We start from the raw sequence: 64,814 nt of genomic DNA, 5'->3' as shown, positions 1-64,814 counted from the left end.
TTTTTTTTTTGAGACAGGGTCTCACTATGTAGTTGAGACTGACCTGGAACTCACTATGTGGTCGAGGTTGGTCTCGAACTCACAGTGATCCTCCTGCCTCAGCCTTCTGAGTGCTGGGATTACAGGCATGCACCACCACACTCAGCCTCATAAAAGGGAAATTTAAATCTATGAAAACCAATATCTCAATAACAGAATTAACCTAAATAAGTAATCTAATGATACACTTGAAGGTCCTAGAAAAAGAAATACAATTCAAGCCCAAAGCTAGTATAATGAAGAAAGTTATAAAGATCAAGCAGAAATCAATAAAATCAAGACCAAAAAAATACAAAGAATTAATAAATTGAAGATTTAACTTTTCAATAAAAAAGTAATATAGACAAACTCTTATCCAATCTATCAACAAAACAAAGCAAAAACAGAAACAAATAAACTAACACCAAAGGAGAGAAAACAGACAGATGAATGCAGTTAGAAAGGTAAAATAATGGACACTGCTGAAATGAAAAACATTAACCACTACTTCACAAACCTGCACACTAATAAATTTTTCATTAGTTTTATATATATATATGAATTACCAAATTTAACCTTAGAAAATTTAAAAACTTTGAATAATCCAATAACAGGTAATGAAATAGAAGAACTAATAAATAACCTACAAAATAAGAAAAGCACAGATCCAAAGAGGTGCACTGCTGAATTCTACAAAAACTTCAGGAAAGTTTTAACAGCAATATCCCTCAAGTTTTTAATTAAATTGAAATGGAAGGAGTACTCCCAAAGTCATTCTTGGAAGCTACCAGTACCCTGACAAGGATCCAAACATAAAGCAGAGTTATATAGCAATTTCTTTAATGAATACAGATCCAAAAATCCTGAACCAGATACTGGCAAACAGAGTGCAGCCAATCATAAAAAAGATAACATAACCATGTAGGCTTCATCCCAGGGATGCAAGTAAAGTTCAATATATGCAAATCAATAAATGTCATATATCACATAAATAGAAGTAAGGACAAAAATCATAGGATCCTCTTGATAGATGCATAAAAAGCTTTTGACAAAATTGAAAATCTTTTCTGAGTAAAAATACTGAAGAAAATAAATACTGATGGACAATATCTCAAATCTGATAAAAGCTATTTATGAGAAACCTCCTGCCAACATCATATTCAAGGAGGGAAAATTGAAAGCTTCCCCTCTTAAACCAAGAACAGCTAGGGATTTAGCTCAGTGATGCTGCTACCTGCCTTTTAAGCACAACATCCTGAGTTTGATGGCTGGTTTAAAAGAGATTTCTAAAATCAAGAACATATACCTGTTCCATGTAACCTTTGAAACACTGACCAGAGGTATTAGTGAAGAGAAAGAAATAAAAGCAATCTGTATAGGAAAGGGTGAAGTCAAAGTATCATTATTTGCAGATGACATGATCCTTTATTTTACCCAAAATACTCTACCAAAAGAATCAGAATTAACAACCAATTCAGTAATCTAACAGAATATAAAATTAACACACTCAAATCAATAGCATTCCTCTACCTGAATAATGAGTGCACTGACAAAGATGCTTAGGAGGACAATACCACTCAAAATAACATCAAGAAAAATTAAATACTTAGAAATTAAACTAACTAAGGAATTGAACGACCTCTGCAACAAAATCTACAGTACTCTGAAAAAGGAAATAGGAGAACACATCAGAAAGTGAAAAGATAGCCCATGTTCCAATAGATGGAATCATTATAGTCAAAATTGTCATACTTTCACAACTGACATACAGATTTAACATAATTCTAATAAAAATTTTAACAGTATTCTTCAAAGACAGAACTGGATAAAACAATCCTAAAATTAATATGGAACCAGGAGAATTCCAGAATGACAAAAACAATCCTGGGTAAAAAGAATAAAGCAGGAGGCATCACAATCCCAGACCTGAAGTTATATGACAAAGATACTGTTATAAAAACAGCATAGTAGTAGCACAAAAAGAGATATTAGGATCAGTGGAACAGCATAGAGGGTGCATAAAAAAACCTAACATACAGTCAAATATTTGCTTTTTGATAAAGGGGCCAAAAATGCACACTGGAGGAAAGAAAGCTTCATTAATAAAACATGTTAGGAAAACCGGCTGTGCACACACAGGATATCAATGTTGCAGACCAATCATACTGGTGGCCACAGAGACCTCCACAGAGAAAAACACCAGTGGAGCAGAGCAGTGGAAACTGTGCACTGCAGTGGTTAGTGAGTTGTTGGGGTTTGGACGTTCCATGGGAGAGAACAATTGGCAGATATCCATCTTGGAGAAATAAAATATTTCCATGATGAACACCTGAGAGAATTCATGGACGTCAAAGCAGCACTTTAAAATATTTTTATAGCACTCTAGAAAGCGATAGTTAGGATTACAACTCTTTGAACCTCAACAGAAAGACTCCACAAGAAATTAAGGCAAAAATTAAATGGGTGGGGGGAGCCAACAGCAGGAAAATAACATGATAAGGCTAAGTCAGTACATACCAGTTACAACCATCAATGCTAATGGTTTCAATTCACCAATCAAAAGAAACAGATTGGCAGAATGGATCAAGAATCAAGGTCCAACAGTATGCTGCATACAAGAGACAAATTTAATTAAAAAAGAAATTCATATGCTTAAAGTCAAAGGATGGAAAACAATACTCCATATGATTGGAATCCAGAAAAAAAAGCAAGGTTTGATGTCCTATTTGCAGATAAGGTGGATTTCAAACTATGGCTAATTAAGTGACAAAGAAGGTCACTACATCCTTCTAAGGATAAGAATCCAAGAGGAGAAATAGGAATCATACATTTACATTCACCAAATACTAGTTCACCAAATTATATAAAACAAATATTAATAGACATGATAAATCAAATAGGTGCTAATACAACTGTAATGGGGGATGACAATACATCACTGTTACAAAAAGATCAACTAGACAAAAAATCAACAGTGTAATATTAGCACTAAACCAAACTTTTGAACAAATGTACTTAGTAGATGTCTATGAAGTGTTCCACCCCACAACATTAGAATACACATTCTTCTCAGCTGCACACAGGACATTCTCCAAAATGAACAAGTACTAGCTTATAGAACATGCTTCAGTAAATGCAAAGGGAATTGATATTATCCCATGCATATTGTCAGATCATAGTGCAATGAAATTGGAAATCAATGACAAAGGAAACACAAAAACTTTACAAACACATGGAAATTAAATAACACCTTTCCAAACAAGCAATGGGTCACAGAGGAAAGTAAAGAAGAGATCAGACCATTTTTACAGTTAAATGATAATGCAATACAACTTACCAGAATTTATGGGACACAGTGAAAGCAGTCCTATGAGGAAAATTTATAACAGTGAAAATGCATACCAGGAAAGCAAACAAGCTCAAATAAACAACAAAATGCTGGGCTGGGGATTTAGCTCAGTGGTCCTGCCACCATCTGCCTCAATAGCACAAGTTCCTGAAGTTGATCCCCAGTACAAAAAAACAAAACAAAACAACCTAATGCTGAATCTCAAGCTTTTAGAACAAGAGCAGGAGAAACTCAAAGCTCATACAAGGGAGGAAATTAAAGATCAAAGCAGAAATCAATGCAATAGAGATTAAGAGAACAATATAAAACAATCAATGGATCGAAGAGTTGGTTTTTTGAAATAATAAAATTGATAAACCCTTAGCCAACCTTATCAAAAAAAGGAAATAAAAGGCTCATATCCATGCAATTAGAGAAAACAAAGGTGAAGTCACAACAGATCCAGGACAAATCCAGAGGATCATCAATATGTACTTCGAGAACGCATATTCTCATAAAATGGAAAATACAGAAGAAATGGACAGATTTCTAGATACATATGATTAACCAAAGTTGAACTAAAAAGATATTAAAATTCTAAACACTCCAATTACAATCAGTGAAACTGGAAACATAATTAAAAATTTACCAACAGGGCTTGAGATTTAGCTCAGTGGTTCTGCCACTTGCCTCACAAATGCAAGGACCTGAATTCGATCCTTGGTATCAAACAAAACAAAACAAAACAAAACAAATGTTGGTAGGGCTGATGGGAAAAAGGAACACTTCTCTACTATTGCTGGGAGTGCAGACTGGTACAACGTCTGTGGAAATCAATGTGGAGATTCCTCAGAAAACTAAAAGTAGAGGTTCCATTTGACCTAGCTATTCCCCTTCTTTGTATCTTCCCCAAAGAATTTAAAACATCATACCACAGCAATATATGCACACCCATGTTTATAGCAGCACAGTTTGTGGTAGGTAGATCTTAGAAGCAGTTCAATTTCTCAAGTGATGAATGGTTAAAGAAAATCTGTGTTCTTTTTATACAATGGAATACCATTCAGTCATGCAGAAAGACAAATTTAAGGCATTTAAAGCTGTATAGATACCTCTTGAGTCCACACTCTTATTGAAATAAATCAGACACACATTTATAAATACCACATTGTTTCTCTGATGTGAGAAACTAAAAGTGTAAATGAGGACCAAAATGTATAATAGATATGGTGAAATAGGAAAAAAATGTTCAAATGTGTAGGGGAACTAAATGTGTAGGGGTCATGGAAAGGAAGGAAGGAAGGGTAAGGAAAGGAAAATGAGAAAAGTTAAAATGGAAACAGCTTTTGCAAATAAGAAAGGGAAGAAGTGTTGAAAAGAGCATAGGGGAATGTGAAAAAAATAGTCAAAACATATCATGTATGTGTACAAATTTTCTATGGTGAATATGATCAATATATATATTATATATATGTGTTTATATAATATATACATATATATTATATATAATGCATCAATAAACTTAATTTTATGATTATGGCTAGGTGTCATTCTATAAGCCTCACTTATTTGTAATTTAAATTCTTTTGCTCTGTTTGGGAAGTTTTCTGTCATTAATTCTGTGAATAGTTTTTTATGTCTCTTGTACTTTCTCCTGCTTTTTTCATGGACTTCTATCATTCTTATATTATTCTTCTTTGAATCATCTAGAAGTTTTTGGATTCATTTCTCATGGTCCCTTACTATTTTTAAGAGATCTCTCTTTTCATCGTCTCTGACTGCCATCCTGTCTGTCTTCTATATCTGATATTCTGTCTTCAGACACTCTTGGTCTGTTGTGTATGACTTTAATAGAGTTTTTAATTTCTTGCATATCTCTTTGTATGTGTTTCATGGATTCCACTTCTTTCCAATGTTGGACATTCATGGTTTACATTTCTTTCCTGTGCTGGGTATTCATGGCTTCTATCACAGTCCTGTTCTCATCTACTTTTTAAAAACCTGTTTCTGTTCTGCAATCTCTAATCATGTCTTTCATTCTGCTCACCATTTCTGTGGTTATCTGGGAAATTTTTTCTGTTTTTAATTTTTCGAAAGCCTCATTCGTCTGTTTTTTTAACTTCCTGTGCTATCAGTTCAGGTTTTCCAGGTCATTGATTATCATACTCTTGCACCTTATTTCCCCAAGAATTTTCCTTGTTGAACTATCAGCCTGTTCGTGTGCTTGTGCCTTGCTTCAATGTCTTCTTATTTCTATTTTGTTGTTGGTAATTTCCTCAGTTTAATGCCTTGGTTAATACTTCAATCTTCATGTTATAGCTTGATTTTATGTTTTGAACTTCTAATGACTATGAGGCAATCTCTTTTCTTTATACCAGAAAAGAAATCTGATTAGAAGAATCATAACACCTTAGCCCAAGTGGTACAATCAGCAACACAATATCATCAAGCACAGCTTAGAAAATGACAATTTGTGGTAGTTATTAACCTATCACCTTTTACCATGTGAATTAGCTCACAATGGAGGCTGGAGCTCAGCACAATGGACTTTATGACCTCCATGCCTCTGTGGTGTGAATACAGGTACCAGCCCAGCAAGGAGGTCAGACGCACATGGGAGGAGGTGGCTGCACGCACCCACATGGCTATACCTCTCAGCATTCCTCTGCTGAGGCCTGGAGGGGGGCTGTGGTCCCTGGGAAGCTTCACACAGGTGTGCCGCTCACCATTCCTCTGTTGGGGTGAGGGGGCATGGGGTTGTGGTCCCAAGCAAGCTCCATATGTCTTTGGCTCTCTAATAAACTTAAATTTAAAATAAATATTACATACTGAAAAAGTGTACAAAAATTTAAAAATAAAAAAATCAAAGGGACAAAGTGATGAGTGGACAGGGAAGGGTGGGACAGGAAATGAGATGAAAAAGAGAATTAAGATGCATTAACTGCATGTACCAACTTCCTATAAGAAATGTAAATATTATGTACTGCACACATGTACTTATAACATAGAATATAAAAACGAATAGATAATATAATTAATCAGACAGATGATACTTCTCTGCCAAATTTGTATACAGGGAGTAGGGAATGCTATGTGAGAATATCTCACATTTCAGAATTTATACTCCAAGAGGCTTATACTACCTCCTTATTGAAAACAAAGTGATTTAATTTTATGCTTGTGGTGTGGAATCATCTTAATTTTATGTACCTATGGAATTTTTCCTGATTCATTAAAACCACTCCTGTTTAATAAAATTACTGTTGTTTTAAAAAAATAAAATGCCAAACTATATCAATCTACATCTATGTCTTGCTTTCTATACTGATAGAACAAAATATATGACATTCACAAATTGAAGAAGTTGTGGATTATTTTGGCTCATGATTTGTGGAGGTTTCAGTCCATAGTCCAGTGGTTTGAAGGTAGGACAGCATGGCACAGGGTCCTTCCAGGCCATGCCGCTACTGATCTGTCTCTTCCATCCATACTCCACCTCCTAACAGCAAGTCAGTTATAATCGAATTGCCTTCCAAAAGCCCGTCCTTTGAGCACATGATGTTCTTGAGGAATACCTAGTCATTATAGCTGTCATTCATATCTATATTCCAACCCAATCCCTGAGGTAATCAAAATACTCCTATAGCTTACTCTACACTCATTCTAATATATATGCAAATATATGTATACAAGCATAACTAAATGCATGTTGATAGAATTCTTTCTTTTACGTTATATAATATTCAATGGTATTGATGGATCATTTTATTGAAGTGTTGCTCCTGTTAATGAAAATTGATGTAATTTCTTTTATTTATTTGATTTTTCACTAAAAAGCTAATGCAAACTACAATTTACATATGCTTTTATTATGAAGCTTGGCTTTTGTTTTTTTCTCTACTTATAGCTACTATGTTTGATTGTCATAATTTCATGGATACTGACAGAAGGCACATATTTCTGGGTCAAAGTAAAGAATTTTATTACTCATAGTAGTACACGCCATTTAAGCACTAGCATGTTTGCATTAGATCTCCTTGCCCCAAGTCCCATAGGGAACTATTATTTGGGCCCATATATATGTTTTACACAGAGTATGTTATTCTCTGAGGAGTACCAAAAGTAGGAAATCCACTATATTTGTAGCAAATAATGAACAAAGATGGTCTATGTACAGGTGTGAGTTGTGACTGCAACCTTCCCCTCCAAAGGCTGCAATGGTATCTACTCTTCTCTGGACCTCCAGCCTGCTGGCCCATTCTGTAGATTTTGGACTTGCCAGCATCCAACATTGTACAAAGCAATTTCTTAAAACATAAATCGCTTTATCTATATACACATATTATTAATTCTTTTCTCTGGAGAATTTTCACTAATATATCCAATAATAGTATTTGCCATATACTTGTGGCCTCATTTTAATAGAAATGTTTCTGTATTTCTCATCAATTTGAAAGACATTTTTTGTCACTTTTTAAAAATATTGTTCCAGCTTGTCAATGCCTTTTGACTTCAATTTCTTTTTATTTGTAAAAACAATGTGCTATTTCAAACATAAAACTAAAGAAAAGTGCAATGAACACTCTTGCTCTTATTATCCATCTTTAACAAATGCTAACAATTTTCTTATATTGCCTCACATCTTTTTCTTAACTAATGATATAATACTAATAGAATTGAAAATCTTGTATCCTCTAAGTCAATTATGTTCCTACCCTAAAGCTATTTCTGTCCCGATTTTTTCTTTATTACCATGCACATTTTATACTTGTTATATGTTTTTATACTTGTTTTATATGCTTTTACACATACTTAAATGATATTTTATATACTTTTCTGTTTTAACAAATATGCAATTTTTTTGTGTTATGTAGAATTTTATATACGTGCATCTGATTGAAAAATTATAGTTCTAATTGCATGAGAACATATTATTTCATTAATTGATCAATCACCAAAGAGACTTATGAAAATTTGCTATTGTTAAGGGAATCTATTTCCTTTTCAGATTTTCTATTTATATGTTTTGAATCTTTGCTAACATGTTCATGCAAGTTTTGGATTTGTATTTCTTTCCTTTTTTTTTTTTTGGTACTGGGGATCAAACATGGGTCCTTGCACTTGCAAGGCAGGCAGCCTCATCACTGAGCTAAATCCCCAGTCCATAGTGTTTATATCTCTATCTTGGTAACTTGAAACTTTCATCTTTTTGTGATACCTCCATTTCTTTATCTCATACCTATTTTTCTCTTAAATTATTGTTTTTTTGATACTCATATGGCATTAAGACTTTTTTGTTGTTGACATTTGCCTAAATTTTTTTCTTCTTTATTTTAAACTTCTCTAAGTTATAATGTTTTAGTTTGTCACTCAAAAACAGCATTTAGTTGTATCTTTTTTTCTCATAATTTAACAACTTCAGTTTTATAATTGGCAGACTTGATCCAATTAAATTTCTATGATTCCATATATACCAAAGTCCACCAAAGAAATGTGTGCACACTTTCATAAAAGAAAAATGCTGTTTTTTTCAACAGATGACCTTATCCTCATATGAGGGACACTGAAGGATGTCATATATCACAGAAAACCCACTACACTGTCAGCCTTTAGAAAAAAAATTGAAAATGCATGTGCAACAATCTCAGTGAGCAGTTACCCAAGAGCAGTTTGCCATAATAATACATATCTGGAAGTTAATGTCCACTACTTTGAACACCTCTTGTAAATGTAGAGGCCAAATTTAACTTTTATTAATCTTATGATGTCTCAATAAATTTAGTTTTAAAATATTTATACAAGTTTTTCTTTTCCTGAAGTATGTATCTGTGGGATTTTTGGTTGTTGTTGGACTCTGTATTTATTGTTGAAATTTTGGTTTGTTTTCTAATCACTGAGGTTTTCCTTTCTTTATTTAAATTTTTTTTCTTTTTCTCTTTTTCTGCCCTCTGGATTCTCTGTTATCCCTATTTCTCCATCTTCTGGTTTGATGTTTTAATCCTCAAGAATGCTTTTCCATTTGATTTCTTTGGTTGTCCTAGAATCACCAGCCTGTGATCACGCTGCCTGTGGAAAGCCTTGGAGAATAATTTCTAGATCAAATAGGTAATGTAAATTCAAACCATAAACTCTTTATTTAAAGGCAAACCTTTGATTATAAATTCTTAGAAAAGACTTCTTTCTGCATCCCATAAAAGAAAGTACAGCCCATGAGAAGTCAAGCATGACTAGGTGGGAATGGGGATCTAGACCCAGTATGGCAGAGGTACCTGGGGACAGAGAGCAGTGGAGTGCAGAAAGACTATCATTCTGAACTCGGGAAGATGGTACAGTGCTGTGCAGAAAAGAGATTGCCTCTGCAAAGGTTGTTGTTGAGAACTGAAGCCCATAAAGACACAGCAAACTACAACAGTTGCTGAGTGGCTGAGATCAGCACTTCCTACCAGAACCCAGAAATGCTCCAGGGGAAGGGCAACTCTAACATGCAGCAGAACTGTGCAGAGTTCAAACGTGCAGGAGGTCAGTGAACGCAATTCCAGCATCATATCCAGAAAGCAGCCTAAATTTCTGTGGTCTATAGCTGTCTCACTGAGATTAATCAAGTTGGATCTGTACACTGCTACCCACATTGTCTACCAGGGACAGCAAAGACACACCTTGAAGGGGAATTATTTTTCTTTCTTTTATTCTCTTTTCTCCTCCTTCATTTCACTTCTTTCTTGTTCCTGTTTTTTTCCTGTTTTGTATTTTCTTGATTGTTCTTAATTTTATAGGAGCATGAATATGGTTTCTAATTTTCCTGTTGCTGTTAGTTTATTCTCTTCCTGTTTTTGTTCTTTCCTTCACTCTTTTCTTCCTGTCCACCAATTTCCTGAAGTTTGCATGATCCTCCTGTGTGCTCTTGACTTACTTCTAACCTTTCCTTTCACTTCTATTTTTATATATCCCCCACCACTCCTTCTAAGTAGTCTTCCTAGACGGTAAATTTGCTATATTGAGGGGCTTATTTACTGCAGACATATTTCTGGTTGGTTCTGGATTTTGATATATAATCACAAGGCTAGTTCATTTCATTAAAGGTGAAAGATTAAGAATTACCACAGTTTGTCATTTTCTAAGCTGTATTTGATACTACTGGTGATACTGATTGTATCACTTTGGTCAAAGAAACCTGATTGTTCTAGTCATCTGTCCTTCCTGGAATACCAAAAACTAAGATTGCCTAAGGATCATTACAGTCTCAAAATCCAAAGAACAGCTATACAACAAGACACCTCTGAAAAGTAGTTATTTCCTAAGGGTTCTAAATACTAGCAATAAAGATACTTGCTATAAGCAATATACAAGTATCAGCATAAGAATTAAACCAAAAACATCAACACAAAAAATAAAAATGAGAAGACACCTCAACAATATGTAAACTCAGACTTCCAGCTCACCAAAGGCAAATCTAGGTGACAATGAGGTGGTACAATCCAAAAGTCAACTACTTAGACTCCCTGAACAGGTAACAAGAGAAGTAACAAAACAGATGAAAGAGGCTCTGGAATAAATGAAATCAGAAATAATTATCAAATAACCACAGAGATGGATATCATAATGAAAGACATGATCAGTAACTCTAGAGCAGATACTGATTAAAAAATAGAGGAGCTGAGGGAAATCATGGAAACCATGAATATCCAGCATAGAAAATAAATGGAAAAAAAGAAATACATCCAAGCAGCTATCCAAGAGATTAAAAATTCCATTGAAAGTTTCCATATCAGGATAATTCAATGTGAGGACATAAATTTAGATATGGAAGACAGGATTGTGGTTAGCAAATATGAAAATGAAAATTTCTTAAAAATTGCAAGGGACCATGAGAAATGAATCCAATAACTACTAGATGATTAAAAAAAACTTAAGATCTATTGGAGTCAATGAAGGAGTAGGAGGTAGCATAAAAGACCAAAATAAAATATTCACAGAAATAATCACAGCAAACTTCAAAAATAGGAAAAGAGAATTTGAATTAAAGATAAGTGAAGCATATATAACTCCAACTAGGAACGATAAAAATTGTATCAAGTTATATAATAGTCAAGATTCTAGAAATCCAACACAATAACAAAATATTAAAAGCAGCTACAGAAAAGAAACAAATCTACAAAGGAAAGCCCATATAAATTTCTCAACACAAATCTTCAAATCAAGGACAGTCTGGAGTGAAATATTTCAAGTCCTAAAAGAAAACAACTTCCAACTCAGATTGATGTATTCTGCAAAACCATCTTTCAAAATCATTGGAGGACTAAGACACTTTCATGACAAAGACCACCCGAGGAAACTCAATAATACCAAGCTAGAACTCCAAAAGATACTAATCAATATACTAGATAAATACAATGAGGATTATGGCTCTATGAATTGCAACACAATGAAGCCTTCTTACAAGGTAAGAAATTAAATGGAGAGAAGAAAAATATGAAAGAGCCAACAACAGCAAAATGTCCGGACAAGGATAAATTAATATAAATGAGTTATAACTATCAGTGTTAATGGTCTCAATCATCCAAGCAAAAGAAAAAGACTGGCAGCATGTATCAAGAAGCAAGATCCAACAATATGCTGCATACAATAAACACATTTAATTAAAAAAGAAATTCATAGACTGAAAGTCAAAGAATGGAAAAACAATACTTCATGTGACAGAAATCCAGAAAAAAGCAGGGGCTGCTATCCTATTTGTAGTCAAAGTAGACTTCCAAACAAGACTAATTAAGAGAGACAAATAGAGTCACTGCATCCTTGTAAAGGGAACAATCCAAGAGGAAGAGATAACAGTCATAAATTTATAGGTACCAAATACTGGTCACCAAATTATATAAAACAAAATTCATAGGTATAAAAAATCAAACAAGCAGTAATATAATTGTAGTGGGAGAACTCAGTATGTCACATATAGGTATATAGACAGATAAACTAGATAATAAGGGTCTACAATTAAATTGTATAATTGAAACAAAACCTTGAACAGATGGTCTTAATAGATGTCTACAGAGTGTTCCACAAAATAATAATCATACACATTCTTCTCAGCTGCATATGGGTCATTCTCCAAAACAGACCACATGCCAGCTCATAGAACATGTTTAAGTAATACAAAGGAATTGATGTTATCCCCTATATATTGTCAGACTATAGTGTAATGAAATTGAAGAAACCTTCTGAATGGTTGAACTCCATACCGTTCCAGTACAGGTTTCCCACGCCCTTTCTTTAAAGATGTTCAAAGTTGGGAATGCAGAAAAATACCCTTGATGACCACCTCTGACTCCGCAGAGTGGGTCGAAAGACTGGCACAATCAGGAGGTCTGAGAGTGCGTGGGGGGGTATGGAGAGTTATGGGGATTCAGGGGCTCCCGTGCAGCCCAGGCTACCTTCCTGGCGCTGGAGTCATGGTGGCTCTGGGTGGGAGAGGGCTATAAAGAATTTAATAAATGAAGGAATATATTATATGAAGTCTATACATATAACATACTTAAGCAAAATTACTTGAAAGTGTGTATGTTTGTGTATGTACATTTAGTGTCCATACATATGAAGAGAGATATGATGCAACCAAGGTCCATTTGAAAGAATAAACATGAGAAGATATTCAGTTCAGTTGTGGTAAAAGAGAGTAAAAGGTTAGAGGGAGATGACTTGTCTACAGATATAAATATGTGTTATAGAGATTCACCAATTGAAATGGAGATATCATTGTACCAAAATTGAAAGATGAATAAAAGAAATACATGGGGTATTTTAAATCAGTGGAGAAGGTACAATTATTCAATAAATGACTCTGAACAACTGGATAACCAGTTACAGAAATAAAAATTCTAGATAAATTTAAGAATAAAATGTACCAAGTAATAAACTCCAGCACCTATGAGATGCTCATATATAATAAAGATGGCATTTTAAATTTAATGAGAAAAAGATAAACTGGTGCAACCACTGTAGAAATCAATATGGAGATACCTCAAAGAACCAGGACTAGAGGTTCCATTTGTCCCAGCTATCCCTCTGCTGGGTATCTTTCCAAAAGAATTAAAAGAATCACACCACAGTGATATATGTGCACCCATGTTTATAGCAGCAGAGTTTGCAATAGCTAAACCTTGGAAATAGCCCATTTGCCCACCAGTTGGGAACTGGATAAAGCAAATATGGTTTTTCTATAAATTGGAATGCTACTCAGCCATAAAGAATGAGAAAATAGATTCATTCATAGGGAAATGGATACATTTTGAGGATATAATCCTAAGTGAAATAAATAAGTCACACATGTGTAAATACTGAATAGTTTCTCTGGTGTGAAAAACTAAAATAGTACTCAAGATCCTAACGGGACAATTAGCAATGTGAAATAGGAAGAAAAGGGCTAAAGGTGTAGAAACAGTGAGAAAAGTAGGGGAAAGGAAATAAGGGGAAAAAAATAAGAGAAAATGAAAACATGGAAATAAAGTCTTTGTAAATGAGGAAGGCAGGCGGGGTATGGGGAAAAAATGAGAACCAAGTTCTGTTATGCAAAGTTACAAGATCCAAATGATAAATGTAACTGTACTATATATTTAAAAATTACCAGTAAGCTGTATAAGGAAAAGAAAAAGATGAAATATTTAATATATTATTCCAGGACTACTGGCTATCCATATGGAAGAAAATAAAGTTTAATATTTCAAGTCCTAAAAGAAAACAACTTCCAACTCAGATTGATGTATTCTGCAAAACCATCTTTCAAAATCATTGGAGGACTAAGACACTTTCATGACAAAGACCACCCGAGGAAACTCAATAATACCAAGCTAGAACTCCAAAAGATACTAATCAATATACTAGATAAATACAATGAGGATTATGGCTCTATGAATTGCAACACAATGAAGCCTTCTTACAAGGTAAGAAATTAAATGGAGAGAAGAAAAATATGAAAGAGCCAACAACAGCAAAATGTCCGGACAAGGATAAATTAATATAAATGAGTTATAACTATCAGTGTTAATGGTCTCAATCATCCAAGCAAAAGAAAAAGACTGGCAGCATGTATCAAGAAGCAAGATCCAACAATATGCTGCATACAATAAACACATTTAATTAAAAAAGAAATTCATAGACTGAAAGTCAAAGAATGGAAAAACAATACTTCATGTGACAGAAATCCAGAAAAAAGCAGGGGCTGCTATCCTATTTGTAGTCAAAGTAGACTTCCAAACAAGACTAATTAAGAGAGACAAATAGAGTCACTGCATCCTTGTAAAGGGAACAATCCAAGAGGAAGAGATAACAGTCATAAATTTATAGGTACCAAATACTGGTCACCAAATTATATAAAACAAAATTCATAGGTATAAAAAATCAAACAAGCAGTAATATAATTGTAGTGGGAGAACTCAGTATGTCACATATAGGTATATAGACAGATAAACTAGATAATAAGGGTCTACAATTAAATTGTATAATTGAAACAAAACCTTGAACAGATGGTCTTAATAGATGTCTACAGAGTGTTCCACAAAATAATAATCATACACATTCTTCTCAGCTGCATATGGGTCATTCTCCAAAACAGACCACATGCCAGCTCATAGAACATGTTTAAGTAATACAAAGGAATTGATGTTATCCCCTATATATTGTCAGACTATAGTGTAATGAAATTGAAGAAACCTTCTGAATGGTTGAACTCCATACCGTTCCAGTACAGGTTTCCCACGCCCTTTCTTTAAAGATGTTCAAAGTTGGGAATGCAGAAAAATACCCTTGATGACCACCTCTGACTCCGCAGAGTGGGTCGAAAGACTGGCACAATCAGGAGGTCTGAGAGTGCGTGGGGGGGTATGGAGAGTTATGGGGATTCAGGGGCTCCCGTGCAGCCCAGGCTACCTTCCTGGCGCTGGAGTCATGGTGGCTCTGGGTGGGAGAGGGCTATAAAGAATTTAATAAATGAAGGAATATATTATATGAAGTCTATACATATAACATACTTAAGCAAAATTACTTGAAAGTGTGTATGTTTGTGTATGTACATTTAGTGTCCATACATATGAAGAGAGATATGATGCAACCAAGGTCCATTTGAAAGAATAAACATGAGAAGATATTCAGTTCAGTTGTGGTAAAAGAGAGTAAAAGGTTAGAGGGAGATGACTTGTCTACAGATATAAATATGTGTTATAGAGATTCACCAATTGAAATGGAGATATCATTGTACCAAAATTGAAAGATGAATAAAAGAAATACATGGGGTATTTTAAATCAGTGGAGAAGGTACAATTATTCAATAAATGACTCTGAACAACTGGATAACCAGTTACAGAAATAAAAATTCTAGATAAATTTAAGAATAAAATGTACCAAGTAATAAACTCCAGCACCTATGAGATGCTCATATATAATAAAGATGGCATTTTAAATTTAATGAGAAAAAGATAAACTGGTGCAACCACTGTAGAAATCAATATGGAGATACCTCAAAGAACCAGGACTAGAGGTTCCATTTGTCCCAGCTATCCCTCTGCTGGGTATCTTTCCAAAAGAATTAAAAGAATCACACCACAGTGATATATGTGCACCCATGTTTATAGCAGCAGAGTTTGCAATAGCTAAACCTTGGAAATAGCCCATTTGCCCACCAGTTGGGAACTGGATAAAGCAAATATGGTTTTTCTATAAATTGGAATGCTACTCAGCCATAAAGAATGAGAAAATAGATTCATTCATAGGGAAATGGATACATTTTGAGGATATAATCCTAAGTGAAATAAATAAGTCACACATGTGTAAATACTGAATAGTTTCTCTGGTGTGAAAAACTAAAATAGTACTCAAGATCCTAACGGGACAATTAGCAATGTGAAATAGGAAGAAAAGGGCTAAAGGTGTAGAAACAGTGAGAAAAGTAGGGGAAAGGAAATAAGGGGAAAAAAATAAGAGAAAATGAAAACATGGAAATAAAGTCTTTGTAAATGAGGAAGGCAGGCGGGGTATGGGGAAAAAATGAGAACCAAGTTCTGTTATGCAAAGTTACAAGATCCAAATGATAAATGTAACTGTACTATATATTTAAAAATTACCAGTAAGCTGTATAAGGAAAAGAAAAAGATGAAATATTTAATATATTATTCCAGGACTACTGGCTATCCATATGGAAGAAAATAAAGTTAGATTCCTATTTCACATCATAAAACAAGCACACACACACACACACACACACACACACACACACACCCCAACTTAGATGGGTTAGATACTAATTTTATTTTTACAAATAAAAATTAAGATCCTGGAAGAAAAATAAGTAGACTATATTTATAGCTTAGAAGTAGGGGAGATATTGGCAATGCAAGAATATTAGAAGTTATTTTTCAAAATTTATATGTAGTTGTGGCTTGTGTCTAGATGTTCCGCTAAGCCTTGCACAGTCTTTTTCAAAGGTACTAATATGAAATGTGTGATGCTAGGATTCAGGGTGTGTGATTACTAAACCAGTACATGTGAGGGATTTGTTTGATACTGCCTTAATCCCAGCAGTCTTAATAAGATAAAAGGAGCCGAAATACACTGTTAATGTCTCTTGTTGCCTTTGCTACATTGTGCACACCATATTGCTTTTCCTCTGTGATGCCTGTTAACCATCCTTGCCTTTGTTGCAGCCAGTTATGGAATGAAACTTCTACAAACTTCAAGCCACATAATTCTTTCCCTCCTACTTTGGGTATCAAATATTTTGTCTCAGCAATGAGAGTAAAGTAGCTAATACATATGTATTATATCAAAATGAAAATATTTTAGTGTGATAAAATGGACAATAAATTAATAGATAAATTCAGGAAAATTCTAGTACTAAGGATGAAAAAGTTAATATATAATACATGCATAAGAATTATTATAAGCAGACAAGAAAGAGAAAGGGCCACTATAGACAAATGGCAATGAGTATAAAGGAGCAAATCACAGAAGAATAAATTTTCAAAAATATGAAAATATTCAAAGTTCACTGCCGATGAAATTTTAAAAATGTATCTAAGTAATAAATTGCCATATTCTGTTAATTCAAAACATATTTTTTGCAGTTTTCTCATTTCTAAAATTTCAATGTGCCTTCAGATTGATGGCATTCCACAATTGCTATTTCCCCTACTGCACAGGAGTGAACATAACTCTCTGAAGCATGGTGGTACAGCTACAACCCGTCAGGGTTTTGTTCATCAAAGTCACTGGAAAAAAGAATATGAGCATGGATTATTTTCTGAAAACTATATATTTGACACTAATGTGATTATTATGGCTTGTATCTAAATGTTCTTCCAAAGTACCATGTGCTTATAGGAGGGTTTATTGGAGCTGGCTGGATCTAGGGTGTATGATACTGGGATTAAGGGTGTGTCATATTAAATTAGGCCACTGATTGGTTTACCATAGTTCCTGGTGTGGATAATGGAAGGGCCCACCCTGCTGCTGCTGTCTGCTTTGCTATGAACTGTTGCTCCTCTGCAATATACCTCTACTGTGCGACAGGGCCTTCAAGCCTGCCAACTATAGACTGCAACCTCTACAAACTGTGTGCTGAAATAAGCCTTTCCTCCTTTAATGTCAGGTATTTTGGCTCAGCAACAATAAAACTAATTAAGACAGTGGTCAAGAAAACCCCAAATGATCAGATGTTATGTTCTCTATGACTAAGAAATATTCCATTGTGCATTGTGTATATGTACACACCACACTTTCTTTATTCACTTAGCCAATAAAGGACACCTTGGTCATTTCCATATCTTGAGTATGGTGAATAGTATTACAATAACCATAGGAAGGAAAATATCTCTTTGACATACTTATCTTACCTTCATTGGGAAAAGGATGAAGTCCTATTATTTCTGACAACATGGCTAAGCTTGAAGAGACTACGTTCAGTAAAATGAACCAGGATTTCTTTCATATGTTGAATCTAAAAAAGTTGCTCTAATAGAGTATAACAATGGTTACAAAAGGCTGTGGCAACCAGGAGGAAGGGGTGGACATAATGATTAATAGTCACAAAGTAACAGTTGTTTGATAGTAAGAATAGGTTTCGGTGTCCATAGTTACACAGTAGGATGACTACAGCAGGCAAAAATGTATACTTCAAAACAGTTGGAAAAGAGAATGTTGAATGTTTGCATTGCAAAGAAATGATAAATAGGTGATAAAATACTAATGACTCTGATTTGATCCTTATGTAATTATATGTGTATCAAACCATTTCATATACTTAATAAATAAGTACAACTATTGTCATTTAAAAAAGAAATTAAAACATTTTAAAAAGGAGACCACAGCTTTAAAAATTGCACATGGTTCAGTGGCATCAAATACAATCCTAATGTTGACAATGGAGAAATGCCTTACCACCAATGTTCTTAATGACACAGAAAATAATCATGCAAAAACATGAATAATGATTACTATAATTTGAAGAGTATGCAGAAATGTTGGACTTAATGATATAAAAACTTTGGGGGATACTGAAAAAAATAACTTCATTTGTAGTTTTTTAAAACATATGCACATGAGTAATATGACAAAGTTCTGGGTGTATATATCCACAAAAACTATTTCAATATAAATAATATAAGATTTTAAGAGATAAGAAAATATCCTGTCAATTTAACTAATGGCACTTTTTCTTTCTTTACTGTAGTATATAATGTAATAATGCATCCTATAATCAAAAGCATTTTAAGATTTAATGAAATACAGTATATTTTACTTATCACAAAAACAAGATAGTTATTCCCAAAAGATGTGTATATAATTTCATTTTTATAAAACAAAAGATCCTAAGCTCAACGTCATTAATAGTTAACATTTTAATAAAACACTCAAGGTGCCAGAATTCTAAGAAATTTACATGTATTAATTCAGTTAGTGAAGCTCAGCACTTACTGACACAAGATGTGTGTATCATTTATGTGTTTGTGATTTATTCCAAGAAAAGTCTAATTCAGAAGCAGTATTTCAATTTTTGTCTATGTTTTGTCAGTGCCAAGATGACCCACAGAGTTATATAATTTAAGCAGATCTTAATGTTTATTTTTTTGGAAAACAACTATTTACTTTTTGAGTTATTTTTAACTATTTTGGAAACATTTTCATTGCAGTACTACTGAATTTTTCTTTTTTTTTGGTATATCAGTTTTGAAACAAACTTTTCTAGGTAGTATTAATATAAGTAATTTAAGTGCTTTAAACAGCCGTGGGGAGATGAGACCTGCTGGTCCGCTATGGATTCTGACAGGCCTATTGAAGTTCTTACAGAAGCAGCATTTGTTTTGCTTAGAAGGTGTGATTTTGGCTAGAAATCTTTCTGGAGTTCTTTTCTTCCTTTATGTCACCAGGCACCCACAAGAGCCTCCCTGGGGTGATTGGCAGGGGTCATGCCGCAGATGGGGCTGCTGCCTGAGCCCAGACCACAGGGTGGCCATTTGCCTCCTTAACTGCCAGGGCCTTACCATGCCAGTTTCTGGTTGGGTCCCAGATAGTAGACCTTACTGCTAATTGAATAGAAAGTTCCACAATGTCTTTGTGTGTTTATAATTACACTGGCTTCTTTGGTGAAAATGCTTAGTTAAGAGACTGTTGCAAGCACTGAGGCAGCCTGGTGTCTTGGCTTTGTCAGGAGGCAAAGAATGGGATACTTCTGGCAGTCTGACAGCACCAACCACAGCCCCCCAATCTCACTCGCGGGCTGTTGTCCCTTGCTAGGCTTTTTTTCTGTAGCTACAAGAAGGAAGGGCTCCTTGTCCCCTAGAATATGGGGAAGGTGAGGCTCAGAAGTGGAGATATTCTGGTGTCTCAAAGAGCTCACATAGTATATGCAGAGTTGAAAGTGGCAGGACTGGGGAGTTGGCCAGGCAGAGGAGGGAACGTGAGGCAGAGAAGAAGAGCCCTGGAGGCCCATGGAGAGCAGCCTTGGAGGGAAGGGCTGAGCAGCAGTAGGCCTGCTCCCACAGAAGTCTGAGGGGCAGTGGGTGGGTGGCTTAGCTATATCTTGTGACAGGGACCATAAGAGGAAGCTTGGATGTGATTAGAGCCAGCATGGGCATCCTGGCTACCTCACCAGTATTCCCAGTGCTAGGAGGCCAGCTCCGGCCACTCCTAAGGCCTAGCCCCCAACCCACACTGCCTAGAAGCCAGATAGGCCTGTGTAAAATTAGCCTCTTCTGATTTGATTCTGTCTCCATAGTCCAAAAGAGGCAGACCATGGAGTCCTGCACTTTTGCTGAGGCTCCTTGACTTTGCCAAATGTGCTGAGGTTTGCCATTCACATGCCATGTGGACCTTGCCAAAGGTTTATCTGTGCACACCTTGGGGGCTTCCTAGGTGTTGAGTTCTTGCATAGCAGGGAATCTTACTCCAAGACACGACTGTTTCCCGTATAGTCTTAGGGACAAGTCCCAAGATAAATGAACCAAAAGGGTATTCTCTTCCCAGGAGCCACATGTAAAATGTCAGTAAACCATGAGTTCCCAGAAAAAAAGACGTAAAATTATGTGCCAATGTTCACATAGCTAGTAAATGGCACAAATAAAATTTCAATCTAGATATTGTATTTCCAGAGTGCTCATGTTGTTAAGCATAAACCATTCATATTTACTTTCTATTCCCTCTCTGTGACATGCACATACATGCACACACACATTCATACTCACACACCCACACTTTTTGTTTCCCTTTTATCTCTTATTGTTCTTGATGATATAAATGTGAAGAAAACTGGAAGGATGTATGCTCAGTGGTTAATACAGTTTATGGGATGGAGGTAACATAGGAGTATGTTAAAGGAGAAGAAAAGGAAGAGAAAAAGCTGTGTAGAGATTTTGGATTCACCCTGTGCCATTGATTTGAAAAACATAAACTCACACTGAAAACTCAGTTTTGGAAGTGGATTTTGAGATTACTTCAGTAAAGAAGCTTGAGTGATTGATATTTAACAAAAAAAAAAAGGAAGAGAAAAAAACTCCACTGAAACTCCAGCTGTGTATGATGTGATTATATTTATGGCTTATATAAACTTGCAAAAAGGGAAAAGAAAAAAATGTGAGAGAATGAAAAGATGAAAATAAAGTGTTTGTAGATGGGGAGGGGAGGAGGGGGTGAAGGGAGGGCAGAGGTAAGGGGAAAAAAATTAGAATCAAGACTTGCCATGTAAAGGTACATGATCCCAACAATGAATGTAACTGTACTGTATCCCTAAATGTACCAATAAACTAAAAAAAAAAAAATAAAATAAAATAGGGCAAAAAAAAAAATGAAACATATAAAGAAAAAGTTAAGATAGAAGAGAAATAAAGACACATAGAGAGGAGACAAGGAAGCCAGGTGTAGTGGCACAAGCTTGTAATCCCAGCCTCTGGAAAGCTGAGGCAGGAGGATTGCAAATTTGAACCCAGACTGGGCAATTTACAGACTTAGTGAGATTCTGTTTCAAAATGGAACATGAACAATGGGCTGGAGATGTAAGTAAGTGTGAAGGTCTTTGGTTAACCCTCCAGTAACAACAACAGCAACAACAACAACAACAACAACAACAACAACAACTACAAGGCAAGGAAAATCATACCTGACACTCTGAAGTTAAAGGAGGAAACTTATTTAGCTTATGGTTTGTTTGTAGAGGTTTCAATCCATGATTGGTTAGCTCTAACTGAGGGTGGGCAAGCCTGCCTTCCTCCTCTCCCTTTTATATTCCATGGAAGCTCTAAACCTATTGATTGATACCAATCACACCCAGGTGGAACTTCCCTTGTACATACCCAGAACTATGCTAAAGCAATTTAGCTATTATACACCCTTAATCCCAGTATCACAACCCTAATCCAGCTTCATACACCCTATGATCCTTTTACCTCTGCAAAACTCAACTGATGAATACATGAGGCTTTCGGGGGGGCATCTAGATACAAGCCATAACATGCACTTTTTAAAAGACTTCAACTGTAGGACACAAAGATATTTAGGGTTACCCATGTCTATACTCCATATCCTTCTTTCCTAGACATTTCCCCCCCAAGCCTATCACTCCCAAATCCTATAAAGGTACTATAAATCCATAAATTAATTTAATTGATGAGATAAAGGACCAAAACCCGACCTTAAGATAAACAGTCCACTGCTTTATCATGAAGCTAGCCAGGAAGTCCACAATGACATGGCAGCAGCTGTCTCCCATAGTGGTGGCCTGATGTCTCTATACTTAGAAAGAGCAGTGTTCCACATCTGCTGAAGACATACCCTTGTGCCTGCCCACCCCTCTCTAGCCCTATTAGTCTTTCTGGGCCTGAGATACTGACCTTCACTGCTCAGCTAAGTTTTCCAAGGATTTCATTTCTCTAAACCTTTCCACCTGAGTAGACCTAATGTGTTGTTATATTAGGGGAGCATGAGGAATGGGTAGTCAAGACACTAGAGCAAGAGCCCTCTGGGGCCTCAGGCAGGGGATTGAAGCTGAAACTTTCACGGCTTATGAGTGAACTGTGGCACCAACTGGGCTGTTGCATGGTAGAGAAACACCAACCAAAGAAGAGAAGACAGACTGAGCATATCATGATTGGTGAACAACTAAATTTTGTTCACCTGACTCATATAGACTTTGGGGAGAGTTAAGAGACATAAGAACTGGAGGTGACCAAAGAAGGCAGAAGGATTTATTAGCATCCAAGTAAAGCAGCATGCCAGTGGTTTAAAGTAAATATTTTAGCCAATCTTCCAGAGGCAAGATACCAGTTTTTAAATCTGGGATAGGAAGGCAGAGTTGAGGCTGAAGAATGCAATGAGAGATAGAATGAGGAAGTTAGCTTTCTTTAAACCTAAAATAGAACTAAGGCTATAGCAGGTGGGGTGGGTTAAGCTGACAATTCAGTCTTTTGTTATAAATAGAAAAAATGAAAAAAAACTAAATAAATTGGGAAAGAGTTGTTTGGGACAAGGAAGGGAAAACTGGAAATGGGCCCTGCCTTTCCATTCTTTTGGCTTCTTTCTGTTTTTAGGGCATTTTTTAGAGTTATTTTTTTCTCTGTTGAGAGATTTGTTGGTATCTTAGTTGTTTTAGTAGAAAGATGTGCAACAGGCATTGAGTAGGGTTTTAGACTGTTGTTTATGAAATGCATCATGATATGGGACAGGAATGGTCCCACTGATCCTGAATCTTGATAGGTGGTGTAAGATTTTATTGAGGCTCTCCTGTTGGTCCTATGATAAGATTTGGTAGGTGAAAGTAGTTTTCCCACTCTGGCAGTTACTTCTCTGGGTATCTCTAATGTTGTTATAAGGGGGACTATAGGGACTGCCACTTTTTTGGGCAGATGTGGACAGTGATGGTGAAGAGGAGGGATTGGTTTTGGGAGAACACACTGACGTTTGGGGACAAAGAAGCTAAGGTATATGCCATTGCCCAGTGTACAGACACAGGTGGGATTTTTTGGCCACAAAGTAAAAAGATTCCTGATTGGAAAAGACAAGTCACAAGAAGAGGTATTGTTAAGTATATAGCTCCCTGAAAATGAAAGAATTGGCTCACTTTTCCAGATAAGAAGAAACCAGTCAAGGAGGCCTACATTATGGGTTGAATAGAGAATTATGGGAGGGTGAGATGTTAATGAGATTTTGGAGGAAAAATTTAGAGGTGTTTTGTGTAATTAGGCCTGGGGAAGAGATTGAGATAGTGGGTCATCCAGAGAAATGGAGGGGTTGAATGGACTTTCTATTTGTCTCATGTGAGATATCATAAATGATATGATGAAACAGTCTTGGGGGCTTTTGACAGTGATATTTTAGTTCATGAAATGTTTTGCAGGAAGAGACTGTTAAGTGTAAATAAATGTAAATGGGGGACTTGATACAAGATGGAAGGGTCAAGGGTTCTAGAGCCAATAACTGTAATTGTAGGACATTTGAGAAGTTAATGAAACATTTTTGAAAGAGTTTGGTGGCCCTATCTGCCGCGAGTCTTAGGTATGATTTAAGGAGGGTATTATCTTGATCTTTTGAAGGCTGGGCCTAAATTATTTTTTGTAGAGTGCATTTTATCTGGGTGTTTTTCAAGGCTGATTTGGAGGTAGGGATCATCATGTAAGCTGATGATGATAGAGACAGGCACAGCCAGAAATCTTGGGCTACAGAAGAATTTGTCCTATTCAAAAGGTTAAAGGTGAGACTGAGGGAGTGCTATAAATGTTGGGCTGGAGACATTCTCTTATGGGGTTTAGTGTTATTGATAAAAAGAAGAGGGGGCTTATGAAAACTGGATAAATCATGATGATTTGAGGGTAGATGAATTGAGAACCAGTGGTATAGATGGGCTTCTAGAGGTTATCAGAAGCAAAATCTGTGAAATCTCCAGTTGGTCATCTTTGAGGAGTAGCAGAATAAGGTCATAAATAGTAGAGGATTAGTCATGAGTTGGGTCATGTTTTGCCAGTTTGATTATGTTGATCAGTTTTTTCTAAGATTGCTGTGAGGTGGAGAGATGTAGGAATCAGTAGTTGGAGTTTCCACCCGTGTGGAATAGGTAGCGTTGGTTTGGCCTTTGTTAAGGTTGTTGTTTTAGAGAGGAGTTTTAGTCTGGAGAAATAGATTTAAGAGGGAATACTTGAATATTTTGTGGCTGTTGGTGCGGTAAGGATAAGTATATAGGGTCCCTATTATTTTGGTTCTAAGTGTTTGGGGTTGAGAGTTTTAAGGTTGATACTATCTCTTGGCAAGACGGATAAGGGAGTGGCACTGCATCAGATTTTAGAAGTAAAGTTTTAACAAAATTTTGCAGAAATTGGTGAATGAGGAAGAGTAGTTGGACATTGTCTCCAAAAGAGGATGCACTGGGGGTAGTGTTGTCAAAAACAAGGAGGGGAGCATACATCAATTTAAATGGACTGAGGGGATGAGGTGAGTGGGGTTTGGGGGAGTGAATATGTGGAGGGCAATGGGGAGGAGATCTACCTATGTCTTTTAGGTTTGTAGTATGATGTAGTCAGGTTTTTCAAGGGAATAGATTTAATATAGGATAAATACTTTATAGAATTATTTTATAATAGTCATCAAAATTCAGATGCAGAGAAGTGCAAGAGATCTAACCATGCTCTAGAGACCCAAAGAATCCAGCAAAGGGCCTGAATCCCACAGCAATGTCCTGCACAAATCCATCTGAAGGCCTAGAGTCCAAGGCAATATCCTTCATGAGCCCAGCCAGTGGCCTAGAGATGATGGCAATGTCTCACAATTGTCAGTATTAAGGATATACACTGAGAAGACCAAAAGGCCATTGGCAGAAGCTAGAAAGTCTGTGCTGGCAGGGTGAAGGATTTGTGCAACCAAGCTGAGGATTCTACACTGGAGCCAGGGAGTGATGTTCATGGGAAAGATCAGAAACACCCTGATGAGAACAGCAGCCATTTCTGGTGAGAGCAAGGATCTGAGCTTCTCGTATGATGAGAGAAAAGCCAAGTTTGCATCAGGAAAACCACTTGCAGCAAGCTTTTCCAAGAAAATCAACAGCCCATGATATTCCCCTCTAGTTCTCTTGTTATGCTGTTGGCAACAATCCTGAGGTGGGTCTTCTGTGCCCAAATTACATTGATTCAATTCAGGTGGCTATCCAAGTTGACCACTGGTTATGCCACCACATAGTATGAGTCTGGTTAGTTAGTATAGGCTGTGAGGAATGACTTACAGACTGTACAGACTTACAGACTTACAGACTGTAAGATGTTGGAAAAAAAATGAACTTTAAGGTTTTTATAATTAGAGCCACTACCACTAAAATGCAGAGATAACTCAGCCACCCCAGCACCACCTTGTTAAGCTGTTTTGAGAAGTAGGTTATAGGTTGCATTTTTGTGTCAGGAATTTGAACTAGGACACCAAAAATGAATTGCTTTCTGGCCTTTATATATAGGTGGAAAAGTTTATTGGGGCTAGGGAGAATGACTGCTGTCATGGAAGTGAAGGCTGATTTGAGTTGGTTGAAAGCAGAAAACAGAGAAGGAGGAGAGTAAGGGGTGACTGGGGTCTCCTAACTTGGCCACATATAGGGAATTAGCTATGAGACCAAAATATGGAAGCTACAACCAAAAAAAAGTAAAGAGTGAGGAGTTTTGGCCTGCAGAAATGATCACCAAGCCCCACAAAATAGACTTGATCCTTGTGCTCTCAGAGAAAAAGAAAAAGTTGAAGGAAACAGAAAAGCTTGTAAAAGAACCAAAGAATCAATACTCAATTATAAATGATGGCAGTTATTTCTCTGATAATTCTTTTATGAGGGCAACATCCCCATCTAAGACTGTTAACCAAGGGCAGGCACCCAAGATGCCCCAGGTGATGAAAAAGAAAGACCATAGCATGCCTTGTGAGGATCTTCTGGAATCTGAGCCTATGTTGTGGGCCAGACGGCAGAGAAGTCACCCAGTCCCAGGCAAAAGTCCTTTGACCACTCAGAATCCTTCAGTGGGGAGAAAAAAAAGAAGAGGAAGTCCTTGTTTTTGGCCATGTCATACTTCCTTGACTCCTGACAGGGTGAGGAGGCAACCAGAATTGACAAGAAGCTCAAAAACTACTAGAGGGAGAAAGGACCTACAGCTGGCTCCATCTGGGACCCTTGGCTCTGTGAGGTTGGAGATATTCTTTACAGATGTACAGTGGGGAAGGACACCGTGGATCAAGTGACCTTGGAGAGAAACCGGAAGCAAGACAGCCTCAGAGAACACAGTGGTAAAGTGAAGAAGAAGAAAGTCCACCAGGAGGGAAACACCCTTCTATGCCACTCAGACTCTCCAGGTCCATGGAGAGCAGCCCTAGGAAAGGAAAGTAAAAGAAGCCAGTACAAGTTGATGTTTTAAAATATACCTCAATAGCAGACAACCTAAATGGCTCAGTAAGGAAAAAAATCAAGGCTAAGAAAAAGCCAGTTATTGAGGAGCTGACTCAGAAAAGTAAGAAAAAGAAGCAGAAACAGCATTTTGTCAGTACACCCTTGGAAGGAGGAGCCAGACACAGACTTGGAGGTGGTACTGGAGAAGAAAAGCAACATGGTTGAGGAGTGCATAGACCACGTGAGGCAAAAGGCCATGCAAGATGCAATTAACTGGGAGTTGGGCAGGACAGAAGCTTATGAGTCCAGAAAGTAGACAAGAACACAGTTTGGCCAGTGGGATACTGCAGAGTTTGAAAACAAGGAACGGTAACTGAAATTTTTCAAATTTATGGGTGGGTTTATGAATCTGTCTCCTTCACTCAGCCCCCCTCCCCACAATATGACTGCAAGGCACAGTACAACTCTCAGCAATGTGGCAACTTACACCCTGCAACAGAACTTGCAGCATGACTGTGACGGGTCCATAAGGTGGACAGAAAGCTGGGGTGCTGGCCTCAGCTTCTCTGCCACACCCAACAAAGCCTTCTACATTGACCAAGAACACATGCAGGTCTGTCAGGTTGGAAGATTAAATGCTAATGTCTTGTCTTCCCCCACCCCCAAGTGAATAGTGAGCCACAAAAATGAAAGAAAATCAGATTTTGCTTGGGGGAACGGCATATGAGAGATTAGGGTTTTGAAGTCCTGTGTGATTCCCTTATGGGTAGGGGTGATGTGAAGTCTAAGATAGGTCACCTCTGTTTGAAAGAACAGACCCTTGTCTAGAGGAACCCCCTATCCCTTTGCTGCTAGAAATTAATTGAAGAGTATCAATTGTGTATAGATTAAGAGAAGGAATGTACAGTAAAATGTCATCAACATATTAGATAAGGTAGATAGGGTGTAAAGGAAGAGAAAAGAGGTTTTTGGTTAGTTTTTATGGAAAAAGATATGAGCTGTTGTAGAATAACTGAGGAAGGATGATTTAAATGAGTTGTTGAGAGTTCCTGATGTTGGGATTTCTCAAGGTAAAGACAAAAAATTTGGGAACTGAGGTCAAGAGGGATAGTAATACAAGTATCTTTGAGGTCATGAACTGTAAAATGAGAAGTATATGACAGTATTGAGGAAAGAATGTCGTGTGTATTAGGCATTAGGGTAGAGATGGTGTATTAGGTAATTTTCTCATTGCTGAGACAAAATAGATGGCATTCACAGATTAAGGAAGTACAAGTTGACAGCTCAGTTTGGAGAGGTTTCAGTCCATAGTCTCCTGGCTCCTAGGCAGGGTAGCATGGCAGAGGAGCATCACAGAGGAGAAACAGACCATGGCAGAGCAGGGCAGATAGAAGGAACAAAGCAGTGAAGCAGCAGCAACTACCAAGCCTATCTTTATATTTCATCAAGATTACTCACCCTTTGAGTGGTGCCATTCACACTCAAAATAGCTCATACTTAATTCCAGCATCGTACCATTAATCCCAGCATCACACACCCTAGATGCAGCCGCGTCTGAAAAAAAACCTACCTATGAGTGCATGAGGCTTGGGAGGGACATCTAGATACAAATCATAACAGGTGACAAAACTTTTAGAGATTTATGTTAAAAAAAATGTGTGTCCAATTCAATTTATTTCACTTAAAATTATGTTCCTTTTTTTTTTTTTTTTTTTTTTTTTTTTTTTTGGTAGCTGGGTTTGAACGCTGGTCATTGCCTTTGCAAGGCAGGCCACTGAACCACTGAGCTAAATCCCCAGCCCCTAAAATTATGTTCTTAAGGTGCATTCATTAACCTAAAAATTTCTCAAATTTATCCTTCTTTACAAAAGTGTAGTATAGTATTCCATTGTATATTAAAAAACACAATTTCTTCATCCATTCATCTATTGATTAGGATCTGGGTTGTTTCGAAGATTAAGCTATTGAAAATTGTGGTGTGTATATATTGCTGTAGTATGGTGCTTTTCCCACTTTTAGGATGATATCTAGAAGGGGAATAGCTGGGTCAAATGAACCTCTAGTTTTGTATTTTTGAGGAATCTCCAAAATGATTGCCATATTGGTTGAACTAATTTACATTCTCACCAACAGTGGAGAAAGGTTTATTTACCAAGAACCTTGCCGACATTTGTTATTGCTTAATTTTTTTTATATATACTGGGGATTGAACTGCAGTCCTTGCACTTGCGAGGCAGGCACTAGAACCACTGAGCTAAATCCCTGACCCCTGTTATTGCTTAATTTTTTGATGGTAATCATTCTTTCCTGAGTGAGATGGAATCTCAGTGTTGTTTTAATTTGCATTTTTCAAAAGACCAGGGATGTTTAACATTTTTTCATGTATTTATTTGGTGTTTGTAATTCTTCATTTGAAAAGTGTCTACTCATTTCAGATTCTTATTTTTGGATTGGGTCTTTAAATTTGAGCGGTCTGATGTTTTTAAGTTCTATATATATTTTCAGTATTAATGTTTTGTCTAAGGAGTAGCTGGTAAATTTTCTCCCATTCTGTGGATTGTTTCTTCACTCTGTTGCTGGTTTCATTTACTGTGCAAAACCTCTTTAATATGATGAAATCCCACTTGTTGTTTCTTTGTAATCTTTCTTGTGAGATTGGGGTTTTGTTCATAAAGCCTTTGCCCACAGCTATGTCTTCAAGATTTATACCTAATTTATCTTCCAGTAAATTATATGTTTCATTTTAATATTTAGATCTTTGATCCATTTTGATTTTAGTTTAGTGCATGGTGAGAGATATGGATCTAGGTTTAATCTTTGGCATGTGGAAAACCAGTTTTCCTAGCAGCATTTGTTAAAGTGGATACCTTTCTTCCAGTGACAATGTTTGGTTGCTGTGTCAAAGATAAGATTGCTGATAGTGTTTGGGGTTGTTTCTGCATTTCTATTTTGTTCCAATGATTTTTGGGTCTGTTTTTTAGCAGTAGCACACTGCTTTAATTATGGTAGTTTTGCAGTATAAATGCAAATTGGAGATTGTGATGCCCCCTGCCTTGCCTTTGTTGCCCAGAATTGCTTTTGCTATTTCTAGGTCTCTTCTGGTTTCATATGAAATTTAGGATTGTCTAGTTCTGTATGATATGCTATTGGTATTGGCATTAAATCGGTATAACAACTTTGGAAGTTATGTCCGTTTTCACTATATTGGTTCTACCTATCCAAGAAGAAGGGATATCTTTCTATTTTTTGATATTCTTTACAATCTTTTTCAGAGTACTGTAGTTTTCAATGTAAAGGTCTTCTACTTCCTTTGTTAGATTAATACCTAAGTATTTCATTTTTCTTGATGTTATTGTGAAAGGTGTCGCTTCCCTAATTTCTCTATCTATAAGTTTGTTATTTGTGTACAGAAGTGCTTTTGATTTTTAAGCATGGATTTTGTATCCTATTATGTAACTGAATTTGGTTATTAAATCTAGGAGAATGTGGAGTTTTGGGGGTCTTCAGTGTTGAGTATTATGTCATCCACAAATAATGATGACTTCTTCATTTCCAATCATTATTTATTTTATTTCTTTTTCTTATCTAATTGCTCTGGGTAATGTTTCCAAAACTATATCGAATAGGAATGGTGATAGGTTCATCCTTGTCTTGTTCCTGATTTTAGAGAGAATGCTTTCAATTTTGACCACTTTGTATGATGTTGGCTGTTGGTTTGCAAAAAAGGATTTTTATCAGATTGAGATAAAAACCTATTTCACTTTTCTGTAGGGTTTTTTGTTTAAATAATGAATTGGTGTTGGACTCTGTCAGATGTTTTTCTGTGACTATTGAGATGATCATGTGTTTTTTGTCCTTGGTTCTGTCAGTCTGGTATATTACATTTGTTGAGCTGCATATATTGAAGCAGCCCTGCATTCATGGGATGAATCTAACTTGGCTGTGGTGTATAATCTTCTTGATGGTTTGCTGCATTCTATTTGCCAGTATCTTATTGAGGAGTTTTGTGTCTATGTTCATTATCTAGATTGGCCTGTAGTAATCTTTTTTTTTGATTAGATCCTGCTCTGATTTTGGTATCAGAGTAATGCTTGCTTCCCGGAATGAATTTTGGAGTATTTTTTGCCTTACAATTTCATTAAACAGTTTGAGGAATAGTGGCATTAGATTTTTTTTCTAAATTTCTTGTAGAATTCAACAGTGAATTTATAAGAACCTGGGGTTTTCATTGTTGAAAATGTTTAAAATTACTTTTTAAATCATTGATATTGGTTTATTTAGAATTTTTCTATCTTGTTCATTCAGCTTTGATAATTTACATGTATCTTGGAATCTGTCCATTTCTTCTGCATTTTCCATCTTATTAGAATACAGGTTCTCAAAGTAGGTATGGATGATCTTCTGGATTTCTTCATGGTCTGTTGTGATTTTACCCTTTTCTTACTTAATTATATGGCTTTGATTCCTTTCTTTTCTTTTTTGATCAGATTGCCTAAAGGTTTGTCTATGTTATTTAATCTTTCAAGAACCAACTCTTCAGTTAATTGTTATTTTATATTGTTTTCTTAGTCTCAGTTGCATTAATTTCTGCTCAGATCTTTATAATTTTCTCCCTTGTATGTGCTTTGGGTTTATCATGATCTTCATTTTCTAGAAGGTTGAAGTTCAACATTAAATTATTTATTTGAGCTTGCTCTATTTTTTTCCTTTTAATGATTTTATTGGTACACTTCAGCTATACAACACAGTTACATTCGTCATTGGGATCCTGTACCCCCACATCACAGGTCTTGGCTCTCATTTTTTCCCTGTGTCCCTGCCCTCCAAGATTGCTCTATTTTTATGATGTGAGAATTCATCAGTATAAATTTCCCTTATAGAACTGCTTTCCTTGCGTCCCATAAGTTCCATTATGTTTTATTGGCATATTTTTAATTGCAGAAGGTAATGCTTTCTTTAATTTTATATATGATCCATTGGTTGTTCAGGAGGGTTTCCTCTAATTTCCATGTGTTTATGCAGTGTTTATGAAATCTTTTGACATCAATTTACAATTTCATTGGGCTATGATCTGATAATATGCAAAGGACAATTTCAATTTGTTTGCATTTATTTAAGCATGTTGTATGAACTAGTATGTGATCTATTTTTGTCAAAGTTTTGTGTTAATCTGATAAGAATGTGTAGTATTCTGTTGTCATGTGATAGAAAAAACTGTAGATATCAACCAAGTGCATTTGGTCAAATGTTTGGTTCTGCTCAGAAATTTCTTTATTTTTTATCTGATTTATCTATTTGTGACAGTGGGGCATTGAGGTCTCCCACTGAAGTTGTATTGGGTCTTATTTGTTTTCTCATGCCCATTAATGTTTATTTTATATCTTTGGGTGTACTGGTATTTTGGTGAACATATATTTATGATTGTTATCCCTTCCTCTTGGTTTGTTCCCTTACGAAGTATGTAGTGACCATCATTGTCTCTTCTGATTCATCTTGGCTGAAATCCACTTTGTCTGCAAATATAATTGCTACCCTGCTTTTTTTTCCAGGTTTCTGTCACATGGAGTATTTCTTTCCAACCTTTAAATTTCTGACAGTGAATTTATTTTTTATTTACATGTGTTTCTTATATGAAACATATTATTGTATTTTATTTCTCAATCCATTCTTGCCAATCTGTTTCTTTTGATTGGTGAACTGAGACCATTCACAGTGATTATTATAACTGATACATATTGAGTTATCCTTGTCAAATTTTTTCCTGGTATTGGTTTCCTTTTTTCCCCCTTTGTTTAATTGCTTGCCTTTTTGTTGGATTCATTCTATGGGGACTCATGTAATTATTGTCTTTTTCTAGACTATCCTGCAGAACATTTTGAAGTGCTAGCTTGGTCGTCATGAGTTTCTTCAAGTGTTCTTTATCATGGGATTATCTTCTTTATCAAGTTTGAAAGATAATTTTTCAGAGTACATCAATCTGAGATGGAGGTTGTTTTCTCAAGGGGCTTGAAAATCTCTCCTTGACTTAAGGGTTTGTGTTGAGAAGTGTGCTGTGATTTTTATTGATAATCCTTTACAGGTGATTTGTTTCTTTTCTCAAACAGCTGTTAATGTTCTGCTCTTTTGTTGCATTTCTGCAATCTGGACTCATATACCTTGGTATAGATTTTTTTATGATCATGGCTAGTTGGAGTTCTATATGCCTCACTTATCTGTATGTCAAATTCTTTTTTTATGATTGGGAAGCTTTCTGACATTTTTTTTGGCACCAGGGATTGAACTCAGGACCTTGTGCTTGGGAGGCAGGAGGCAGAACCACTGGGCTAAATCCCCAGTTCGATTGGGAAGTTTTCTGGTAGCAGTTCTGTGGGTTCTTTATGTCCTTTGTGCTATCTTCTGGTTTTTCATTGATTCTAATTAATCATGTGTTCTTCTTCTTTGCATCATCTAGCAGTTGTTGAATTGATATTTCATGGGTCCCTTGCTATTTTAAAGAACTTTTTCATTTGGTGATTACAAACTGCAAACCTGTCTTCTAGATCTGATATTCTGTCTTCATACTGCTTGATTATGCTGCTCATATTTTCATTAGAATTTTTAATCTCCTGAGTATCTGTTTGAATCTCTTTTATGGAATTCAGTTTTTTCCTGTGTTGGGTATTCATGGTTTCCATCACTTTCCCAATGTCCTCTAGATTTTTATGAGTATCTACTCTAGGTTTACAAATGACATTCTTCACTATGGTCATCATCTCTTCAGTTATCTGTGCAAATGTTTTTGATTTATTTTTCCTAGACTCATTTATGTGCTGTGTTACTTCTGCTTATGCCATTTCAGAAAGTTCACCTATGTGACTTTTGTTTTCTGCCACCTCAATACCCCCTGGATTAACCTTTTGCAAACTGGAGGTCTGGGGTTACATCTTTCTCCTATGTCTTCTCACTTTCTATTTTTAAATTTGTCTTTTGCATTGATGCTTATAAATTACTTATGATTGCTCTTTTTATTACTAGTATCAAGAACTGTAAGAAATGGCTACTTTTCAGAGATGTCTTCTAAGTGTTGCTGGCTTTTGGCATTTTAATCTGTCCCACAATCCTACCTCTTCAATTTACTAGGGTTGAGAATTTGCGGCCTATTTGACCTAGCACTCAGTTCTTTGGTACTTGAATATAGTATTTTTTATGGCATCCAGACAATCTCAGTATTGGTATACGAGACAGAACAGCTAATTACAGCAACTATGTCACCATGACTAAAGTTATACAATCAGTAATAATGATAGCAACAAGCACAATTAGTAAATGACAAACTGTGATAGCTGTTAATTTGCCATCTTTAACAATATGTACGAGTCATAATTATATAAAAAAATCTAAAACAAATCAGAGAATTATTTCCAGTAAGTACCCACCCAAGCTTTGGGAAATTGGTGAAGAATACAGGAGGAAAAGAAAGAATGAAAGAAAAAACAAAAATAAGAACAAAACAAAAGAAAAAACTAAATATAATGTTCACACTTATAAAAAAAAACAAACAAGAAAAGTCCAAAAGCAGAGAGGAAAAAAAAGTGATTCTTCTGTGATTTTCATTTCCCTCATTCTTTTCTTCCCCAGGTTATTTTTCAGTGCCTGGATTCCAAATCTTGGAGAGGTTGATTTGTTGTTGTTAATCACTTCACCATTTTCCTGGAAGTCTCAGCTTTCAATGATACAAACAACTTGCTGTGGCACATGTGCCATTACTGGTAGGGAGATCTCACTGATAGTGTGTGGTTCCTGGGCTAGATAAAGGTTCAATGTGTGGGAATACTTTCATTAACAGTATAGGAATGTTATAAAGAGAACTGCTGCTAGCAGCGAGGAATTTTGGGATATCAGTTGGAGTCTCCATATGGCTTATGGGTTAAGGAGATATTGTGTCTTGTTGGGAGAAGAAATGAGCTCTTTGAGGGTAACCTTGATAGGAACATAATAAGTGACCAATGAGAGTTCAGTGTCCCACATGATGGGATTGGCTTGTTGAAGTAGAAGGTGAGGGACAATTTGTGTAATCTTGTTTGAAAAGAGAGGTTCGGTAAAGAGAAGAGCAGCTAAGGTTGGCGAGCTCTGGATGTTAACAGTAGATACAATTTTAAACGTTTATCTTGTCATTTTAATGAGTTGGGAAAAGTCGGGAGTATAATAAAGGGATGTGTGGATTTTTTTAAAAGGCATAAAGCAGAATCTTGGTACAGCAGAATTTGAAAATAAGGCCACCAACTCCCATAATAGAAACAGAGGAGGGGATAAAATGTCCCACATATTTCTGTTAAACCCAATATGTTTTTGCCATATGTAGAAGAAAAGAGATCATCTTACTTGCTACCTTTAGACAAACCTTGGGTTCCATTTTGGTAACGAAGAGCACAGGAACTGTAGAACTGGGGCCTATTTAGTTGTCAGTATCAAATCCCAGAAGATCGGGAAAGGACAGATTGCAGTTGGCCTTGGATTTGGAGTGGACAACCCTGTTCCCAGAGATTCAGGGAAATCTGATTGTTTGTCCTTTACCTAATGGGAGGAAAGTGTGGTTTTTAAATTTACTTGTATCTTGTGTAATTTTTAGTCCCCATTGGTGCAACAGTCAAGTAAGTGCTGGACAGAAATGTGTTAGCAAAGAAATTTCGGTGCTGAGAATTTTAACACTTCTGTCACCATATTTCTTCTGATGAATCAGCAAAGTCAAATCACCAGCAAGATACAAAGTGATTACATCTGTAACTGCTTTGAGCAGAGTGGGGATGTTGTTAGAGGTCTTGTTTTAGTTTGATAATTATCAGAGGTAGGGTAACTTTGAGCTTAGAATTGAGTCCTAAACTGGGCAATAAGATCTTGTTGGGATTTTTGGAGGTAGGTTAAGTTTTATTCTGAAGCCCATTATTGAGAACTGTAGGATTCTGACAGATGTGAACTAGACAAGATAGTTGTCTAAAAATGATCCAAACAGGATTATAGTGGTACCTCAGTTCACAAACTCAATTATCTCCATGATTCTATTCACAAACGAAATTGGATGAGAATAAAACAAAAATACTTCTTAAGGTCAACACTGAGCCTAGCTATTGAATATGATTCAGTTTTTAATCCAACTTAGTTTGTGACCAGAACTATGACACCAAATTCATGCACAAAGATGCCACTGTATTTAAGAATAATCTTTAATGGACATTTTTATCAAGAAGAATTTGAAAGCCACATCCAAACAATATCTTTTGTGATAGTTACAATCAGGCCTTGGTAAGACCCCCTTCCTTATAACCTCTGGACCCTACTGTTTGGTAGGGTTGACACAAGTGATTCAATTTTGATTTTGACAGCTTTCACATTTTTAAGGGGCAACACTGTGGTAATATATACCCATTCCATATTTTTCTAATGAAATTGTGTACTTTAGCACATTGGTAGCTGGTTGTGCATCTCAGTAGCTGCACCTTGGGGATACAGGAAGCAATTCTTTTGTTCACCTACATGATACAGTGAAAGGCAAGGTGTGTACACATGTGCAAAATTGTTAAATTGAGATTTTACCCACATAATGCTCCATATAACATTTTTGTGTATGTATTCCTTGGCATCACAGGGGATAAAATACACCCATACCTTACTTTTGTAAGATAAATATGTACTTTACTATAATGGAAGCCACGTGTGGTCCACAGTAGCTGCAACTGGGGAAAACAAACCCATGTGTATATTCACCCACTTGGCAGATGAAGGGCAAAGTGTGTACAGGAGTGCCAAAGCAGCAACATGTAAGCTTTACCCATAAAATGCTCGTTGCTAAATTTCTGTGCATTTAGGATTTCTTTTTTATTAATGTATTCTTTTAATTTTTTGTAGAATTAGCCCAATTCAGTACAATGGTACCTGAAAATCCAGATTTGCAAGTTTGGGAGGAGGTCACAAGTGAGTTATCAGGTGACTCATGTGCTGCTGCTGACTGTGTTGATGATTTTGTCATTGGCCATTTAAGCCAAGTTCTTGTGACAATGAAATGGAGCAAGAATTGACCAATAAAGACACAGGAAATGAAAATCTCTTTGACTAAAATGAAGAAGAAAACAGCAACATATAGTACATATTGGCTAGTCGAAATACCACAAAATAATCACACATGCATGAATGATCCAATGTTGGAACTGGGTCTGAAAACATAATTAGGTTCTTGGCAGGGGTGAAAACTATTTGACAGAATGCCAGCACTGTGATTCAATGTTGGAAATTGTAACAGACAATATGCCACAAGATGTTGTGAAATACAAGTGATGAAATACAAGCATAATGTTCTATATACACTGATAGTCATACTCAAAAAGGTGTTTATTAAAACACCTCACTATCTGAACTGAAAGGATTAATAGGTCCTACTGTATTTAGCCAGGCTTTTTCACAGCAATCACAGGAATGTAAAGGACTTATGGAGAAGTGATGAATACGGGCTTGAGATTTGTAGAATAAAAAAGACACTGAGGGCCAGGGATTTAGCTTAGTGGTTCCACCGCCTGCCTTGCAAGTGCAAGGATTCCAGTTCCATTCCTGGGGGTGGTGGTGCATGCCTATAATCCCAGCACTTGGGAGGCTGAGGCAGGAGGATCACTGTGAGTTCGAGACAGCCTGGGCTACATAATGAGTTCCAGACCAGTCTAGCTACATAGTGAGACCCTGTCTCAAAAAAAAAAACAAAAAAAAAAACACAAAAAAAACAAAACAAAAAAACCCAAAACAAACAAAAAGACACTGAGATTTGATTTCCCTCAAAATAATCCTGTGTCTTGATGACAAAACCACCCACCAAGAAAGAAACTGAACTGATAATCTGGCTGCTGTCTCATATTGTTTGAGATCTTTGATTCAACCTGCCAAGGAATTACACACCATCAGAATACATGACTATTGATGAACACCTTGCAGCATTTCATGGTCACTGTAGCTTTAGGCAGTAGTTTCCAAATAAGCCTTAAAAATATGATATAAAGATATATGTCCTGGTAGATGTACAGACACATATTTTCGAATTAGAAATTTATCCTGGAACTCAGCCACGAATTCTTTAAAATGATATTAACATTTTATTTTTTATAATGACATTTTAAAAGCATAGTTTTGTTACTTCTATACATTAACTATACTTTATATGCAGCCCAAGACAATTCTTCTCAGCTCTGTTGAAGCCAAAATGTTGAACACACCTGCAGCCTAAGGAGGAGTTTTCCCCATCGAAGTCCCCAACACTAAGACCTCAGTCCTGAAGCAGTGGCAGGGACTCTAGTCTCAGCTCAGTGTGAGTCTCAGCCTTGTCTGCACTGATTTTGGCTGAGCTCAGAGTAAGGCCATCATCCCCTGTTGGACAATTAGCCTCAGCTCTGTCTGATGCTCTTTGCAAAGTAAATTTGAAGTTCACCTGAAGTTGAATCTCTGCCCTCAGGGCACACAGTATTTGAAGCTTATTTGTGCAGTACTAAATCAAATGGTGTTGTAAACAGAAGTGTTGCTTCTATCTCCAAATTAATCAGTACATAACATTCAACACTTGCCAGGTACCCATTGATGTTATATTTGTTAACAGAGTATAAGTTGAGTAGCATAGGAACTATATGCAAGAGCAAAACTGAGATTCCCAATGAACTATTGTAAATTTAAAGTACAGAATTGTATGGTGCACTCTAATGTCAATATGGCAGCATGTTGAGCTGGGCTTGGTGGTGCACGCCTGTAATCCCAGCACTCTGGAGGGTGAGGTAGGAGGATCACTGTGAGTTTGACACCAGCCTGGGCTACATAGTGAGTTCCAGGTCAGTCTCAACTACACAGTGAGAATCTGTCTCAAAACAAACAAACAACAACAACAAAAAAAACTGCAGCATGATGGCAAGTTCAACAGAAAACTCAACAAAAATGAAGCTAGAGATTGTAACTTTTTACCAAAAAACTAAGAGCAGAGTAGATGTTGTTGATGAGTTATGCAGAAACTATGATGTTACTAAAAACACAAAGTATTGGCCAATGATTTTGTCTTAATAGATCCTAACATGTGTGGCATGAATAGTTTCAAAATTAACAAAGAATATAACAAGGGCAAAATAGCATAGAGAAATTTTCTTAGAGGACAGGGATCTGAGCTGATAAATGATGACTTATAACAGAGGAAGAACAAAATGTTTCTTCCCAGGGAACAATGCAAAAATTTTTGGAGCTCACTGGTGAGCTGATGGGTGAACAGGTAAGTGCAACATCACAAAGACTAACTACAATTGGAAAACCAAAAAGAGGTGAACTGTGCCATCAAAAAGAACAAGAAAACAAAACATACATGCTATCAGTGTAAGCAATACTCATGCAAAGAACATGCAAAAATCATGTTTAAAGATTGCCTTAAGTGTGAGTGTGCCGTGAAGCAATGATTATTTCTGTGGTAGACTTTTGTTTGTATTTTCATTGTAGTTCACATAGGTATTAATTTCTGATGTTATCATTTAGGTTTTGTAAGCAAGTAAACAGCTGATGTGAAATGTTGATATCTATTCTAAGTACTCATTACATATTTGATATTTTACTTTATTGGTATTTTATTCTCCCACTAAGTGTACACTGTACAATAAAGTAAGAGGCTCCTGACAAAAAGGGAAAGAGGTGATAAGAATAGCCTGCCACACTGGAAAAGAAAGGAAAGCTAAGCACATATGCTGTCAGTGTAAGCCAGAATTGTGTATGGAACAGGATATTGTCATGTGTGAAGTCTGTCTTGAGTGTGACAATTAAAGCAAAGGTTATTTTTGTTCTAGATTTCTATTCGTATTTTCATTGTAGTTCATATAGGAATTTATTTCTTTTGTTATTTTTTTAGATTTTGTGAAACACTTGATGTTGAAATGTTGATGATTATTCTAAATGTGCAATAAATATTAAGAATTTAATACTTTATTTTATTGATATTTTATGTTCCTGTTAACTACACATTGTATAATATAATAAGAAACTCCTGAGCTAGGCATAGTGGAGCACAGCTGTAATCCCAGCACTTGGGAGGCTGAAGCAGGAGGATTGCTGTCAGTTCAAGACCAGCCTGGGCTACAAAGTGAGTTCTAGGTCAGTCTCAACTACACAGTGAGACCCTGTCTCAAAAAACAAAACAAAAAGCAAAAACAAAAAAAGAAAGCCCTGAAAAAACAGCAAGACCAGCAAGATGTCAAGTACGTCCTAAAAAAAGACATGAGGGCTGGGGATTTAGCTCAGTGGTGCCTCCACCTGCCTTGCAAGCACAAGGTCCTGAGTTCAATCTCTGGTACCCCCCCCAAAAAAAGACACGAAAGCAAAATGCATGTAATATCAGTGTAAGTGATAGGTATGTTTGGAATGAGCCAGTTCATGTATGAAGACTGCCTTTGGTGTGATAATTGAAGCAAATACTATTTTTGTTGTAGAGTTGTTTTGGTATTTTCATTGTAGTTCATATAGGAATTTATTTCTTTTTTTTTACACTTTGTAAACAAAAAAATAATTGATGTTGAAAATTTTCATCCTCATTGATAATAAATATTAAAAATTCAATACTTTATTTTTTGATATTTTTCCTATTAAGTACACATTGTTTAATGTAATGACACTCATAATTAAAATTTATAATTCACCAATCAAAATATTATTAAAAATTGAATGTGTGTTAAACAACCCCCGTGATGATTTAATCCAAAATTGACTTGGCACCTCAATTAATTAATATCTTTGGTTGTCCTGAAAGAATTGTTGATTAATCATCATTTATTATTGGCTCTTATTGCCAGGACATTTTTCCAGTTGTTGGTCTCACCTGATCTCATATTGGAGGGAAAATAAGTGACGATTTAGAGTTAGTGTGATAGCCTCTTTTTGCCACATTTGAGAACAGATCTGAGGCCTAATTAAAACAGTAAGAGTAGAAACAGAATAGCCAAATAGAGTTCCTTTTATAAGCTTCATCCTCTGTATACCTTGTGACATACTTGAACCTCCTAGTCCTGTCACTATCTTTCCTTTTTCCATTTTGGTGGGGTGAAATCTTATTACATAAAATCCTATCATCCCCCCCAATTATATATATATATTTGGGGGTGGTACCAGGGATTGAACTCAGGTCCTTGCACTTGCAAGGCAGGCCACCGAACCTCTGAGCTAAATCCCCGGCCCTCCCAAAATATATCTTTATATTTACAACTTTCTCCTTGTTTCCATCTGTATCCTACTTACTGGTTTCTTTCTGTAAAAGCCTACTAGCTGCTTGCATTTTAAAATGTGCCTGTAACATTTTTCTCTCAGAGCTAGCTCACAGATGTTACATTTTCATTAGAGCTGGCTGAATAACATACTTGTAACTAACCTTAAATGGTATATTATCTTTTTACCAGCAGAAAGTAGAAAGAAATGTAAATGATGTTACATTTTATCTACAGCTGACAACAGTTTAAGATTTTATATAACACTGAATGACAAATTAGTACCTGCAGAAACCAATGAAAGTACACTTTAGCCCTGTAACTGTAGTTCAGTAATCATTTCAAAGTTGTTTATAAGAAATGTTTTTGGCACATTGATCAGACAAAAACATTAAATTAAAATACAGAATTTAAAGTAAATTTACCAGTCAATTAAGATATTACCAATCACTTAAGTTTTTAATGGGACCTCACTACCCTTTTATGGGCAGTCAAGAAGGCTGTTCTGTCCTTTGGCATCTTACGACTGGTGTTGAACCTAGCTCATTATTTGCCAGGACCCAAAGTAGGCTGTGTGTAACCAAAGAGCTACTTTTTACCTGATATTTTGTCTTGTAAATCTGACTTGTTTTCTATACCATCTTGGGGATAGATTCCAACTTTAACTTGGTCTGTTGGTTTAGAGCACTATCTCTTTTAATCTTCATCTTTTTGGTGGTGATTTTCCTTGGAATTGATATTTTCTTTTATTTTTTCCTGTATTTACATAGCATGGGCTTGGAGTTTGGCATTTAATCTCTGTTGTTGTTTGGGGGGCACCTCTTGCCTGCTGTGATTTATGTAGATCTTTCTATTCAGTTGTATTGTTTACTAACAAATAGTATTTTCCTTTAATCTCAGGGATTGGGGACCCTGGGAAAATCCAGAGGAGCTACCCATCATGGAGAAAACTGAAGTAAATTAATTCTGGTAGCTTCTTTTTCAGCAACAGGAGGAGTCTTGTCAGGGAGTTCTTACATAGGAGATTAGAGTGAGGCAAAGCTGGCTAGAGAAACAGGTGTGATTTGTTAATTCCAAGGTTCTGGAACACATGCAAAGAGCAGTTCCCAAAGCCCTGCACATGAACTTCTCATGAGAACTTGAGCATGTTTTCAATAGGATTGCCTATATCTGATGTCAGCCAGAGTGTGGGATCCTAGCACCTCCTCTCGGGTCCTGTATGTAGAAGTTCTTGCAAATTTTCTCAAGATTTGGATGGTGCAAAAGGACACAGATGCCAAGAAGAACTCACTGTCATTGTTTTCCTCATGATAGCCTGTCCTGCTCCCTCTAGGGTGTACTCTTACCTTACTTTTTCTTCATTTACTCAGCCCAAGCTCCCTCTGCAGAGCCAGTTTCTCACTCTTCATTTCTATCTTTTCAAGTAAACATTGCCACTGCCTTTTGCTAGTTTAATTCAATTATTTGCTTAAGACAAGAAGAACCTGGAATCTAACTCCAGAAGGACTTTATCTAGTACAATGCCAAGTGACCCAATTTCTTTAAAATCAGCCTTAATTTTAAGTTCTCAGTCAACTTTCTGCCAGTTCTGTACTACTACCCAAATTCTTCCTCGCAATCAACCTAGACTTGAATCTGATTCTGTCCTTAAGTCTGAATTAGAGCCCACTGACTATGCAACCACATGCCATGTGCCCTTTAACTCTCAGCCCTTCTTCACCTCTGCCATCAGAGACTTCCTGCCATCCCCTCTCCACTCCCCTTTCACCCTCTTTTTCTCTGCCCACTAGAAAATAGTTTATTTAGATAGCTGATGAGTAAGGCAGCTAGCTAGGGAAGGGCCTCAGATAGAACTGGGTGATTAGCCATATTAATAATTAAAAGAATAGACACTGGATAAGGACTTTTCCTCAGGCAATATGAGATGCCCAGTCATGCTCTGCAGAACATGTTTCTTTTCATTCTTTTAATAAATGTAAAACATTACCTTTGCACTTGTCTTGACAAATTCTTTGTTTAGCATAGAAAGGACCTAGAAAGCAGCTCGGAAAGGAGCCTCCAGCATGCCAAAACCCAGTAACAAAATGGCAGGTGGAATTAGAAAGTCGATTGGATGTAAACCTAGAATAGAAGTTAGGTTGATGGGGAGGTGTTGAGCTAACAGGGAGATGGGGACTGGAGATGGACTTGCTATGACAAGTGCAGTTCAGGAACAGATGTGGTCCAGGGGAACAGAGCAAGAATATGGAGCAATTCTAGGAGTTTGTAGCTTCCATGGAAATGTTTTGGCCATCTTGAAACCCCCATTCTGTCAAGCTCAGAAGAAAAGTGGCCCTCACCTGGTCCATGGTAGGACCTCCTAGAACCCAAGGATCCCTTTTTTCCTCATCTGCCTAACAGTACCCCAAAAGGCATGGGGGATGGACTCCCTCTAATCTCTCTGGATATAACCTCTCTTGTAGATAGGGTCAAAGTAGTAGGACTGACAAAGTGAATACTGATTAAGGTCCAGAGGAGCTCAACTGAAGCCCTGGACACCCTAGATTTGAGCTGGGAATTCCCTGAGATCCTGGGGTGGGTTCACCTCTCCTGATTGATAATCTGGGTGCCACCTGCTTTTAAACCTTTAGCACAACACTTTAAACCCTTGTAACACTTAAATGGGGTAAGTAGCTGAGCATGTCATGCTGAAGGCTTTGCTGAGAAGCTGTCTACCTCCCTCCCCTTCTCTTTCTTCAAGTAACAAGCTAAAACAGATGTCAAGCAAAGGCTGAGAGTTTGGCCACTGTCCAGTCCTCTCTTTGTCTTTAGATTTGAGGCCTTATGCTCACAACACCTCAGTATCTCTCTGCCAATACAAGGGTCTTCCTTGAGTCCTGTTTCTGTATCATTAATAGCTTCCCAACATCAGTTCCTCTTCTTTCATTAAGTTTATTGGTACATTTTAAGTGTACAATAGTTACATTCATCATTGGAAACTTACACCTTTACATGATGCATCTTGGTTCTTATTTTCCCCATTTCCCTGCCCTCCACCCCTCCCTAATTACAAAGACTTTCTTTCCATTTTTTCCTTTTTTTTCAGCTTTGAGTTTATTGGTACATTTTAGGGATACAGTACAGTTACATTCATTGTTGGGATCTTGTACCTCTACATGACAAGTCTTGGTTCTCATTTTTTCCCCTTGTCCCTGCCCTCCCTTCACCCCCCCCTTCCCTCCTCATCTACAAACATTTTATTTCCATTTTTTCATTATCTCACATTTTTTTCTTTTCCATTTACATTTTTTCCTTTTAAATATTAACAATTTAAGGGGTTGAAGATTTAGCTTAATTGCACCATGCCTGCCTTGCAAGTGCAAGGTCCTGAGTTTGATCCCTGGTACAAAAAAAAATCCAGAAAATTAACAATTTAAGATGACTTTATTACTCACATTGTGCTATTTTCTTAACCCTGTCCCTGTTAGGAAACTTAATGTTTACTATTGAATAGGCATTATGGAGTGGATCTTAACCTGGCATTCTATTTAAGTCTTAAGAAATCTGGCCTGCCTTCTGTCAGTCTCCCTGGTAACCCACGTGAGAGAAGGAACACAGGATATAAAGAGAAAGAAAGAATGAAACAAAACTAGGAGTTACATCTGAAGGTGGGATTCTTGACCATTAAGGGGTGGGAAAGTTCTGAGATAACCAGGTTGAAAATTATTATGTTAGTGTAAGATCCTTATAGCATGGGAGCAGGTAGAAGCTGAGTAAGACTTCTCCATTGAGACAAGTTTGGCATCTTTGACTGGACAATTCTTTGTACTGAAGTACTGCTCTGTGCATTATAAGATATTTAGCATCATTCTTGGACCACTCTAGTTATGACAACCAAAAATCTCTTCAGAAATTGCCAAATGTGTGCTACGGGAAAATTTGCCTAAAGCTTAGAAACACAGCTCTAAAGTCAAGACACTTTTCTCTCAAGTGATTTTTGCTCCCCACTCTCCCCTCGCCTGGTTATTTATTTTAAGCTCGAGCCATAGATAGACTAGGATCCCTTGTAAAGTATCCTCAGTAGAACTGTAGAAAATCTTTGCTCAATACATTCATGTGTTTGCACGGCTTCATGTCTCCACTATAGATATACAATGTTCTTCTCCATTCTTGCTCTGTGGAAGAGAAGTGCCTATAGCATGGTGACACACACAGAGTTTGTTAGGATTGGAGACGTGGGAGATAAAACTAGCAGAAGCACACTAGCTATCTTTCCATAATTTCTGTGCCCTGGTCCTAGAATCAGACATAGGTAAGACTTAGGAACTTTTGTCTGAAGACCAGGGCAGACCTTCACCTGACTGAAGAGTTTGCTTCAGCTGGGAAAGCAATGGAGGCACAGGTCTTTAGGCACTTTGATTTCTCAGGTGTTCTTTTCCTGGCGGGATAACATAAAATTTCATTCCTGAAAAGTCTTAACCATTTGCATTTCTTCCTGGATTGTATTGATATAGTTTTTCCATTGACTTTAATTATGGTATGGTAAGAGGTCTCCTGTTTTTTAGATCCAGCCTTCTTTATCTCCATTGTGAAGTAATAGTCCATTCACCTTTGGTAACCCATGTTAACCACTCTAGCTAGCATTACAATTCTGTATTTAGCCTGTTGACTCAGGTATGAGGAGCTCACAGTATTTGGGTAGGTGGTCTTAACTTCCATTTCAAGGGGATTATTGAGAATCCTGGTGGAAGTATTTTCCCTCTGACGCTAAGACTCGAGGCTAGCAAAGTGTGAAGGCATGAGTACAAAAACTAAAGTAAAGTAAAAATTTTGCTTGTGGTATAGTAGCTTAGTTTACTTATTATGAGTAGACAGTTAGAGCAGCTTAATGACAGGGTCAGATAAAAGAGCTAATTCAGGCAGCTATTTAATCAAGCAACCAGTTAATCAGGCAGCTGGTAAAGCCTAGAAATGTAAAAGAAAGCACAAGAACAGAGAATAGAATGTTGGGATGAGATTAGAGATAAAGACTCTTACTTCCATAAAGAAGTCTCTTATCCAGGGCATACTACATTAGTTAAACAGCTCTAATAGCTCCTCTTTCCCTGCAGACCTCAAGAAACAGAAATGCAATAGAACCAGTTTTATTTTGAACTCATTTCCTTTGAAGCAAGTCTCTTCCCATGCTCAGTTATGCATATGAGAGCAGGAAGGGAACACAAGCTGGATTTTCTTCTTGGAATCGCTTCATAATAGACATGTATCAAAAACTTTTTCTTATTATCATTTCCAATAAAACTCTTATAACTTCCTCTTTCGTAGCATGGTTCTTCATCATTTGTGGAAACACCAGCTCTGTGTGTATAGAATCATTTTATTGGGTCACTAGGGATAACAGTGAGTGATGTCACTCCCATTTCCACTCTTTGATTCTAAAAATGTGAATCCTAATTATAGGAAAATCACTATCTTATGTTGGATGCTGATTCACAGCTTATATATATAAAGCATTTTGGAGAACTTTGTCCCGGCATGAGAGCTTAAAAGGCTGGGGCACTGTGTATCAAACCAACTGCTTCAGAATGGTGGGGAACCTGGTAATACCAATGAATTCCATGAACATGGGTTCATCGTGACATATTTTTTATTGTCAGGTGAGTTCCTTGGTCAGAAGCAATATATGATATAGTGGATAAGGCATCATAAGTCCACAAGTGATAGTTTGGGAAGATGTACTGCATGAAGGGAAGGAAATTTTGTTTTCTAGAGAGTCAATTATAGATAGAAAAAATGTTGACCTTTCCATGAAGAAAACAGTCTAATGTAAACCAATTTACCATCACATAATTCACTGATAATTCTTGGCCATGGTGCCATATCAAGAACTCAGTACTGGGTTTGTGACTGGCAGATCTGACACTCAATTGTTTTTATAGCCTTGTTAGCCTTGCTAAGTGGAAACTCATGTTGCTGAGTCCAAGTACATACCCTCCATTTCTGCCACTGTGGCCACTCTTTTCATGAGCCCATTACATGATAACAAAGTTATCTGGGGAAAGAAGCTAAATAGTATTCACAGAATGAGCCATCATCCTGTCAACTCCTATTTTGAGTTCAACTTCTGGTGAGGATTCACATGGCATATGAATATTTTTACATTCTGACCTACTCAGAAAGTTCTAGCTACATATTTTCCCCAAAATTTGCTTGTCAGTTTTGTAAGCATTTTCTTCCAATTTTTTTTAGGTACCAGGGAGCTAACTCTGGCCATTGCACTTGCCAGGTGGGCAGTGGAACCACTCAGCCAAATCCCTGGCCCATTTTCTTCCAATTCTTGACCACCCAAAAAGCCACTGGTCACAGTTCATGTGTGAGTACATCAGTATATCTGATCATTTCTCCTTCCATGAAAAGTGAACAAGCACACTCACTGCTAAAAGGCTTCTTAGTTCTCTCTTCCTCACTTGCAGATAGCCATTTTCTTGCTGTGCCCTCTCATAGCATTTTCTCTATGCATATGTACTACTGTCCCTTCTCCTCCTCCTCCTCCTCCCCCTCTCCCTTCCTCCTCCTCCTCCTCCTCCTCCTCCTCATTAAGTTTATTGGTACATCTTAGGTATACAGTATAGTTACATTCATCATTGAGGTTTTGAACCTTTACATGATGTATCTTGGTTCTTATTTTTTCCAAATTCCCTTGCTGTCCCTTCACCACCTCCACCATTGCCTATTTATAAAGACGTTTATTTCCATTTTTTTTCCTTTTCTCACATTTATTCTTTTCCCTTCTTTCCCCTACCGTTCCCACTTCCCCTACAACTTTAGACCTTTTCTTCCTATTTCACAATATCAATTATACATTTTTATCCTTATTTACACTTTAATTTTTCACACCAAACTATTATGTATTTACAAATGTGTGCTATTTGTTTTGCTTAAAAGTATTGCCTGAATGTGCATCTGTTTAGCTACAAATGTCTCTAGTTTCTCATTCTTTTTGGCTGAGGAGCATTTCATTTTATAGAAAAACAACTTCTTTATCCAGTCTCCATTTGATGGGCAACTGGGCTGCTTCAAAGTTTTAGCTATCACAAACAGTGCTGCTATAAACATGGGTGCACATCTATCACTGTGGTATGATTCTTTTAATTCTTTTGGGAAGATACTTTGCAGAGAAAGAGCTGGGTCAAATGGACCTCTAACCCTAGTTGTTTGAAGTTTCTCCATATTGATTTCTGCAGTGGTTGCACCAGTCTGCACTCCCACCAACAATGGAGAAGTGTTTCTTTCTCCTCACAAACACACCAGCATTTGTTATTGGTTGATTTCATGATTGCAGCCATTCTTTCTGGGGTGAGGTGGAATCTAAGTGTTGCTTTCATTAGTATCTCTTGAATGACCAGTGATGATGAACATTTTTCATATGTTTGTTTGCTTCTTTTACTTCTTTGTCTGACAAAAAGTCTGTTCATTTCAGATGTTCATTTTTGAATTGGGTTTTTATATTTGGGGGTCTGATTTTTTTAAAGTTCTTTCTATACTCTAGATAGTAGTCTTTTCTCTCAGGAACAGCTGATAAAACTTTTCCCCACATTGTAGGTTGGCTCTTATCTCTCTGTTGGTGTATTCTCTTGCAGTGCAGAAGCTTTTTAATAAGATGAGATCCCTGTTTTTGATTATTTGTGCTAGTTCCCATGCTACTGGGGTTTTGTCATAAAGTGTTTTCCTACGCCAATGTTTTCAATAGTTCTAACACATTTTTCAGCAAGTTTAGTGTTTATGTTGTAATATTTAGATCTTTGATCCATTTCAATTTTAGTTTAGTGTATGGTGAAAGATAGGGATTCAGTTTTAACAACAAAATTTCTCAAAGAGGCTGTCTTACATCCAGTGAATGTGTTTGGCTCCTTTTTAAAAGATGAGATAGCTGAGTATGTCTGTAGTTGTTTCTGTATCTTCTAATCTATTCCATGATCCTCAGGTCTGTTTCTTTGCCAGTAACACAGTTTTTACCACAGTAGCTGTGTAATATAGTTTCAAGTCAGGGATTGTCATACCCATTATCATGTCCTGTTTACTAGAATTGCTTTTGCTATTGTAGGTTTTATCTGGTTCCATATGGATTTTTGGATTATTTTCTCTAGTTCTGTGAAATGTACTGTTGGGATTTCAATAGAGGTTGTATTAAATCTATATAGCAGTTTTGGAAGTATGTCCAATTTATTGGTTTTATTGGCCATTTTATTGCCCAATATATTGGTTCTTCCTACCCAGAAAAGGGATATCTTTCCATTTTCTTATATCCTCTTTGATCTCTCTTTTCAAAGTGCTATAGTTCTCAATGTAGAAGTCTTTTGTTTCCTTCATTAGACTGATTCCTAGATGTTTCATTTTTTGGGAAGCTATTGTGAAAGGAATTATTTCCTTAATTTCTCTCTGAATGAGTCTGTTATTTATATACAAGAAGGCTATTGATGTTTCATTGATGTCCTTTTATCCAGCTACTCTACTGAATCTGTCAATTAAGTCTAGAAATCTTGTGGTGTAGTTTTTGGGGTCTTCTCTCTAGACTATCATAACATCAGTGAATAATGACAGTTTAACTTATTCCTTTTATGTCTTTATTCCTTTTATTTCTGTCTCTTATCTAACTGCTGTGGCTAATGTCTCCAGAACTATAGTGAACAACAATGAACATCCTTGTCTTCTTCCTGATTTTAGCCTTAAAGTTTTCAGTTTTTGACCATTTAGTATGATGTTGGCTGTTGGTTTTTCATAGATAGCATTTATCAGGTTGAGTAAAAGGCCATCTATTCCTGTTTTCTATAGGGTTTTTATCATGAATGGGTGCTGAAGTGTGTCAAATCCTTTTTCTGCATCTTTGAAATGGTCATATGGATTTTTGACCCTAATTCTGTTAATATAATGTATGACATTTATTGATTTACATATGTTGAACCATCCTTGCATCCTTGGGATAAATTTGACTTGGTCAGTGTTTATGATCTTCTTGATGACCCTCTGTATTCTGTTTGCCTGTGCCTTGTTGAGGATTTTCCATCTATATTCATTAGGGAGATTGGCCTGTAGGTCTCTTTTTTGGTTGGGCCATTTGCTAGTTTTGGAATCAAAGTAATACTTGCTTCCAGGAATGAATTTGGAAGTACTGCTTCCCTTTCAATTTCATCAAAGAGTTTAAAGAGAAGTGGCAATAGTTCTTCTCTGAATGTCATGTAAATTCAGCAGTGAAGCCATCAGGACCTGGGCTTTTCTTTGTTGATAAATGTTTAAGTACATTTTCAATTTCATAATTATAATTGGAGTGCTTAGAATTTTTATATCTTCTTCATTCAACTTTGATAATTCACAAGTTTGATGAAATCTGTCCATTTCTTCTGTGTTTCCATTTTATTAGAGTACAGGTTCTGAATGTAGGTACTGACGATCCTCAGGATTTTTGCTGGATCTGTTGTGACTTCACATTTTTCATTCCTAATTGCATGGAATTGAGCCTTTTCCTTCCTTTTTTGAAAAGGTTGGCTAAGGGTTTATTGATTTTATTTATTATTTCAAAAAGCCAACTCTTTGATTTGTTGTTTTTTTTGTGTTATTATTTTAGTCTCCATTGCATTGATTTGTGTTCTGATCTTTATAATTCCTTCTCTTGTATGAACTTTGGGTTTTCTTGCTCTTCTTTTTCTAGGAATTAGAGGTTCAGTATTAGGTTGTTTATTTGAGCTCTCTCTGTTTTCCTAGTATAGGCATTCACTGCTATGAATTTCCCTCACAGTACAGCTTTCATTGTGTCCCATAGATTCCTGTGTGTTATATTGACATTATCATTTAATTGTAGGAATTCTTCTTTAATGTCCTCTGTGGCCCATTGTTTTCTCAGGATCCTGTTATTCAATTTACATGTGTTTGAGGAGTTCTTGTGGTTTCTTATGCTACTGATCTCGTTTAATTGCACTATGGTCTGATAATATATAAGGGATAACTTCAATTCCATTTCATTTACTTAAACTTGTCCTATGACCTAGTTTGTGATCTATTTTGTAGAATGACCCATGTGCAGCCAAAAAGAATGTATATTCTGATTTTGTGTGGTGGAACACTCTGTAGATATCTGTTAAGTCCCTCTGTTCCAAAGCTTGTTTCAGTTCTAGTATTTCTTTGTTTATTTTCTGTCTAGATGATCTATGTATTTGTGACAGTGGGTTACTGAGGTCCCCCACTACAATTGTATTAGTGCTTATTTGGTTTTTCATGTCCCTTAACATTTGTTTCTATAGTTAGGGTTATTAGTATTTGGTGCATATATGTTTATGATTGTCATCTCTTCTTCTTGAATTATTACTATTACAAGTTTGTAGTGATCTTCTTTGTCTTTCCTAATTAGTTTTTGTTTGAAATCTATTTTGACTGCAAATAAAATAGATGCCCCTCATTTTTTCCAGGATCCTTTTGCATGGAGAATTTTTTCTGTCCTTTTACCTTCACTGTATGAATTTCTTTTTGAACTAGGTGGGTTTATTGTATAGAGTGCATTGTTGGATTTTGCTTCTTAATCTTTTCTGCCAGTCTATTTCTTTTGATTCATGAAGTGAGGCCATTAATATTGATGGTTATAACTGGTATGTATTGACTGATGCTTGTCATGATACTTTCCTGTTTTTGGGCCTTTTATTTTTTATTTTTCCCCTCCCTTTAATTTCTTGCCTTGCCTGTTGGATTTTCTTTGTTTGGGCCTCATGGAGTTGTTGCCTTCATTGTCTTTTTCTAGGATATTTTTTAGATTTGTTTTGAGTGCTGATTTGGCATTCATGAAGTTTCTCATGTGTTCTTTGTCATAGAAACATCTTATTTCCCCATCAATTTTGAAAGATATTTTTTCAGGATACAGCAGTCTAAATTGTTTTTTTTTTTCTTTTAGGACTTGGAATACCTCACATTAGGCTTTCCTTGATTTGAGGGTTTCTGTTTAAAATTTTTCTGTGTTTCTGATGGGCTTTCCTTTGCATGTGATTTTTTTCTTTTCTCCGCTTGCAGTATTTTGTTCTTCTGTTGGATTTCTGGGATTATTACTATTATATATCTAAGTACAGATTTCTTTGGTAATGGCTGCTTGGACTCCTATATGCCTCATTTATCTGTTTGTAAAATTTTTTCATGCTATTTTGGATGTTTTCTCTCATTAATTCTGTGAACAGTTTTTTATGTCATTTTTAGTTTTTCCTGCTTTTTTGTAGACTCTTATCAGTCTTATATCATTCTTCTTTGCACAGTCTAGGAGCTGTTGTATTTATTTCTCATGGTCTCTTTCTATTTTTAAGAGATCTCTCTTTTCATGTTCATTGACCACCACCCCATCTTCTATATCTTTAATTTTGTCTTCACATTGTCTTCTTCTGCTGCAAATACTTTTTTTTTTTCTTTTGGTAATGGGGATTGAACTCGGGTCCTTGCTGCTGCAAATACTTTTAATAGAGATTTTAATTTCCTGGATATCTGTTTGAATCTGTTTCATGGTTTTCATTTCTTTCCTACGGTGGGCATTCATGGCTCCCATCATGGTCCTGATATCATCTTTTTTTTATCTGTTTCTGTTCTGGAGTCTGTAATCATGTCTTTCATTCTGCTCACCCTCTCTGTAGTTATCTGGAAAATTATTTCTGTTTTGAATTTTTCTAGAGCCTTGTTCATCTGTTTTGTTACTTCTTGTCCTATCAGTTCAGAGTAACCAGAATGTTGATTATAGGATTTTTCCACCTCATTTCCCCCAGAATTTTGTCTTTGGTGAGATAGAAGTATTGGGTTGTGCCTGCTTAGGTGTCTTCTCATTTCTATTTCTGTTGGTTGTGGTCTTTTTGATTTAATACCTGGTTTGATACTTCAACATTCTTTATTATAAGTATCCTTATTGCATGTATTTCGAAGCCTTATGGAATGATTGCTTTTCAGAGATGTCTAATAGATATAGCTAGCTGGTTTTTAGGTTTTGAATCTCTAATGATTCGTAGGCAATCCGGTTTCCAGCATACCAGGAAGGATGACTGATTAGATCATCACAACACCTTAGCCCAAGTGATATAATCAGCAACAGTAGCATCAAACACAGCTTAGAAAATGACAATCTGTGGTACCTATTAATCTATAACCTTTAACCATGTGAACTAAATAAAAAGTGAGGATCAGCCCAAAATATGTTTCTAGTGAATAAACTTCAATATAGCAACTTTACCCTTAAGGATGGGGACTTTGAAGGAGTTGATGAGAGAGGGATAGCCAGGTAGAAGAATAGGGAAAGGTTAGAATTGAGGCCAGAGGCCACAGGAAGAAAACACAAACTTTGGGAAACTGTTGAATACAATAGGAAAAGACCGAATGAAATAAACAAAGACAAGAAGCAAACAATGTAATAGCAATAGGGAAGCTAAAAACTGTGTTCACTTACCTTGAAAACTAATAACAGTTGAGAGGAGGAAAAAGAGGGAAGTAAAGAAAAAGAGAGAAAAAAGAAGTCTGAATTAGGACAGGGACAGGAACAAAAATGTTGAGAGATGAAGATAAGAGAGAGAGAGAGAGAGAGAGAGAGAGAGAGAGAGAGAGGAAAAAAGAAAAAGAAAGAAAAAAGAAAAATAAATTTGAAAAGAGCAGAAAAAAGAAAAATTAAAAATAAGAGAAAAATAACTTTGAAAATAAATAAAAATTAAGGGACCCCTTCAGGACATGTCTCTGATGTCACAATAGACAACATGGGCAGCAGTGTGCAGATCAAAGTCAATTAGTATCAGCAATCCAGCAGCAGAACCCTGAGATTCAGGCTGATTTCTGGATGCAAGGCTCAAGTTGAGCTCCTTGATGTCATGCTGGGTTGAACTCTATAGGGTAGCAAGTTCAAGCTGCCGTTCCCCTGAGGATAGTCCAGGTTCTGATGGAAGGTGGTGATCCCTCCAATTTACCAACTACAGTGTGCCTTTATTGCAGAGAATTTCTTCAATTTTCCAGTGGGCTTCAATTTTCATCATGGAGCCTGAGGCCCCTTTTCTGCTCTTTACTTCTGGAATTCAGAACAATTGCCTTTATGACACCCTGCACCTCTGTGGTGTGAATAGTTATTTGTGCATACTAGTGTCCAGAAGCTGGGCTCTCAGCTCCTCCTCAGTGGCCCAGGGGTGGCCGCTCTTCCTCTTCTTATAAGGACAGTAGTACTATCAGATTAGGGTCCCCTCTTTATTTTTTCCTTCAATCTGAATTATCTTCTTAAAAACTCTATCTCCAAGGCTAGAGATTTAGCTCAGTGGTTCTGTTGCCAGCCTCAGATGTGCATGGTACTGAGTTCAATCCCTGGTACCAAAACAAAAACAAAAAGAAAAAAAACCCAAAACTGCAAAAAAAACCTTGTCTATCTCCAAATATAGTTACATTTGGGTTTAGAGTTTCAACACAGGAATTTCTTTTTTTCCTCTTTTCTTTTTTTACATGGGGGACACATTCAGCCTATATTGATTACTATTATTGTTTCAAGAATTATCAATTTGGGTGCAACATTGAGTTCTTTTATCACATTTTCTGCATCTTTAAGCATTGTGTTTTATTATTTGGAGAATGTTTTCTCTATATTGCATTTTTATTTCTAATTCATGTTCATCCAGTTGCTTTTCCCTTTTGCTTCCAGTGAAAGAGGAAAGTTGGACCAAACTAAATATCCTAGAACTATTTTTATTTTATATCATATTACATTTTATTATTAAAACACAATACATGTTCAATACATACATTCATATGCATGCTCATAATCTCTTCTATCCAGAAACAATGACTATTAGCTGTCAACACCTGATTTACATGACTCTGATTCTGTCTGATGTTTTTTCTATCATTTTCTATATAGTAAGAAAGTGCCATGTTTGTTGTTTAGTGACATTTTATAATTTGACTATTTTTTATTTAAGTCAAATAGTAACATTACTACTGTTACTTCTGTTACTACTAGTAGTAACAATAGCACATGATACCAATGTCAATGTTTCTTAGGTTGATGTGAGAATTAAACAAAATGTAGATCCCAGAAATACATTCACCACAATTCCTGACACATACTAAATGGTTAATGAATACTAATATCATTTTTTTCTTTTTCCGTCTTTCACAGTCCTATGCTTCCAATATTTCCCCCTCAGCCACCACCCCACAGCAGTGTGCACAACAAATTATATAATATTGGGCATGTCTTGCAAGGAACTTCCTTACTTTGCTCCCCCCAGATCTCTTTCAGAGGAGATTTCCCTGCCTTTCTCAAGACTGTAAGTTGTCCTTTTAAGACGTCCTATAGCATCCTTGAATTTCCAATCATAGTACTCACCAAATTTCATTTTTGTTTGTTTTTATTATTTTATTTTGTGGTCAAATTCTCACTGTGTAGTTCAGGCTCACCTTGAACTCACTATGTAGCATAGGCTGACCTTAAACTCATAGGAATCCTTGTGCCTCAACCTCCTGAGCACTGAGATTCCATTTGTTCTACCATACTCAGCCTCACCATAGTTCATTTATAAATTTTGTTAATTGTTTTCCTTACTAGGTCGCTATATCCTCAGCATCTAGTACCACAGTCGATATACAGTTAACAATTTGCTGGACTTCTAAGCAAGTATATACCTTTTATTATAATGGGCTTGCTAATTATTTTATCTATGTCACAGGATTATTGGCAGAATCAGACAAGCTACTGCATATTAAACAAGCAATGTATAATAAGTACTTTCACAAAGAAAAGCATTTTAATTATTTGTATATAACCTTGCACAAGGTTAATAAATTCTAATAGTTCAGAAAATTGCAATTGAAAAATGTTAATTTACATCATCTACCAATATTCAGTAATCATATTAAAAAGTAAGAGACATTGCAGTCAAGATCTTTATAGTGTAGTTTAATACATGATAAATTTATGAACTGTTTAATCTTCTAGAACAGTTATATATATTAAGAACTCATCATTATAAGTATTTGCTAGATGTTCACAGAATTAATCTTGAATAATTAATGAATATAAAAAGTTAAACTAGCACTATTGCATGCTATTCATTTATTACAATGTCAATTAGGAAAAACAGTGCCTTTGGCCCGCTATCTTGAAACGTGCACTGTATAGTTAACTTTAAATTTACAAATATTAAATATCTCTAATTATTGGATGAGTGTTGAGATACACATCAATGGAATTGGCAAAAGTTATAGCTTATTGAAGAAACAGAAACACAGATTTAACAGAATTATTAACTGTATTGGGATAGTACTTTTAAATATGGTTGGTTTGTAGATCTATATTTACATATTTCACTCAAAATTATATTTCTTATTCAATGACAAGAATTATGTCAAATGAAGTTTTAAATATTTTAAACAGAATAAATGTAAATTTAATACAAATAGACTTGAAGAAGACTGTAACATTCATATTCTGCAAGCCTCTCAAATGTATAAAGTGTGATAAAAATATACAAAAAATGTTTAGATTTTCATATTTTGGCTTGGTGTTCACTATGTAGTCCAAGCTGGCCTTGGTCTCTCAATCCTCTTGCCTCAGCTTCCTGAGCACTGGGATTACAGGTGTTTGCCAACATGCCTGGCTAAATTTTTAAGCATATTATTGTAAAAGGCACATTGTCATTAATTCCCCTAAAGTACTACCCCTTGCTTCAAACACAGTAGTCCCACTATTCTTGTAACTTTCAGAAGCCATTCTGGAAGTTCTCTTTTATATCTTTATGAGATGTGATTAAAAACATGGTGAGTGAATGATGTTGCCCAGTGTCATCCAATAGAAAGTCAGGCTCATGAAATATAACACTATCGTTTATCCTTATCCAGTTCATTCACTAAATCTGGAAATGGGTGACTTCTTGCTCTTACCCCCAAAATCAAACCAGCCAGGAACGGGAAATCTTTTGAACCAAGTAAGGACATCAAGGCAGCTGCAAGAGTGCAACTAAAGATGCATGAAAGAGGACTTCCAGAATCAATTCAGAAAGTGGCAAGAATGACAGAATAAGTCTTTTTAAGCCAAGGGGGACTATTCTGTGCGAGACTAATGGCACTGTGTCATTTACTATAGTGAAATATTTTTATTAATTTTATTGGTACATTTAAAGTATGCAATATAATGACATTCATTGTTGGAAATTTGCACTTTTACATAATCCATCTTAGTTCTTAATTTTTCCCCATTCCCATGCCCTCCCTTCAAAGTCTCCCTCCTCCCAATACACAAAGACTTTGTTTCCATTTTTTCATTTTCACATATTTTAAAAAATTAATTTTATTGGTACATTTAAGGCATATAATATAATGACATTCATTGTTGGAAATTTGTATCTCTACATAATCCAACTTGGTTCTTATTTTTTACCCATTCCTTTCCATCCATTCAAGCCCTCCACCCCGCCATCTACAAAGACATCGCTTCCATTTTTTCTTTCTCTTTTATTCAATTTTCTAATATTAATTCCATTCCCTTCTTTCCTTTCCCTTACCCCTCCCAATTTCCCTTTCCCTTTGACCCCTTTCTTCCTATTTCACATCATCTATTATACCTTTTAGTCCATATTTACATTTTCAGTTTCTCACACTAGAGAAACAATACAGTATTTACAGATGTGTGTCCTATTTGTTTCACTTAAGAGTATGGCCTCAATGTGCATCCATTTAGCTTTAAATATTTCTAAGTTTTCAGTTTTTATGTCTGAGTAGTACTCCATTTTAATTAGAAAATGATGTTTTCTTTATCCAGTCTCAAGTTGATGAGTAACTGGGCTGCTTCCAAGTTTTACCAATTAAAAAGTGTGCTGCTATGATCATGGGTGCAGATATAGCACTGTGGTATGATTCTTTCAATTATTTTGGGGGGGGGGAAAGATACCCAGCAGGGGAATAACTGAGTCAAATGGGACTTCCAATCCTAGTTCTTTGAGGTATCTCTGTACTGATTTCCACTGTTGTTGCACCAGTCTACACTCTTGCCAGCAGTGAAGGAGTGTTGCTATTTTCCCACCACCCCACCAACACTTGTTTTTGGTTGATTTCAAGGCAGCAGTTATTCTTTCTGGAGTGAAATGGAATCTGAGTGTTGCTTGCATTTGCAGCTCTTGAATGATCAGTGATATGGAACATTTTTTCTTATGTTTATTTGCTGTTTCTACTTCTTTGTCTGAGAAATGTCTGATCATTTCACATGCCCATTTTTGGATTGGGGTTTTCAATTTGAAAGCTCTGTTTCTTTTAAGTTGTTTATATATTCTAGGTAGTAGACACTTGTCTTTGGAACAGCTGCAGAAAAATTTTTTCCACATTCTGGGTTGTCTTTTCACACTGTTGGTGGTTACTCTTCTTGTGCAGAAGCTTTTTAATATGAAGAGATTCCACTTCTTGATTGTTTGTGCTAGTTCACAGGCAACTGAAGTTTTGTTCATAAAATCTTTTCCTAAACCAATGTCTTCAAGAGTTCTACCTAACCTCTCTTCCCACCAGTTTAGCATTTCTGTTTTAATGTTCAGATCTTTAATCTATTTTTATTTAAGTTTAGTGCATGGTGAGAGGAATGGGTCTAGTTTTAATATTTGGCAAGTTGAAATCCAGCTTTTCAAGCACCATTTATTAAAGAGGCTATTTTTCCTCCACTGAGGGTGTTTGGCTCCTTTGTCAAAGAGGAGGTGGCTGAGTTTCTCTGGACTTGTTTCTGCGTCTTCTAATCTGTTTCACTGGTCCTCAGCTCTGTTTCTTTACCAATGCCATGCTTTTTTGATCGCAGCAGCTTTGTAGTATAGTTTCAAGTTGGGGATTGTGATACCCTCTACCTTGTCTTTATTGCCCAGAATTGCTTTTGCTATTTAAGTTTCTTCTTTTTCCAAGTGAATTTTTGGATTGTTTTCTCAAGGTCTGTGAAGTATGCTGTTGGAATTTCAATTGTCATTGCATTGAGTCTATATAGCAGTTTGGGAAGTATGGCCATTTTCACTATGTTGATTCTTCCTACCCAGGAGCAGGGGATATATTTCCATTTTCTTATATGCTCTTCGATCTCTTTTTTTCAGAGTGCTGTAGTTTTCAGTGTAGAGGTCTTTTGCTTCTTTTGTTAGATTGATTCCTAGATACTTCATTTTTTTTTTTTGATGCTATTGTGAAAGGAACTGTTTGCCCTATTTCTCTCTCAGTGAGCCTGTTTTATGTGTACAGGAAAGCTATTTTTTTATGTTGAACTTGTATTTAGCTACTTTACTGAATTTGGTAATTTAGGTCTAGAAGACTATTGTATAGTTCTCGGGGTCTTCTGTACAAAATATTTTGTCATTTGTAAATAATGACAATTTAAATTCTTTATTTCCTCTCTTTATTACATTAATTTCTTTCTCTTATCTAATGGCTATGGCTAATATTTCCAAAAGTATATTGATCAGGAGTGGTGATAGTGGACCTCATTATCCCGTTTCTGATTGCAGTTTGAAGGAATTTAATTTTTGACCATTTAGTATGATATTGAATGTTGGTTTTTCATAGAGGGCTTTTATCAAATTGAGGTAGAGACTGTCTATTCCGATGTTCTGTAGTGTTTTTTTTTTATCATGAATGCACGTGGGATTGTGTTGAATGATTTTTCTGCATCTATTTAGGTGATCATATGATATTTTCCCTTGGCTATATTAATATAGTGTATTACACTTATTGATTTGCATATGTTGAATCATCTCTGCATCCCTGTGATGCATCCCACTTGGTCAGGGTATATGATCTTCTTGATGATATTCTTCATTCTATTTGCCAATATCTTATTAAGGATTTTTCCATCTACATTCATTAGTGAGATTGGCCTATAGTTCTCTTTTTTAGTTGGGTCTTTCTCTGCTTTGGAGACCAAGGTGATATTTGCTTCCAGGAATGAGTTTGGGAGTATTGTTTCCCTTTCAATTTCATTGAAGAATTTAAACTGTAGTGGCAATAGATCCTCCCTTAATGTCTTGTAGAATTCAGCAGTCAAGCTATAAGGACCTGGGCTTTTCTTAGTTGGTAAGTTTTTATTTACATTTTCAATTTCATTGATTGATAGTGGGTTGTTTAGAATTTCTAGATCATCTTGTTTCAAGTTTATTAATTTGTACGTATCTAGGAATTTGTCCATTTCTTCTGTATTTTCCATCTTACTAGCATATAGGTTCTAAAAGTAGGTATTTATGATCCTCTGGATTTCAGCTGGGTCCTTTGTAATTTCACTCTTTTCATTCCTAATTGCATGAATTTGGGCCTTTTCTTTCCTTTTTTTGGTAATGTTGGCTAAGAATTTTTCAATTTTGTTTATTCTGTCAAAGAATCAACACTTGGCTTCATTGATTTTTTTTATTGTTCTCTTGGTTTCCTTTGCATTGATCTCTACTCTGATCTTTATAATTTCCTCCCTTGTGTGAGCTTTCAGTTTGACTTGCTGTTTTCCTATAAGCTTAATGTTTAGCATCAGGTTGTTTAATTGAGCTCACTCTGTTTTCCTACAATTAGTGTTCACTGCTAAGAATTTCCTTCATAAGACTGCTTTGATTGTGTCCCAAAGTTTTTGATGTTGTATTATCATTGTCATTTAATTTTAGGAACTGTCTGATGTCTTTGTTGTTGTTGTTTGGTACTAGGGATAGAACTTGGGCCCTTGGGCTTGTGAGGCAGGTAGCAGAACCACTGAGCTAAACCACTGGCCCTGATTTCTTCTGTTCAATTTCCATGAGTACATGAAATTCTTGTGTTTTCTTTTGCTATTGATCTCCAATTTTATCACACTATGGTGTTATAATATACATGGATAACTTTAATTCCTTTGCACTTCCTTAAACATGTTCTATGAGCAAGCATGTGGGCTATTTTGAAGAACAACTCATGTGCAGCTGAAAAGAATGTGTATTCTGATTTTGTGGTGTGGAACACTGTGTAACAACTGTTTAACATTTGTTCAAGAACTTGATTGAGTTCTGGTATTTCATTGTTTATTTTCTGTCTAGTTGACCTATATTTGTGACAATGGGGTATTGTGGCTCCCTACCACTATGTTGCATTAGTGCTTATATGATTTTTTCATGTATTTGTTTTACACATTTGCATGCTCTTGTTTGGTGCATATATATTTATTATGAGTTTCTTTTTGAATTAAATATGCATCTTGTATGTAGCATATTGTTGGATCTTGCATCTTGATCCATTCTGCCAGTCTATGTCTTTTAACTGGAGAATTGAGACAATTAACATTGATGGTTATAACTGATAATAATTAATTAATAACTGATAATATAATTAATAACTTATCCTTTTCATGACTTTCTCTTTTTGTTGGATTCTCCCCCTCTGCATTTAACTTCTTGTCATGCCTGATGGATTCATTTAATTGGGCTTCCCAGGGTTGTGATACTTCTTGTCTTTTTCTAGGATATTGTTTAAAATTTATTGAGTGCTGCTTTTGTATTCATGAAGTTCCTAATGAGCTCTTGGTCATGAAAGGATCTCATTTCACCATCCATTTTGAAAGATATTTTTTCAGGATATATCAATCTGGATTGGAGCCTGTTTTTGTTTAGGGCTTGGAATACATCCCTCCAAGCTTTTCTTCCTTGAGGGTTTGTACTGAGAAGTCTGCTGTTATTCTGATAGGCTTTCCTTTGTATGTGATTTGTTTCTTTTCTCTAACTGCTTGTAGAATTTTGTTTTTCTGTTGTGTTTCTGGAATCTTAACTATTATATGCCTATGTGTAGATTTTTTTTTATCAGCCAGTTGAAGTCCTATATGTCTCACTCAACTGTATGTCAAGTTCTTTTCCCCTATTTGGGAAATTTTCTTCCATTACTTCTCTGAACAGCACTCTCTCTAGTTTCTTCATTGACTCCAATCAGTCTTATGTCATTCTTTCTTTTGCATTGTCTAGTAGCTGATGGATTGATTTCTCATGGATCCTTAGTATTTTTAAGAAGTTTTTCTTTTCCTGGTCACTAATTGCAATCCTATCCTCTATATCTGAAATTGTATCCTTGCACTGGCTCATTCTCCTGTGTAAACTTTCACTGGGGTTTTTCATATCTTGGTAATCTGTTTGTATCTGTTTTATGGATTCCATTTGTTTCCTATGTTGGGATTCTATCATGTTTCTCAGTTTCTCTATTTTTTTTATCTTTGTCTTCTCTAGATTTATTAATCATGTCTTGCACTATGGGCACAATCTCTGTTGTTATCTGATAAATTATTTCTGATTTCATTTTTTCTAGATCCTCTTTTTTTGCCAGTTCAAGGAGATCAGGTAGTTGAGTATCAGATTCTTCTATCTCATCTCCGTTTGGGGTTACCTTAGATGATCTTGAACTCTGGTTCTGGGACTAGTTTTTGTGTCTTCTCATTTCAAAAGATGCAGCATGATGTACTTATGTTGAGGCGACTTTTTGCTCACCCAGTGGACTTCAATTCTCAGCAAGCCCCCAAGCAGCCTTTTCTCTGCTGCTCACCAGTATACCAATTCCTGGGTTCAGAATTGTTGCCAGCTAGATCCCTGAACTAACCTCTTGTCTAGGAAGGCGTCTATCTGGAACCTGTGCGCACTTGGGATGATATCTAGTTGCGCCTCTTGCTGGGGCCTCTATGTACTTGTTGTCTGGGAGGACCTTTGGCTTGGGGCTGTGCTCCCCAGTTCCTGTTGTCTGAGCAGGCTTCTGGCTAAGTTCTCTGCACAGTTATCAACATTATCAGGGTGAACCTCTGGCTGTTTCTTGTGCGCCTGTATAACTCTTTTCCAGGATGGCTCTTGGCTATGGATGATGCTATGGGGCCTTCCTCTGGCTGAGAGTTGTGCAACTGTGCAGCTCTTTTCTGGGTTGATGGGTGTGCCTGTGCTTCTGGAGTCAGGGTGGGGCCCTGGCTGGGAACTGCCTTTAGCCTCATTGCTCTGGACCACATTGCTGCTCCCCAGTATCTGCACACTCTCACTGATGCTATGGGGGAGATCTCTGGCTCTGTAGTAAAATTTTTAAATTGAGCATTCACCGTATATTTTGATCATATCTTACATGTAAGACTTGATTATTATATTTCTAACATTCTTGCTCAGGTTTCTCATAGTAATGATTTATTTCTTTGTGTTTAAAATTTCAGTCACAAAATGAAGGTGAAAGTTGATGTAATATTAAATAAAAATTACTTTTTTTTTGGTACCAAGGATCAAACTTGGTCCCTTGCACTTGTGAGGCAGGTGAAAGAACCATAAAGATTCTTAAAATATGTAGATGGCCTCTGTGAATTTATCTAAGAAAAGAAACTTCTAGATTAAGAGATGAGAAAAACATTCCTGTTTATTTAGGCTTGAATTTGTTTGAATTTTCCCAACTTGTAAGGAGGAAAAAAATTGTGTTAGGTGAAATTTTCTTATTAAACAGTGGGAAGGTAGGTATGATGACCCAAACCTGTAATGCCAGCACTTGAGAGGCTGATGAGAGAGGATCACTGCTAGTTTGAGGCCAGCCTGGACTAGATAGTGAGTTTAAATCCTGCCTGAACTACCTAGCTAGCTTCTGTCTCATAAAAGCAAACAAAACAAAACAAAAACAACTATCCAATCAAATAAACAAATAAACAGTTGGAAAGCTGATTATTTAGAGTTGAGAGATATTTTCTAGAGATTCCTATGAGTTTGTGATGGAAGAATGCTCCTGTTTATGTTCCTAAATCTGGTTGATAAGTCTGAACTGAAAGTTTATGGAACTGGTCCTTTTTCACTGTTCATCTATCACTTTGCCCTAGTGTTATAAGGATTGGTCCCTTGTTAATTGGCACTAGTAATGACTCTATTGATTATCATGACATAATTGTGAATTTAGTGCACAAGCACTGAACTGTGTGTCTGATGACTGAATTTGAGGTTTAACTATACCACATTCAAGCTCTGTGACCTTGAGAAGTGTTAATTTGAATGAGCTTTGGATTGGTTTTTAATCTGTAAAATGATGATAATGCTTACCTCACAGGACTCTTGAGAAAATTAAGAAATATGTTGGGTAAATATTTTATAAATCATAGAATATTATACACATTCAATTATTTTATAAATGTTTAATGACTTTTCTTCACTAATAAAAGTATTATTTCAATTTTTTCATGGATAGACTACTTTGTATTTCAGCATTTTCATTTCTTTATGTACAGAAATAATGTTAACATTATTTGAATTATTTTCAAAAACAGCCTAATTTCTTAGGTAAAATATGCTATTTATGTGCATGCAACATAATGAATTAATACTCAATAAATTTCAAGTTATCTCTATCTTAATGTTCATATAATCATTATCTTGTCATTTTAAAATTTAATATTTCT

General features: G+C 36.2%; 1 pseudogene; it reads left to right on the top strand.

The window, feature by feature from the left end:
• The first annotated feature begins 22,879 nt into the window (after positions 1 to 22,879).
• Positions 22,880 to 43,718, top strand: LOC104860314 (annotated as a pseudogene).
• Positions 43,719 to 64,814: the final 21,096 nt, after the last annotated feature.

The sequence above is a fragment of the Fukomys damarensis genome, unplaced genomic scaffold (assembly GCF_012274545.1).
Source record: "Fukomys damarensis isolate Sample0158 unplaced genomic scaffold, DMR_v1.0_HiC HiC_scaffold_39, whole genome shotgun sequence".
Classification (NCBI taxonomy): domain Eukaryota; kingdom Metazoa; phylum Chordata; class Mammalia; order Rodentia; family Bathyergidae; genus Fukomys; species Fukomys damarensis.
This window is presented reverse-complemented; position numbering and strand designations above follow the sequence as displayed.